The sequence below is a fragment of the Xenopus laevis genome, chromosome 1L, assembly GCF_017654675.1.
Source record: "Xenopus laevis strain J_2021 chromosome 1L, Xenopus_laevis_v10.1, whole genome shotgun sequence".
NCBI classification, from domain to species: Eukaryota; Metazoa; Chordata; class Amphibia; order Anura; family Pipidae; genus Xenopus; species Xenopus laevis.
In genome coordinates this window covers 168,491,610-168,563,698 of record NC_054371.1, presented here as the reverse complement: position 1 = coordinate 168,563,698, position 72,089 = coordinate 168,491,610, and the positions used below count along the sequence as shown (strand labels likewise).

The 72,089-nt window shown below is 38.5% G+C and overlaps 1 long non-coding RNA gene across 1 annotated transcript; it reads left to right on the top strand.

Moving 5' to 3' along the window:
- Positions 1-15,599: 15,599 nt before the first annotated feature.
- LOC121394977 lies at positions 15,600-62,816 on the top strand. The gene is made up of 4 exons (XR_005962138.1): positions 15,600-15,744; positions 52,739-52,782; positions 59,904-59,978; positions 61,650-62,816. It is a non-coding gene; the product is annotated as an uncharacterized LOC121394977 (long non-coding RNA).
- The last annotated feature ends 9,273 nt before the right edge of the window (positions 62,817-72,089 follow it).

The following is a 72,089-nucleotide window of genomic DNA, read 5'->3' as shown; positions in this document are numbered from 1 at the left end:
AAAATTTGCAACAGGGGGTACTATATTTATTATAATACACACGTTTTAGTGAGTCATGTGACAGAAATAACCATTAAGCTCTGATTATAACCAATAACATGACTAAGCACCGCTTATATAGTGAATAAAGTACCCCTCTTGTAAAATATAAGGATATTATAAGTTACCGAGGCGTTTCATGACCATATAAAAATATTTTATACAGGTAATGGAACTCCGAGGTAACTTATAATACTTTATTTATTATAATACACAAATTTCAGTGAGTCATGTGACAGAAATGACATCAGAACTCACCGTTTAAAACTAATGACATCAGAACTCACCGTTTATAAGAATATCATTTACAAGATATTCATAGCTTTTGTGTATTATATAGTGAATAAAGTACCCCTTTTGTAAAATATAAGGATATTATAAGTTACCGAGGAGTTTCATGACCATATAAAAACACGAGGCCGAAGGCCGAGTGTTTTTATACAGGTCATGGAACTCCGAGGTAACTTCTAATATCCTCATATTTTACAACTGGGGTACTTTTTATTATAATACACAAATTTCAGTGAGTCATGTAACAGAAATGACATCAGAACTCACCGTTTATAACTGATGACATCAGAACTCACCGTTTATAAGGATATAATTTACAGGATATTCATGGCTTTTGTGTATTATAAGGATATGATTTACAGGATATTTATGGCTCTTGTGTATTATATACATATACTAGTGTCTCGAATCTGCGTAGGATTAATGTTTTGTTCAACATTGGTTTTCCAGTTATAACCATTTTATAATTAATTATGAAGAACCTTTGTTATTAAGACTTGTTAGGACTTCAACCATTAGCAATTAATTATTCGGTAATATAAAAGATATATGTGCCAGAAATGGAGTTATGTATTGAATGCCATTATTTTCATGACTCCTATGACAGAAATACAATATCTGTTTTTAAAGAATATTGGTTCTTTATAGTATCACCTTGATTCATTTTTATTTTTAGCTACCTCTATTTCCTCATTACATTAACTTAGAACAGCTCTACTGAACATAAAAGAATATTGTCTGCATTTTAAATGATATTAACACCAGGAATATATAATGAACTGTTCCTGTTGGCACAGGAGTTATGAATCGGAAGGCATTATAACATTTAAAAAGCTTCTGGTCTTCAAAAAAAAGTTCAATCCAATGTAGGAGCACTCCCTAAACGTATATAGCAACTTGCCCAGGTGCTGGTAAATATGGTAATAGAATTACATGCTACCACACTCAGCAGTATTATATACCATGTCACGATACATATATATGTGTGTGTGTGTAGAGAGAGAGAGATATTTGGAGAGATAATTATTGACATAGATGATATACTAAAGAGCAATTAACATATTATTATACCAGTTTATATCTTGAGGCACGTCAGAAAACACATGCACAAATTTACTAATGTAAAATAATTCACAAGCTAAATAAAGAGCAAGAAAAAAAATGATTACCTTGTGACAGACTGATACCATGTACTGCATGTTCCCCAGCTATGTGTCAAAAGATGCTGCAAAGTAAAACATTTAAACATTTTCTGTGTCCCACTTGGGTTATCTCTGTTATGAAATGAGGCTGGAGTTCATGAAAAAACATTTACAAAACGCCTGTATCTGAAATTAGTTACAAAGGGCACTTGGAAATATTTGTCCTATTTAAAAGAGCAACATTGACAATTTCATTAAAAAATACTAGCATTTGCAAAACTTTTTGGTAACTACTAAACCAGAAAAAAATTCAGCTGTGTTTTTAAAATTAATATGTTGTCCACTATGTTCCTAGCTCCTTTTTTGCCCCATTCCTTTGAAGGTGTGTCTCCAAGTTCAAATACTACTTGGAGATCCAACTTTGGGTTAGCACACTTCTTAGCTTATAACAAGGTAACAGATGTAGCAGTAGTGGTATATGTTGTTCTGTGTGAGGAACTCCCTGGTTTTGAACCGAGGACCTGTTGTGTTCCAGGCACTGCTCCTCCTGCTTAAACCACAGGAGGCAGTGTGGTGGTGGCCTGGCTCTAAGATACCTGTTGCTTTGTTGACTCCAGGCCAGCCTTACTGCATACACACCACCGATCCATGAATTGAATACACACCGGCAATTATGAATTTGAGGGCTATTTAAGCCTGTTCCCCCTACACCCTGGGCGGGATTATTAGCTCAACTGCTACTCCAAGCCTCGTGATCCTGATTTCCTGTCATGTTCCTTAATCCTGTTTTCCTGAATATATCCTGGTAATCTTGTCTTGTCCCTACTCTACCCGTCCTGAACTTTTTGCCTGTACCTCATTCTGTTATTGTCTGGCACCTGCCCCTGAATTTCAACCTGATTCTGGACTTTTTCTGCTGCCTTATATCACTCTGCAAAGGTCTGTGATTATTTTTTTTTTAATAAATACCTTTAAGTTACCCAGCACCTTGGCTCCTCTCTGTGAATCCTAACAGACATCCTAACATTCTGCTACAGTTCCAAGAGTATCTGGGATACTGAATAAATTTTCACTCCAAACCTCATGCTAATAACATACTGTATAAGCTAGGGGCTTTCAAGACTATCTACAGGGGCGCTGCGCCAATGAGGCAAGATGAGAAACTCGTCTCAGGTAGCAGCAGCATGCAAGTTACCAGGGGTGGCAAAAAAAAGCTCCCGGTAACTTAAAGAGCCATAATTACAACAACTCTTCTAGTGCAGAGAATGCGGTTGTGCTCTCTGAACTAGCAATCTGCCCCCGTTTACGCAAGGGGGGGGGCGGCATAGGGGATTGGAATGCCTCTGGCATTCAGGCTAGCCCCCTTGTCGTAGTTAGGGACCACTGCTATACATGATCATGGCAGGCAATCCAGGCATTCTGTGGTGTTTGTGCAAATGGCCTGTAGATGTCACTGTGCTCTACTGTGCATACTTCCTGGTAGCTTGAAAGTGAAAGTTACTGTTGTGTAATGCCTGCATGAGTCTCTGCTAATAAAGCACTTTTATACTCTCCTTATCCTAGGCTACCCAAAACATAACAAATGGCGACAAGGATGGCTCTGCTACCTCTGCAGCAGCCTGCACCTTTTCTTCCAAACCCTGGTGAGCCTACTATACATTTTACTTCTTGGATCCGTATGTTTGAAAATTACATTATTGCTGCTGATCAAGGGGAGATATCTGCTGCTAGAAAGCGTGCTTTACTTATTCACTGCCTTGGAGCAGAGGGACAGTGTATATTCTATACATTACCATTACCTGATGATACTTATGAAACTTCTCTTACTGCTATAAATAGTGATGGGCGAATTTATTCGCCAGGTGCGAATTCGCAGCGAATTTGCGCGATTTGCCCCCAGCGAATAAATTCGCGAAACGCCGGCGAAAATTCACGGTGAAAATTCGCCGGCTTCAATATAATTTTTTCGAAAAAACTGCGCCGTTTCGCGAATTTTTCGCCGTTTCGCGAATTTTGCATGAAATTCGCAAATTTTTCGGCGAACCGGCGCAAATTCGCCCATCACTAGCTATAAAGAACTTTTTCGTGCCAAGAGTAAATGTGGTTGCTGAAAGATATAAATTATGCCAACGTGGACAACGTAATGGCGAATCCACTGAACAATTTGTAGCAGCTTTGAGAGAGCTGGTTGTTACCTGTGAGTTTGGGAATCTAACAGATGAAATGCTAAGAGACCAAATAGTGGAAAACTCACCTCGCATTAGAGAGAGACTGCTCCTAGAGCAGGATTTAACCCTTGCAAAGGCTATTACAGTTGTTAGCCAAATTGAAACAGCAGTGGCAGAGGCTAAAACTCTCAGTCAGTACAGATTGTGAATTCAACACTGAGGCCTAATAATGCACAGTCACAGGCAAAATACAGTGCTAAGGAAAGGGATTCACCTACACTGCAAAACCGTGCAGCAAATACAAATAAAAAATACTGCTTTCTCTGTGGTTCAACACAACACACTGCAAATTATGTTACATGTCCTGCAAAGGCTATACAATGCCGCAGATGCACAAAGGTAGGACATTTTGCTAAGATCTGCCGTAGTTCTGCTAAAGATGTTCATGAAGTCACAACTACAAATGTTACAGTATTAAGTGTGGATAAAGCTGGTACATTTATTCCAGACAAATTTATATACATTGTCAATGTCAGTACTGCTTCTGCTGACAAGGGACACTCCATTAACCTGATGCTTGATACAGGTTCAGCTGTTTCTATACTACCAAAGGATATTTTCTTGAAATACTTTGCAAAAGATCCACTTGTTGCACCTGCCCTGAAACTGGTCAGTTATTTAAAGGATCCAATCCATGTGCTTGGTTGCTTGCCAGTGACTACAATTTGAATCAAATTGTGGCTTTTACATTGTGAATAAGGGTACTGCTATACTTGGAAGGGATCTCTTTGCTGCATTAAACCTACAATTAGTTGATGGTCTCATTATTACAGCATCAGTGCCTGCCACACAGCTAGTGAATAAAATTTCACTACAAAGCAACACTTCACTGGGCTGTGCAAAGAACTTTGTACACAGAGTTAAGTTGAGACCAGATGTAAAACCAGTACCATTTCCTGATTCAGCATGGGAAAAACTTGCTATTGATATAGATGCTCCTATAGATTGTAGATTTGCTATAACCTTGATGAACTATTACAGTAAATGGAATAAAATTGCATTTGTTTCTCATATAACATCAGCTACAGTAATAACACTTCTGTCTACAGTCTTCAGCAGAGAAGGTAATCCAAAGGAGTTAATATCAGACAACGGACCACAGTTTGTCTCATATGAGTTTGAATCCTTTCTGAGAGAGAGGAATATTGTGCATAGGAAATCTTCAGTGTATTACCCACAAGCAAATGGAGAAATCAAGCGATTCAACAGAAGTCTGAACGAAGCACTACAAACAGCAAATCAGATGCGCAATAAGTTACATGTTGCAGACATTAAACTTCCACAAAATACTGTGCCTACAAAATCATCTACTGCTGATATTGTGAAACGTCAACAAGCGAAATGCAAGGCTTATACTGACAGAAAACATGGTGCAACAGAAGTACACTTTCAGCCTGGATCTTTAGTCAGAATTAAGAAACCAGGACTACTGAAACAAGGACAATCTAAACTTACTACACCACTTTAAGTGAAACACTAGCGAGGACCATACACATATGAACTGTCTGATGGACGCATATGGAATGCAAGTCATCTTGCTCCTGTTAGATATGACTTTGGAGAAGCTCCATTTGATGAAGGACATTTTCCTACTCCTAATGTCAACTGCAATAGTCCTGAAGAAAGTGAACCTATAAGGCGTACTGAGAGAATCAGAAAACTACCTGCATGGTCCAAGGAATTTGTGGTGTGAAGAATGTATAATATTGTTTTAAAATGCATACTGTTTAATTGCTGCTGTTATTATAGTTGTCCAAATGCTTTCCTACTAAAGGGGGAATATGTGGTGTTTGTGCAAATGGCCTGTAGATGTCACAGTGCTCATATTTATACTGTGCATACTTCCTGGTAGCTTGAAAGTGAAAGCTTACTGTTGTGTAATGCCTGCATGAGTCTCTGCTAATAAAGCTGTTATACTCTCCTTATCCTCGGCTTCCCAAAACATAACACATTCGTACAGAGCTTGCCCTACCCACAACCCGCTAAAAGAGCGCAGAAAGAGCATTAGGATGTATTTTCAAGAGAGGATGAAAACAAAATAAATACAAAAAAAAGTTTCAAGACACCATTTGCAGTGTACTATTTAAAAACAACAGGACTTATTTATGAACACTTGGCAGATCAGTTGTAACCCATAGCAACCAATCAGGGATTATCTTTTTCAGATAGCTGCGTGTAGAACAATCAAAGCAAAATTTGATTAGTTGCCATGAGTTAATGCCCAGCTGCAAATTTGTCAAGTGTTTTTAAATGAATTGGGCTTTATTTACAGGCTCGAAAGTGCAAAAACACAGGCACACAGGTTCTGCCCTTAGGCATAATTGGAGTACAAAGACCAGTGCCTTTCACATGAATATAGCATTAGATTTAAAGTACTAAAGTATAAGGGGCAGGCTGGGATTCGGACATGTCCTTCCTCTTGCATGTTATTCAGACTCCATTTGTTGTAGACCTGCAAAATCCACTGCCTTTCTGCTTGGATGTTAGGAGTTCTATAACTAGAGTACCACATTTTGCCTAATGATGGCCACATGGATCGGCCAGGTACCAGGAACTATACACAAACTAATATTTTGTATGTGTACGGCCATCTTACTTAAAAAGCCTCACTAATATTTTTTTTAGAAAGCACATGTTAGTAAACTGGTTTAATTGGAAAAATTTGAAGGCAGTCTGGATATGAAAGCATTTTTAAGTGCTATCATTGAAGGCCTGCAGCTAAAGGAGTACAATGAGACACAGACATGGATAATAAGGGTATTCTTGTGAAAAAAGAAGGATATGTCCTGCCCAGAAAAATAAACCCATTTAATATGCTTAGGGGACTATTTATTGAGCAGAAAAATGGTTTACCATTGTTACTATTCCAACCCACTTTTTAAAGTGTTTTTGTGCCCAGGATACCTGGCTGTACACAACACTTTAATTTCTCCTAGGTATTGTAATTCATTTCAGCAGATGGATAATGTTACGTGAAGCCACGATTATATAAGAGTTCTAAAAAACTGCTACCATACAGTTCAAATATTTGCTGATTTGCATGCAGTTTTTGTACTTTACACACTGCACTTGCATTCCTGTGCTCCTTTGCGATTTGGGAGGTAAACCTTTAGATTCTTTCGACAATTACAACTGTTGCTATATTGTATAATAGCGCATTGAATTTGTCAGCGGTATTTATACATTAGCCCCTTACTGAAGACATAAATTTGGTGCTAAGTCATAGCAGTGGGGAAGATCAAGGACAGAAATTAGGGATGCACTGAATCCAGTATTTGGTTCAGGATTTGGCCAAGATTTACCTTTTTCAGCAGGATTCAGATTTGGCCAAATCCAAGTGCCTGACTGAACCAAATCCAAAATATCAAGTGACTTTTCATCACCACATGCAAAACACTTCTTCCACCATATTTTCCTAATTTACATATGCAAATCAGGGGTTGGATTCGCATAGGATTCAGCCAAATCCTAAAATAGTGAATTTGATGCATGCCTAACAGAAATACAGAGAGGAAAACAATCACAATATTTACATGAACTAACTTTCATGGCTGGGCTATCATTTAAATACCATCTAAATATCATTATATTTTATGATTATATTGAGAAGTGGGACTTATGCAGATCCTTTGAGAAAGGGCTGCATCAACATGCTAATGCAGTCCATGTCTAATTGGGTTTTCAAACCTGCCTGATAGATATAGATTTTTTGCCAGATATCTGGCAGTCAGGTAGGGCCCTTTGTCAGGCTTGGCCACAGGTGAGTGGCTGGTAGTTAGGAGCCTTGGTGCTGTATAACACGAGTACAGCGGGTATTTGAGGTTTTGATAGGCCGGAAACATGTTATGCAGAATAGTATTTTAATAATGAAAAGTATGGCAAAATAACAGATGAACAAAAGATAAATAATATAAGTTCTTACACCAGGTTGGTGGTCAAGGGCAGGCAACAATAAAGCAAGTCCGAGAAACAGGCTGAGGTCAGGGGCAGGCTGATGGCAAAACAATCCGTATGGCAGGCCGAGGTCGGAGGCAGGCTGATGGCAGAGGGTAGTCCAGTAAACAAGCCGAGGTCAATTACCAGGAGGTCCAACAGAGAGAAGGTAAGGGGAACTGTAGCAGAGAACAAAGGCACAGGGAACAAGGCAGGAATCTCAGGACAAGCAGGAATCTCAGGAACAAAAGCAGGAATCTCAGGAACAAGGAGTACGCAGGATCTAGCTTGGGAGCTTCAATGATCAAGCACCGGAGTAACATTACTAACAGGCTTATAAAGGCCCTTAATTAACATATTACCAACACCTGGTAGAGCAAGAAGGAGGAGGTGAGCAAACGTAAAAGGTAGAACATTTTTAATCATACCAATAGAAGCAGGTTCCAAAGGTCTCCAGTGGCTCAATGGAATAATGCAGGAGCTTGTGAGAGTATAGTTCAGAGTTCGATCCCAGGTAGCTCCTGACATTACCCCCCCTCAAGGATCGACCACCGGGCGATCCCAGGATCTGGTGGAACCTCCCTTATAGCAGAGTTTTTGATTATAGTCCACATATTGTCCAACAGAAAATTATAGTTAAGATTAGCAGAGTACATAGTGAATAAGGCAAGGAAACATGAACATTGTGGCATGTGGATAAATTGAAATAAATTAAAAGCACATATGAAAAAACTCAATCTTAGAACAAAACAAATAAAAAGAAAGAGTTGCTCCAAAAATAACCCAAGTGGAGGAAATAGCAAAACTTGTGGAACATCAAAATCAGGGGCCAGGACCGGTAGAATGGCAGAAACATGAGCCACTGCAGGACAGTTGCCAGGAACTTGAACCGCTACCAAGAAAAGGAACCAAAACAGATGGGCTGACAGGAACATGAGCCAGAGTGGCAGAGTTGCCAGGAACTGGTACCACAGCAACGGATGGACAGAGCCAGGAGACAGGATAAATAAATTATCAGAAATGGGAGCCAGAGCAGGAACATCAGCCAGGTTGGAAGCTGTAACAGAAGAGTCGCCAGGGTCGGAAGCCAGATCAGGAGAGTCGCCAGGGTCGGAAGCCAGATCAGGAGAGTCGCCAGGGTCGGAAGCCAAATCAGAAGAGTCGCCAGGGTCGGAAGCCAAATCAGAAGAGTCGCCAGGGTCGGAAGCCAAATCAGAAGAGTCGCCAGGGGTCGGAAGCCAAATCAGAAGAGTCGCCAGGGTCGGAAGCCAGATCAGGAGAGTCGCCAAAGTCAGCCAGCAGAGCAGAAGAATCAGCCAAGGCACCCATTACAGGTGGCGGACAGCAGAGGCACCCATTACAGGTGGCGGAACCAGCAGAGACACCCATTACAGGTGGCGGACCAGCAGAGGCACCCATTACAGGTGGCGGACCAGCAGAGGCACCCATTACAGGTGGCGGACCAGCAGAGGCACCCATTACAGGTGGCGGACCAGCAGAGGCACCCATTACAGGTGGCGGACCAGCAGAGGCACCCATTACAGGTGGCGGACCAGCAGAGGCACCCATTACAGGTGGCGGACCAGCAGAGGCACCATTACAGGTGGCGACCCGCAGAGGCACCCATTACAGGTGGGGGGACCCGCAGAGACACCCATTACAGGTGGGGGACCAGCAGAGACACCCATTACAGGTGGCGGACCAGCAGAGACACCCATTACAGGTGGCGGACCAGCAGAGGCACCCATTACAGGTGGCGGACCAGCAGAGGCACCCATTACAGGTGGCCAGACCAGCAGAGGCACCCATTACAGGTGGCAGACCAGCAGAGGCACCCATTACAGGTGGTGGCTTGCCCAGGACAACAGGAAGACCATCATGAACAGCAACAAGACTGGTAGACTCTGGAAGCACCAGAACTATCAGATCCCGTAGCAGGTACGGCAGGTCTAGAAGTGGATTTGTCCTTGGGCCAGAGGCCATAGTACACAGGTCCTCACAGACTGAAGCCGGCAAGGCTGCTGGCTCGGAAGGCTGGAAGCGGCAAGGCTGCTGGCTCGGAGGCTGGAAGCGGCAAGGCTGCTGGCTCGGAGGCTGGAAGCGGGCAAGGCTGCTGGCTCGGAGGCTGGAAGCGGCAAGGCTGCTGGCTCGGAGGCTGGAAGCGGCAAGGCTGCTGGCTCGGAGGCTGGAAGCTGAAGTACTGGCACAGGAGCTGCAGACGGGACCACTGGCACAGGAGCTGCAGACGGGACCACTGGCACAGGAGCTGCAGACGGGACCACTGGCACTGGGGCTGCAGACTGGAGGGCCGGCACCGGGGCTGCAGACTGGAGGGCCGGCACCGGGGCTGCAGACTGGAGGGCCCGGCACCGGGGCTGCAGACTGGAGGGCCGGCACCGGGGCTGCAGACTGGAGGGCCGGCACCGGGGCTGCAGACTGGAGGGCCGGCACCGGGGGCTGCAGACTGGAGGGCCGGCACCGGGGCTGCAGACTGGAGGGCCGGCACCGGGGCTGCAGACTGGAGGGCCGGCACCGGGGCTGCAGACTGGAGGGCCGGCACCGGGGCTGCAGACTGGAGGGCTGGCACCGGGGCTGCAGACTGGAGGGCTGGCACCGGGGCTGCAGACTGGAGGGCTGGCACCGGGGCTGCAGACTGGAGGGCTGGCACGAGAATGGACAGAGGCAGCTTTCGGGGAGCCGGCACGGGAACAGGCAGCTTTCGGGGAGCCGGCACAGGAACAGGCAGTGGCACAGGTTGAGGCAGCCGTTGGGATGCAGGCACAAAGGCTGGAAAAGACTGGGGAGCTGGCACAATTATATTAGAAAAAGAAACAAATTGAGGTTCAGGCCTGAGACTCAGAGAGGCTGATACAGGATCAGTAACAGACATGGTAGCAGACTGAGGAGTAGGTAGAGAGTGGAAGACAGGCTGACACTGGGAGACTAATCGGCCCTTGAACCTAGTGGTAAATGCGGTAGGTATTTCATCCTCATCCGATTCCACATCTTCCCAATCTTCCTCATCAGAAAAATCTGTACAGTCCTCTTCAATAGAGAAATTCTCCAAATCTTCCTCATCCGATATATTCCCCCAATCAACTTGGAAAGAATCATCTACCTCTGAATCTTCATAGGAAAAGGTAGTAACAGGTTGACAGGTACTTGGTCTTTGTAACTTGGAGCAAAAATTAGAAAAACCTTGGAACAGGAGGGGTGAGCTGGAAAGGCTTGGTTTGTTTAACAGAAGAAGAATCCTTGGAAGAAAATAAATTGGAAGCAACTGGCCACAAATCTCCGGTAAATGTTGCCTTTAGAAAAGATAGAAAGGAACAGGGGTCCTCTAAAAAATGAGCTTCTTCATCAATACATGCCTCAGCCCACTCCAAGGCCTTACCTCCCAAAAGAAACAGAATAATTAACTTGCTTATCATATTATCAGGGGCTTCTTTGACAAATGGAACCATAGAAAACTTCTTGCACAAATCAAGTAGATCATGAAAGGAATCATCTTCACCCTCATACCTTTTAATGGAGGAAAGCCATTTTGCAGATTGTTGTAGTTCAGACTGCACAGCAGAGGTGTCACCAGCAGGCTCCTGATTAAATGGCTTGATCATTCTGTCAGGCTTGGCCACAGGTGAGTGGCTGGTAGTTAGGAGCCTTGATGCTGTATAACACGAGTACAGCGGGTATTTGAGGTTTTGATAGGCCGGAAACATGTTATGCAGAATAGTATTTTAATAATGAAAAGTATGGCAAAATAACAGATGAACAAAAGATAAATAATATAAGTTCTTACACCAGGTTGGTGGTCAAGGGCAGGCAACAATAAAGCAAGTCCGAGAAACAGGCTGAGGTCAGGGGCAGGCTGATGGCAAAACAAGTCCGTATGGCAGGCCGAGGTCAGAGGCAGGCTGATGGCAGAGGGTAGTCCAGTAAACAAGCCGAGGTCAATTACCAGGAGGTCCAACAGAGAGAAGGTAAGGGGAACTGTAGCAGAGAACAAAGGCACAGGGAACAAGGCAGGAATCTCAGGACAAGCAGGAATCTCAGGAACAAAAGCAGGAATCAGGAGTCACAGGAACAAGGAGTACGCAGGATCTAGCTTGGGAGCTTCAATGATCAAGCACCGGAGTAACATTACTAACAGGCTTATAAAGGCCCTTAATTAACATATTACCAACACCTGGTAGAGCAAGAAGGAGGAGGTGAGCAAACGTAAAAGGTAGAACGTCTTTAATCATACCAATAGAAGCAGGTTCCAAAGGTCTCCAGTGGCTCAATGGAATAATGCAGGAGCTTGTGAGAGTATAGTTCAGAGTTCGATCCCAGGTAGCTCCTGACACCCTTACACGGGCTTATATGCTTCTGACTGCTGACGGGGCCAAATCAGCAGCTCAAATCTGTATATTATATAGTGTTTTGGTTGTTCTTTTGCTGCAAAAATTGCTAATTACTGCTTGTCTGATAATACCACTCTCTCTACCCACCAAAGACAACAGGAACAGTCACTTAATCCTGCACATGGAAACTGATACATCAGAATCAAGACAGAATCCCTTTAAAGGAGAACTATGCATTCTGAATAGTGTGACATATCATATAATCTTGTCAACTCGACATATACATATAAGTAAATATTGCCCTTATACCTTCGGCCAACATTTTGTGATGTTCTGAGTGTTACTCACTATTCACCTGACAGGACATAAAACAGATTCTAATTGTAATAGGAACAAGTATGGGAGTCAAAAACAAGCTTCTGTCCATGACAACAAGCTGATCAATTTATATGAAACAGTTTTATCTGATAGCAACGAAATTCAGCGGTATCATTTGCTTTTAATTCATGAATCACACATGGTACATATATCCATAGGTGATTAAAATATATGGAAGTTGTGTAATTTTATTCTGGAATGCTTTATTCTGGAATGCTTTATTCTGGAATGTTTTCCATAATTTGGATCACTATACCTTGAAGAACATGTAAACATTAAATAAACCAGCATAGATTAATAAGGATCAAGAATTTCTCCTAAATTAGTAATTTTTTGGTCACTGAGTTTTGTAAAATATGACCATAGTTTTCACATAAAACATTAGCATGGAACTCAATATTCCTGAAAATCAATTTCACCCACTGTTTTTGCCCTTGTTTTGTACCTAAATCTGCACAAACACACTGGGACCCTCTTATGCCAGAAAAAAAAACACTAAAGCTTACTTAATTTTACTCTGCCCTTGGTTGCATAAAACTTCTTTTCTTATTGGTCAAATTTGAAGCTATGATAAAGGCATATAATGTTTACAACCAAGAAAAATGTATCTTTTTTTGAGAGTCAGAGCTTTAAACACAGAATAGTATGTATACCAATATTGTTCTCAACACTATCCTTAGGTAATGATGTACCACTGTAGTTGTGATGTCACAGTCTCATCTCACAAGATTTTGACAAAAACCCTGGCAAAGCTGGCATGTGGGAGCCGAGGAGCATGACAGCTAAACCATCAGGACTGTTGGGGATGTGTATCTAGGTACGGGATCTAATATCTGTAAATCCATATTCAGAAAGCTAAGATATGACTTACTAATACAAGTGAGATGCTGGTAAAGCAAAAATATAATTAAAATAAGTCAGTTCATGACCCAAAACACCATGTCTGTACTTTATTTTAAATACTATATTCTATTCTAGGAAGAAATTAGATCATGGGAGTCCATCCTAATCATTAAAATGACAGATAGCAAATGGACACATTAAAATCCAATAGAAGGAGTTACATTGATGTCATGTGACCTTTTGCACATTTGGAAACATTTTAAAATGTATTGAAGATTGCATAAAATTGGAAATTCAGTAAATGCTTATGCTTTCTAAACTCCTGGGTCCTTATATTGGATGTTGTCTTCGAATTTTGCTATATTAAGCTTTTGTTTGTTAATTTTTTATATAAACTAGAGAAAGAAAGAACAAACGTACATTTTTTTCTATTATCTCATTTACATTTTTGAACATGTATCAATCATTGTGTATACTCTTTGTGCATTGGTTGTGTCATCACTTTTTGGAAAAATTCAATAAAATTGCTATTTGAAAAAAATATTGGGAATATTGGTTGCAGATCAAGAATATGTTGATGATGAATATGTTGCCATATACAGGTATGGAATCCGTTACCCAGGAAACCTTTTATCCAGAAAGCTCCAAATTACAGAAAGACTTTCTCCCATAGACTCAATTTTATCCAAATAATCCACATTTTTAAAAATGATTCCATTTTCTCTGTGATAATAAAACAGTGCCTTGTACTTGATCCAAATCAATCATTTTGTAGAAGTCTTAAGGTATTAAGATCTAAATTATGGAAATATCCGTTATCTGGAAAACCTTAGGTCCAAGCATTGTGAATAACAGGTCCCATACCCGTACATTCTGGAACCTATTATCTGGAAACCTGTTATGCAGTCTGAAATACCCATTCCATTTTGCTTTGTGTGCTATTAAAACTTACAATTTGCAATTTTTTCTTTAATAATAAGATAATAAGCATCTTTTGTAATTTACGTTAACAAAGATAAAAGATTTTTATGCTAATGACAAAATATCTTGTTGAGTTCAAATGTTTATAGTAGTCTCAATGGACAAGGAAAATGTAATTCATTGGGGGTGCCCACTAGTGCGCCTCTTCACTAAAAAAAACATACCAGCCGTTTGCCCTTTTGATTGCTGCACTGCCATCTTCATTTACTTCCCAGCAGTATTTTGTTGCTTACCTGGACTGTTCACATGTGCCATAATGTAACATTGGGAATCGCCATAGAAAAGTAACCCTGACTGATGCATATTTCAGGAAAGAAGAGCACCAGCCTCAGGGCCCAAGGTTAGTGATGGTAATTAGTGTGTGTGTGTGGGGGGGTCCTAAAAAATTGCACTTGCACTTACTGACCCAATAGACTCAGTGATGCACTTTTTTGGGCACCAGAAAGTAAGCTGTGTGTTGCTAAAGCAAACAGGTCTTTTGTTCAGCAAGTTTCTTCAATAATTAATACGGGCAATAGCCAAAAAACCTTATTGGGATGTTGGATGGGTGCAAGAATGCATTTTTGATTGATGTTGGGGGGATTACTCAGTCAGAACTGAAAAAAAATGTTGTGTTAATTTTGCCGAAATTATAAAGTTTTGCCATTAGTAAATTATGGCTGGCTTTAACTGTGTTTGTAGAAGATTTAAGAGAATAGCACAACACCATGTATGTTGCAGGTGGGAGGCTTACCCCTTTTATTTAAAGTAACCACCTGTGCATACATGGTGCATATTGATGCACAGGTGGTCACTTTAAATAAAAGGGGTAAGCTCCCCACCTGCAACATACATGGTGTTGTGCTATTCTCTTAAATCTTCTACATTGTACTGACGAGTGCCGACCGTCTAGAGAGATCTGCACCACCAGGGCAGGAAGCATCGTGGAAAGGGTGAGAGGTGCGGTTCATCTACACATTTAACTGTGTTTGGCCTGTGGACCAAATGATCGTAGAACATAGGAGTTTGTCCCATGGATGGCCACCTTTAGCCTTTTTAGAGATGTAAGAAATAATCTAAAAGCTTAAAAGGGATCATTTCTTACATTTGTATTGAGTTAAATATATCTTAGACTGTGAGGGGGCCCTGTTTACAATTTTTGCAGTAATGGCATATAGGGCATTCCTAAGAAATTAAGGTATACTATTTGTAGAGCCCTCTCCTGGTTCAAGCTTGCTGTGTTGTTGGGGGCAGGGAAGCTTCCATGGAAGCAAAAAAAAAAAAATTCTTCCATAAGAATTACACAGCTATGATATAGAGCTATAGATTGTATTTGCATGCATTTGACTATTCTCATAGTAATAATGAAGGGTAACATATAGCAAATATAGATATATGCCAGGCTCTTTACTTAGTAGGAGCTTCAGTGTAGTGAACCTCTTTGTAGTTGGTGCTTGGAGGAGGGAGGCAGCTCCGACAGATATTTTGCTGTCAGATACTAAAACCCGCCTTCTTGCCATGCTACAGAAGCAGGGGAGAGGTGCTAGGAAGCGGCTGAAGAGGAAGCTGAGCAGCTGTGGATGTGAGGTTAGTAGAGCTCAGAGCAATATTGCAGGGATTTGGAGGGAGGAAGGATGAGAGATCTTATTCAGCATTACACAATCAGCACAAGAACATCATGAATTGACGAATGGTGCAAAGAACCTTTAGTCTCTTTTTCCTGTGAAATAATGTGCTGGATACAGTCTTTTTGTTACAGACCTTGATGAGAAGAATATGATTATTGTTGGCTTTGTCTTGAATTTTAGAGCATTTATTTCTGTTTTTTTGCATTCTGTATAATGAGGCTGTGCTAGAATGTGTTACATATCAAATAAAGCCATTGTTCTACGTTACATGCACAGCTGGCTCGGGCCATTGACCTGTAGTATTGAGATTTGCATTCCATTGGAGTAATGAAATATTTCCAATCTGTCCTTTTGAGGAAACCTACCTCTGCTTTTGAATTAACCGTTACATAAATAAATTCTTGGGCTTCTTTAAAGTATTATGTGAAATGAGGTGCAACTGTTCCATTGAGAGACCAAGTTATTTATTGTGTTTAATGTTTTGTTTTTGTGCCATTATGTTATAGGCCTAGAAACATATCATGTATAAGCTTCAATGCTATGTATATAATAACGCCTTATAGGAAAGGATAAATGGCAGCTTATGGAGCCTGCTTCAAAGCAATTTCTTCTTTCTGGACATTCATGCTATGTTATGATTTCATCCCTTTGAAACGTGTTTATTTCTGGAGGTGTGAAGATAAAAATGCATAATGTGAATTTGTATTTAGTGAATTTTCTGCTTCTTTTTGCAATACAGTTTTCTTGAAGCAGCACGATGCATGTCGAACTAGATGAATAAATAGATGCATGTCTGCAATAAAATGTCACATGCATTCTGTTAATCAGACCCCTTCTGTTCTCACATTTTGATTACATTTCTATTCTAAGTTTGTGTTGCATGTGAATATTTTAAGCACCCTAGTGCTGCCTGTAATTGTTACAATGTTACCATCGTTTATATAATGACTGTTTGGGGGACAGTGAAAACTTCAGTCCAATTTCTACACATTAATGAAATACTGTAACTGCCCTGGCTAATTGCATACATTTCTCTTACTATGTAAAATTTATATCAGCTCCCTCCTCTTTAGTAAGCAGAAATATATGCCCTGCCTCTATAGAGCTACAATTTAAATTCAATTAATTCTTTAAATGTTTGGTAAACTATATTAACATAGGTTATTCTGCACAGGGGAGCCATATTTATTAACATATTTATGTATTTTCCTTTGAATGGGAACAGTAATATTTTCTCTGGTGAGAAACTTCAAAGACTCTTTTACAGTATTGCCTTCCATTGTTACATTATGGTGGAAAAATTTACAGAATATTTGAATTTACCAGGCAATAATTTTGGGGATTAGCTTTGTTTTGCTGGGCCGTGCTGAATGCAAACTGTTAACATGTACATTTAATTAAATGTATTGTATTTGCAGTGACTGAAAGTTTTAGTGGCCATTTAGAAAGATTTCTAATTTGAAGTACAAGCATGATAAGCTACAGAAGTGTGCCCCTTAGTGCTCATGCAGATAGCACAAGGTCTGACTGTATTTTGTGCTAGATTAAAAAAAAAATTAATAATCCAGATTGAGGTCAAAATGCAGTGTTGGTGGTTTCAGGGCAGCTCTGTCCTCTTTGCCTACCTTTGTGCAAACAGTAAGTACTGGGCCCTATTGCAGCCTATACCCATCAGCACTCCGTAACTTGAGAATCATTCTGGCATGAGCAGGGGGTGGGAAGAGGTGTCTCCCCCTAATAAATACAGTGCTACTGAACACATGGCCATCCTGCAGTCTTATAGACCACATATGATCTGTCCTGTTAATAGTTCATCTGCCAATGCATTTTCTCAGTGGTTTGGATTGGTGACCTGAAAGAACAGGACAGTGCTAGGTGGACATACATCTGTATCACTGCTCCTAATGTGTCTGAACTGCTGGTTGGATACCATGCAAGATCTCCTAGTATATAGCCTTAGGTCAATATCTGAGTGATCTGTACAATTTTTTGTGTATTTTTTGTTTGAAGATCAACAGTGTGCCTTTTTAAAGGCACCTGTGTCCAAATCTGCTCCTTGCACTTCTACATAGTTTTGCTAGGCCCCAGCGTGTCCATCCCTCCCTTTGTTTCAAATTGTGTTTAAGATCACCTGTTGACATTTCCCACTGTGGCCTGTATCAATGCACATATCTGATGTGTACCAAAAGAATCAGGTGCAAATGCCAGAAATGATGGTATTCCATTGCATTTCATTAGCATTGCAATGCTAGTGCACTTGCACAAATTTGCTGTATATGTTTAAAATAAATTTATTGGATGCAGCTAGCAAAGTATGTTGCAATTGTGGGGAGAAATGCTGCATTATGGGTAAAAACCATGGCAAATTGCAATTTCCAAAATTGCTCATGGCACTTGTCTTACTGCTGGCTAGAACACATAATGTGCTGGTATAGTACAAAGCAAAAAAAAACCCCATATGGTAATTCATACAGTAATTTTGGTATGTGGCCATATTTACTTATTAAATAAGGTGGAACAGGTAGCTGATTTGCAGCCTTTTCTTTATCCTGGTCCACTTGGTTATGAAAAGCTGTTGAGTCTAAATGATAGTCAGAATTAGCAGGTTACAATTTTTATTGTAAAGTCTGGGCATGTATGTTAGACTGGGGGATGATTTTAGCTTTTTTGTTGGATTCCCACTTAGAATATTATTTGGGGTGCACGTTTCATTTGCATATGATGAAGTGAAGAGGAGCTTCACTTTCTGTAGATCCAGTCATTCGGAATGTTGGCGCATGGCCATGAATATGTATGGCTACCTGTAAAATATTATTCCATTCGCAGTGTAGGCCTAGTTGTTAGACACCATGGAGGATTGACAATCGTATTTCCATCTTTAATTTCCACAGAGAGAAAGAAGTCATGGCTGGAAGGAAGCAGATAAAGATCTGCGTATGAGTAAATATGCTGAAGAAGAAGAAATTAAGTAATTGTTTTCCATTTACTTACATGTTCATATTGTTTTCTAGCATAAACAAAACTGTTATTTTTCTGTTAAATGTTTATAACAGCTAAGCTGTGTTTCATGGTGCTTACAATGAGCTGCCATTTATTTTACCTAAGGTGTTTTTCATGGTCTTTCCACCATCTCCCCTGTCATGTACATTACTTGAGTTGGCGTTGGCAGCTATTCAAATTGATTTAGAAATACCTATGGAAGAGCTTTTATTTTTGCCTGCCATGATTGTTACACATGTTTTGTGTTAGTGTTTTGGGTCATATAAACATAGGTTGAAATTCTCTATAGTGCAGTCTGTGTTATACTGTAACAATATTATTGTAAATGATTTATTGGTATGCTCTGACACACTTCTGACCTCAACAACATAAATTATTGAAACAGTTTTTAGGCAAACTGCAGGAAATGTTCAGACAGCATTTTTATAACTTATTTATAAAGCGTTGACATATTTTGCAACACTGTACAACATAAAGATATATAGATCAAACATAAAGATTACATACATATACTCACCTATACAAGAGGTAAAGAGGGCCTTGCTCCTTAGAGCTTACAGAGATTGCTTCCTAGAATAACAAAGAAAGAAAAGTGGTGGAAACTTCTCACTGTAGTGACACTAGAAACCACCAGTAAAGCTGGCCATAGATGTTGAGATTTTTAAAAGATCCGCTCCTCATCGTGAGACCACGGTTTTCTCGGAACGATCATACGATCGTACGAATTGACCATCAACTAAAAAGACCAATTTGCGAGGAAAACAAAGGGGAGCTGCCTGCTTGGCCCTGCAAACATAGAGAGATTGCACTGGGACCAACAAAGATTTTTTAACCTGGCTGATCAATTTCCTGACAGATGTCGGCTGAAAAATTGTAAGATGTACAATCGTTCGAATCCCACTAACCGCACGATAATTTCGAAGGATTGGTCGGACTTCCCTAAAAGCGGTTGTTCGGCAAGAAGAATCGGCGCGTCTATGGGGAGCTTACGACTTTTTTTAAAAAGTTGTAAATGTCGTAAGGTGGACTTTTCAGGCACAAATCAACATGTGTTTTACCCATAATGCATCATTTCACCCAGAATTCCAACATATCTGATCACTTAATTAATCCATAACAATTGTATGATTTGTGAGTCCACCACAAGTTGTGGCAAACATTTTTAACTTGGGGATGGAATGACTGCATGCTTCATTAAAAACTGCAGTAGCATGTGATTTGCTTGGCGCAAGTCATTAGTGCTTATAGCTGCAACCTGCTAATGAAACCCTCACTACTGCCAGGCTAGTATTAATTTCAGGGTTCTCTTGCACCAATCAACACACTTGCTCATGATTTGTAAATAAGGTTGAATTTATCTTATAAAGCTCATCTGCTGCGCAAAGTGTGCTCAATAGCCAACAGCTTAGTACATGCCTTATTACTTCTAAAAGCTTCAGTGCGACTTTAAAGTGAAAATTCTAGAGAACCGTCAAAAAAGCTGAAAACTATATTGAAATTCATAGAATGTGAGGCTCATCCAAAAATGTGACATTTTTATCATTTCACAAAAATCCAAAAACATCAACAGAAACCTCAGACAACAACTGTCTGTATTGTACTGAAACTTGTCAGCTTCCATTGATTTTCATCTATAACCTTTTAAAAAGGATTCACGTTCTACCTTTGGGATACACTTCATCTACTGGATTTTTTCTTTTTGTTACTCTCTGCCAGTGTGGGACTGACCTTTCTACTTTTTAGCTGCATACTTTATTCAGCTATGTGTAATTTAGGTAGGAAATAGATTTTTCTTAGCTGTGTGACATTTGCCCTAATGTTACTTTGGACTAATGTCACACCTGAATGTTTCCCTCTCGGGAGAAATGCTGAAACGCATTTGGTTTTATTGCAACCAACTGTCTTCACAGGTACAGGTGGTGGTGTTTTGCCAAAAAATCTCAGAAACTTCCTTTACCGGCTGAAAGCACCAGATGGAACATTAGTCAATGCTTTATGGTTGATTGACAGAATGATTTCATTTCATTGCAAGTTGTGGAGAGGCAGAATAGAAAGGAATATCTAAAGACGTGCTATTTTATTTAAAGGTATGTTTTTTTGTACACTATGGGCAGAGGTGCTTCACCAATGAGGTGAGTTGAGGCTGTCGCCTCAGGCGGCAGTGCCCCACCAGGTACCAGAGGCAGCAAAAATGCTGCACCTGGTACTTTAAGAGCGAATTTCCGAGGGAGGGGGGCAGCAGCAACTGCTGCTGCCTCAGGCAGCGGAGGGGCCAGGATCGCCCCTGACTATGGGACATATTTATTAACATTGCAAACATCACAGTGATGTTGCCCATATCAAGTAGTCAGATCTTTGCTTTTGTTTTTGAATCTGTATGTGACAGTTAAAATCTAATTGCTGACTGGTTGATATGGGCAACATCACCAGTGCCCCTATGTGTAAGCCTTCATAACAGCATTGTATAAATTTGATTTACATTCATTTTGAAAAGGTAATGAGATATTATGTCTGCACTTGGCCTATGTTCTGTTTTTATATAATGTGATTCTTGCTCCCTTGAAAAAAAATCCAAGAGTTAGTAATTGTTTATAGTAAACATAGCAATCTATGTTTACTATATTTATTTATACTAATTAAGAAAAGTGGGGTATATGAGAAAATGACCAACTACTGTATACTACTACTGTATGACTGACTTTATTTTTGTACATATAACCTCCTTTGTGTGAATGTATTGCTTCCCATGCCATAAACATTGAGGTCTAGTGATGACATAATTCTGTACATGGTAGTCCAAGCTGTCCAGTATATGTTCAAATCAAAGTGTTTTCCCCAGAAGCGTGTTTCACAGTCTTCACAAGCTGCTGGAATTGGTCAATTCTAACTGAACTAGTAGCAGTAGGGAAGGTTTTAGTCTGTTTGGCATGATAGACTTTATCATCAGATGAGCTGAAGCAGTGCTTTTTATACATTTCTCTTGAGTAGTCATAAAAGGCAAACCATAAGAATCTCAAGAACCATGGGGAATAATAATCCTTCGTAAAGCTGTTTAAATGCTGTTGGCTCCATAGCAATGGCTTTAAAGACTTGAAACACCCATATCACATTAGTAACTATAATAAATGCTCATTTAATGGGAATGGTTTAGTGAAAGTGAAATATATTTCTACTTTATGAATAAACAGAAAATAGTATACAGTATATAGTGAACGTTTTAGTGTTTAAAAGCCTGTTAGTGTTGTTTGATAAAATTAGATTATAATTAAAATACTAATGCCTTACTCATTTCATGCTTATCTAGAGCTTAATCATAGCTGTGAGCCTGGGTATTAAGCATATTGGGAATCAAACTATTATCCTGTCATTTATTTTTATGCAGTGTTTTGTTTGAATTTAAGGACAAGATGGAGATAAGATGCCCAAGTCAAGTTTTGAGGCAAAAACAAGTTAAAAAACTGCCAAGTTAAAATTTGGTAGTTTAGTGTAGGAAGACATATGCATCTATTTTGAATTTATCAGAATGTAGACCAAAATATATGTTTTTGTGGGGCCCACCTACTTTTTAGGGCACATAAAATGCGTTAGGCACATTATTTGGTTTGTAATTCTAAGCATGCAAGAACTGCTGTTGAACTATACAAATTTGTTAATAGTGCACAATATCAAAAAGCACCTTCCACTCAATTAAGTGAAGCAGTCTATGAATGGTGTGCAGGGTTAGTTATAAACACCAAAGAGGCGAAAAAGGAATTTCTCAAAATTAGTGCTGCAGACCTCAATAGTTACACACCTGACTGGACAAAGCAGGAAGTAGTGTTCTGTTCTATGTTAGACATCTGCTCACTCCAGCCTTTAGGGTAAGGCCAGATGAGGAGATTCAGGGAGGTTTTGTCGCCTGGCGACTTATCGACACGTCTATTGCTCGACTATCTCCCTGAACTGCCTCAGCGTTTTTTCCCCATAGGCTACAGCGCAAAATCGCCTGCGCTAATGCACATGCGGCGATGCGTTTTCAATAGTTGCCCAAAGTTGCCTTTTGGGCGACTATTGAAAACACATCGCCGTGTGTGCATTAGCGCAGGCGATTTTGAGCTGTAGCCTATGGGTAAAAACGCTGAGGCAGTTCGGGGAGATAGTCGCGCAAAAGACGTGGCGATAAGTCGCCAGGCGACAAAACCTCCCCGAATCTCCTCGTCTGGCCTTACCCTTATACATCATATTTTTGGCTGACTAACTATATTAGAAACATTTTTTTTCATAATATTGCTGTGCTGTTCTTCCTGTAGCTTTCAACAGGTAACTGTAACAATTGACTGTGTGTAACAACACTTCTCTCTTATACAACTGCTTTAATATTTCAGTTGACGTGTTATCAATTAAAATTTGTAAGTATCAAATTATTCTATTGTATTATGGCCAACCCCTGCTTTCTACAACTGTTCAGATTCTAAGGGTAAGTTCAATTATGAACACCTGCCTATCTCCAAATTATCTAAAATTGCATCTGAAGTGCATTTCACTCAAATATTTGTCAAAGTCCTAAATAAAAGTTATAACAGGTGACACGGTTGTAATAATTTGAGGGGGGAAATCTGGAATGCTTTTGAGATATTCTCCTTTCTCTTGTTTCTATACAAATATGTTGTTAGCACACTAATGTGTAAAAATTGACTTGTAGGTAACGTAAATTCAGCTGGCTGTAGATTCTAAACTGCAATTACCAGTAAAAGCTACTCTTAAATTGCCTTTGATCAGTCTCCTACAAATTTGAAAGTGCTATTGATAACTGCACTGGTGCATTTTGGCATCTAAGTTGATAAATCTTTTTCTGCATGTATGTCTCTATATCTTTGTATTACATAGAAATATTGAAGCTTTCCAAGCGTCCAGATAATTTAGAACTAAGCTGATAAGCACAAGCCTATATATTCTTTGTGAAAGAACACAACTTTCACTGGCATATTTCTTTGAGCAGCAAGAGCCTTCATTTAGTGACTGATTAGGTAATTTTGGCAATGTGACATTAACCCAATAATCTCAGTAAGATACATTTTTCCTCCCTGATGTATCTTGATGAGAGTATTGAACTAATGTTGGAGAGCAATTTGTGCTTCTTTAATGTACAATGAACACTGCTTGAACTGCCAGAGGGAAAGAAACTTAGTTACTTTTTTTTTCAAAAATGGCTAAAAATAGCAGGAGAGTGCTGATACTACAGTGATTTTTGTAAGATTTTTTAATATCCTGCTTTAAATTATTCCAGTTTCCATTATATTAGTTAACCCCATTGGTCTGGAGGGAAACAGGTGGTAAGTTTCCGTTCAATATAATGCCAACCCACAGTAACTTTGGAACTGAGGATAAAAAAATTTGAGGGTGACCAAAGCCCTGTTTGCCCCCCTCCCATGGTTCAAACACACATAAGTTAACACAACACAGAGAGATTTACTTCTGTTGCCTTTGCATAAAGCAAACATTTACTCCCCTGCACATTCTGGAACATAGGTATTGCCAGCAAATGCTAATTTAGAGGCATTGCATTCTATTACCAGATAAGCGAAATGCGTTGACATTGAATTTGTACTGGCACCATGGCATTGACTTTCAGTATATATTGGGCTGGGGCGGAACAGATATATGAAAACTTAAGGTGCCAACATACTGTTGCCTAGCACAAGCACACAATGACCTGGTCGACCTGACCCTCACTCCCACTAAGAGGACACTCATTTTTTCTAATGTCCACTGTCAGTATCCTTACAAAGTCATTAGCTTTCTACATTTTCACTCTTGTGCAGTATAGTTTGCAGCATGTCAATAAATTAGGCAATACCTGTGAATAAAGTGTTGGCATAATAAATGCTTTTTATCTTGAATAGATTGTATTTTTGTGCACAGCACAGTAAATTTCTAACATTGGGATATAAAAGGATGTCCGAAAATCATTTATTTTTGTTGTTTCATTGATTTGGAAAGATGACAGAACAAGTTTAACTTCCCAAACAAATTAATCCTTGAAACCTGCCCAACAGAAATATGATGGGGGGCATCTGGTGTGCCATGGACCTTCATATAGTGTAGTTTCACTTAAGTTACACTCTGCTGCAGTGGGGTAACCAATAGATGGCACTCAGGCCTGGACTGGGAGTCAAAATAGGCCCTGCCATTCCAAGTACACAGAGGCCCAAACATCCCCCTACCAGCCCACTATATGGTAACTTTCTATTGAACCATACAGCAGCCCCTCTGGCATTTGCCAGAACCCACAGATTGCCAGTCCTAGCCTGATGGCACTGTAATATGTAAACTATGTATGTGTGTATATAAAATATATACAGTTTCATATATACATTCAAATGGCAGAAATGGTAGGGAAGAGACAGTAACACCCAGAGTAACATTAAGCAGGCAATAGCCTGTGTTTTATTTACTGCAGGCTATTTCTACAAAAATGGCACTTTTGTGATTTATACAGCATATGCAACAAATACATTTTTTTTTATACTAGAGCAGACTGGTCCAATGACACTGACATATCATATATTCCTGAATATCTAAAAAAAACCTGCTCTTTTTATCATGCCTTACAATTAGTGCAAAATAATCCAAATAAAGAAAAGTATTTCACTTACTGCCATTTTTTTCTCCTCATATCTCTCAGCTGCACCTGCTCACTTCCTGGTTCCCATTTCCTGGAGAGAGAGCTCAATCACCACCCCATTCCTTTTCCACAGTGGATGACCCAACCCCAACCCAACACCTGTGCTACCTTTTACAGTCTCAGACCTGGTTATTCCCCACACTTGCCCTCTATCATAGAGCATGAGAGATATTCCTTTCATATATGATTTTCCATCTATGTGGCAAATTTACTAAGCGACGAAAATTTGCAAGCGACGGCTTCGAAGGCAGCGCAACACTTCACCAGGCGAAAATTCGCTCGGGCAACTCTAATTCACTAACATGTGTTAGTTAGTCCAGGGCACCGAATGCTGGCGAAGTTGCGCTAGTGGTACTTCGCCAAGCAAAGCGAAGTTGTGCTAGAGTTGCCTAATTTGCATACTGCGGGAAGTTAAAGTTCAATGGACATATATGTTGCAGCAAATTTATTACACTACACAAGCCTCAGAAACCTTAATAAAAGAAAATATAGTTGTTATATTGCCCTACACATGAGCCCAGTGTATAGTTTATGTGTCATATGTTAGGAAATGTAGGGGGGAAGCCTGTTACCCCCAAAAAAATGTATGCTCTTTTTCAGCCTATCACCCTGAATAAAGGAAAAGACGCTAGCGTTTTTTGGGACTTAGAAAAATGTTCAACTATTTTTTGAGGAAGTCCTATCTACTCTATTGCACTTCGCCTGGTCTGAGGTAACGTTCAGTAAAATCTGCATCTTAGTGAATTTGCGTAGTTACGTTCATTCGCCAGAGCGCAAATTCGCCTGGCGTTAGGGAGTGAAGTGCCGCTAGCGTCTATCTCCTTCGCTAGTGAAGTTACGCCAGTGACAGAATTTTCACTTCGCCCTTTAGTAAATGTGCCCCTATATATTTATATAGGTTTACAAAGTTTACTGCAATCAAAAGTCTTAACGTGAAAAAAAATGGCACTGATATTTAGACAATTATGCACAGTCACTCTTTTGTATGCACTTGCAGTTCCACTATTATTATGCCAATGGGCTTTAAAGGGTTTTAACTATTATGCCAACAACAATGAGACAACTTTGTGCAATTTTGCCCAGTGTTAATTTGTATTTCTGTCTATGACCTCAATGTGGACATGTTTGTCCCATCCTACATTACATGCTAGTGGCATGATAGAGTCATGAGCTTACCCTGTGTCCCAGCAGTGATCATAACAACAAAGCAGAATTCACTGAAAAAAAAATGTGTAAAAAGCTGTGTAAAATAAATGGGGAATTTATCAAGGTGTGTTTTATTCTATGCCATGATTTGCCATCGTTATTTTACATTGCTTCAGACCTTTGTGGAAGTCACTCTAAGAAAAGACACATAAAACATTTATGCTGTTTTTACATGGAGAAGCCTGGTGATGTGTGGTGAATTATCCTGCGTTTTTTTTTACACTGCATAAAAAATCTGACCCTTAGTAATCCTAATGACTCCTCTTGAGCATGGCTGCACACATTTCAATTTGCTAAGACTATGCACCTGTACCTCACTGCTATCTATACAGAGCACTACTATTTGTTAAGAGGGGTGGAACAATGGAGTGGATTGGCTTCATTGGTTGTCTGTGCAGCATCCCGTTATGTCAATTTAGTGTACTCTTCTGTGTTGGGAACATAATGAGTCCTCGCTATGTACCTGCACTTTAGCCTTTATGTAAGGCTGATCAGTTTCTTTAATTTTTTTTTTAATGAATTTTATTCATTTTCATTGCATTGTATTTTCTATAATTGTTGTTAGCATAGAAAATTTTATTAGATTTTATTCTAATATCCTAATAAACAAAATATAAAACAAGCTGGTGAGGATAAGGTATACAAAAAAGGGGGGTTGTGGGAGCACTCAAAGGCTAAATTAAAACATGTTTAAGTACAATGGAAGTGCTACTGATTTGGCCAAGTAATCAATGCACATTCCCTGGTCCCCTGTCTCATATGTAATCCAGTATATTTGCAAGTGCAGGGGGTTTTAGTTATGGGGATAAGGTAGCAATGATAATACATAATAATTTACTGCATTTCAGTTGTAGATTTGCCACTGTATTCTTGAAAACATGGTGTCCATAAATTTGACCAGATAATGCCCTTTAAAGGAGAAGGAAATGTTAAAACTAAGTAAGCCTTATCAGAAAGGAAAATATACCAGTAAACCCTCAAAGTAGTGCTGCTCTGAGTCCTCAGTCAAATGAAACACTGTTTCTTGTTTTGTGTAGACATGGGCTTCTGTATCAGACTTCCTGCCTTCAGATTAAACTACCTTGCCCTGGGCAAGAGCATGCTCAGTTTGTTCCTCTCCCCCCCCCTCCCTTCTCTACTGTAATCTGAGCCCAGAACTATAAGTGAGCAGGGAGAGACTCAGGCAGGAAGTGATGTCACACCAAGCTAATACTGCAGATGCTATCCTAAACAAACAGAGAGCTTCCAGAGCTTTTTACTCAGGTATAGTAAAACATTCTACAGAATAAATATGGCATTCTAGCTTGCACTATTGCAGCTAATCTATTGGCAGCAAAATGCATCTGTAGCTTTCCTTCTCCTTTAAATGGGGATACATACAGTGCTTAACATGGATTCAAGAAAAGCAGTTCTGCCCTACAACATGAATTGTGTACTTTTGAAAATGGTTTCTCTTTGAGGGCTCTTTTATAAAATATCATAAATGCAATTTTAGTCCATATTTTAAGACTTTTTTTAAATTATGTTCTTAGAAATGTGTCCACTACTCCAGAGATGACATGACCTGTTCTATTCTATGTGAGGTTTGTTAAAAGTATTGAAGACTCTGTTGAAATCTGTTGAAATAACCTTTTTACTCCCTTAGTTCTAAGACATAACAGATGCCTTTGAAATTTTGCCTGCTGAAACAGAAACGTTACTGGTCAGTGACGTAACTATAGAGGAAGCAGACTGTGCTGCTGCAGGGGGGGCCCAGGAGTTATAGGGGCCCCATGAGGCATTAATTCATAAACAGTTTCAATAAATATTGATAAAACAAGTCAACTTCTAAGCATTTTTGGGGGCTGAAAAATATTTTGCTGTTGGGCAAAGTAATATCTAGTTAACCCACTGGTACTGGTAAAAGTAGACGGGGATATTAAAATAACTAAATTTCATATATTTCCAGCCTCTAGGACTGTCTGTAGGAATGAGCAAATACAGACGTGGCTCGGCATACTGCCCTAGGCCCAGGCCTTTGTGGCCTTGCCACAAGATTGCAGCAATCAAAACTGTTTAGATATTTACATAGATACATAGTTTGGGTTGATAAAAGAGAATAGCCATTTCAACCCCTCCAAATGATCCCAGGCATAAATTTATGTATATAGAGAGAGACCTATCAATACACTTAGGGGGATAATTTGCTAAAACTCAAAATAATCACATTTTTTAATGAAAACAAATCCGACCAAACTCCCTTCCACGATTTGAGTTCACACTTGATAAAGGGACTGTGATGCCCAAAACATGTAATGTGGATTGCAATAAACTTGCACATTAGCAGTAATCCTGCATTTTGCCCTTCTGTCCCCCAAGTTGATGGTATTTATTGGATAGATAGTGTGACGACAGAGCACCAGTGGGACATACATGGGACACAATATACTGACTTCGAATGTATAACCACAGTGTGAATAAAACTGTAATTTTTTAATGAAAACAAATCCGACAAAACTTCCTTGCACGATTTAAACTCATTTATCAATAATTTTTCTCAAAAAACGTCACAACAACATCGGGTGCGAATTCGTATCAAATGATTTTTCTGAGTTGCCACCCGAAACCCTGATGTATTGGATTATCCAGCGCAGATCACAATGTCAAGAAACAACTTCAGAGATATCTACCATTGACTTCTACATGACTTCAACAGGTTTGAGATGGCGTATTTTCAGATTTTTATTTTTAGCAGCTTTGTTGTATTATAAATATAAAAAATATATAAAAAAGTTTTTTACACAAAAAATTGATTTTCCCCCCTAAAAACCTCAACCAGAAAAAAAAATCGAAGTTTAATAAATGGGCCCCAATATATATATATATATATATATATATATATATATATATATATATATATATATATATATATATATATATATATATATATATATATATATATATATATATATATATATATATATTATATATATATATATATATATATATATATATATATATATATATATATATATATATATATATATATAGCGTCCATGTTGGGCCGGCACTACTCGTAAGAAAAGTGTTTGGTGCCTGAGTGCTATCAGCAAAGTAAGATATCCTGGAAAAAGGCGAGCACTCACAGGTCTTAAAGGGCATGTAAAGGCAAAAATATAAAATCCCATTTTTACTTTCTTTAATGAAAAAGAAATCTATCTCCAATATACTTTAATTAAAAGATGTCTACAGTTTTTATGATAAACCTGACTGTATGCAGTGCAATTCCCCCTTCTTTTACTGCTGTTGATAGGAATTGTCAGATGGTCCCCAACTACTGTGCAGGTAAACGATCATACTTTCAAATGGCAGGGGGAGCCCCCCCACCTTACTTCCCAGAACTCGAGCAGCATTGTTGGATTCCCTGTAGAGATTTGTATCCAGAGACGCAGTGCAGTCTCTATATTATGATTATTAATCAGTCTTGCTGTATTGGCTTCTATGGCAGATATTATTTGACTTGTGCTGTTTTGATAATTTATGACGATCCCTAAGCTTAACCTCCCAACTGAAGCCCAGACCACACTGAGCATGTGCGAGTCTTGATGTTGCAAAGTTACAAGATGACAGCCCCCTGCGCCAACTTTGAAAGCATAAATAATTTGTCTTATTAGGCTGCTGGTGCTGTAAGTTCATGTTTATATTTAGTATACATAATACAGCATTTCTAACATTATTCTATTTTAGACTTTAGTTGCCCTTTAAGATGCAAAAATATGTGAAATTTATTGAAAATAAATAACTGACGTTTTGGCTAATCCTATAGCCTTTCTCAAAGTGTATATATATGTATATATATATATATATATATATATATATATATATATATATATATACACACACACACACACAGTATACACATACATATAATTAAATAACTGTAAATCCTGAGATCACCATAGCCTTGGATATTATACATTATCCAAGCCTCTCCTGCTCAAATATACAGTACTTTAATCATGTCTTGTTGCAAGCACCATTTCTCCAGAAAAAAACAATCCCAACCATGACAGTTTCCTCATAGTTTAATTTTACCCATTCCTTATACCAGTGGTAGTTGCACATCTAATATACTTCTTTAGGACTGGAGCCCAAAACTGCACTGCATACTCAAAGTAAAGCCTTAAGAGGTATCTATCAAGAGGCAAAATTATTTTCATGCCTTATGTCAATACCCTTTTAAATACAAGACAGTATCTGCTTGCTTTACCGGCCACTGGTGCTATAGCCATAATAATGTACATTGTTACTGTGGGGCCCAGTAATCTGGGGCCGGATTTACATAGCAGGTGCCCCCCAGGCCCGCTGCCTCTCATCGCCCCTGTCCCCTTCCCTTCCTTTGTGTATATGTGCAAATTTTCAGCATCGGATCTGGAGTATTGGGGATTGGTGCACAGGAAATGTTAAAAACTATTGTATCTCCTGCGAATTCCCAGTGCTTCCGAACCAATGCAGGTGTGGTTGGTCGGCATGCCGTCCCCCTAAAATTCTGCCACCCTAGGCCTGGGCCTTTGAGGCCTTTCCACAAATCCGGGCCAGCCAGTAATATCTAGTTACGCCACTGATCCAAACTAAGATTTCATTAATCCTTATTGGACGCAAAAGACGATGTATATCCAAGTTACAAAAAGATCCATTATCTGGAAAATCACAGGTCCCAAGCATTCTGGATAACAGGTCCCATACCTGTAATGGCATAGACTGAAAAATGTATTATGTGATATAAAAATCTTTTTTTTGAGCAACTTACTTACTTATAAAGGTCTGAAGCAGTGTAAAATAATGACGGTAAATCTGGCATTCGCATGAAATAAAACACACCTTGATAAATTCGCTATATATTTTAACAAGTTTTTCAAATTTGGTTTTACACAGCATTATAAATAGGCCTCTAAATGTTTAAGGCTAAAATGGCTGGATCCAGGGATATATTGATATATTGGGCATTTGGCATTGTGCCTTTGCCTTGGAACTGGAGGGAGTAATGTGCTGTTGGCATAGTAATAAATACATTTGTCCATGATAAAATTAAAAAGTCATATGGGCTGCAAGGTGATGCAGTGGTTAGGACTGCTTCATGGGATCCTGGGTTTGATTACAGCCAGCACACTGTCTGCAAAGGGTTTGTGTTTTGTCCCTGTGCTTGAGTGGTTTTCCTCCTGGTATTCTGGTTTCCTGCAATATTCCAAAAACATACAGACAGGTTTATTGGCTCTTGATAACATTCATCATAGTGTCAGAATGTGATGGGAAACTTAGATTGTAAAGTAAGTTGCACTGGCGCAAGAATGAAATAATATATAATAAGATATTTCTGTAAAGCACTGTAAAATATGTTGATGCTATATATATATATATATATATATATATATATATATATATATATATATATATATATATATATAGTTATATTATTGGGGCTAAATTATAAATAAACTTTTTCAATTTGATACATGGCTCAACAGCCATGATCTTGCCCTCCAATGCTTTACTAAAATCTGTAACAGGACTGTTACAATTTCATACTGTTTTTTAGTTTTAAGTTTTCGTTTTTATCATTTAAAACTGATACAGTACATGAAACAACTCATAAAGTATGCAAACATAGATTATTTATTCAGATACAGCATGCTAGAAAGACAAGATCAACGGCTTAATACAATCAGCTTATGTAGGGATTCAATTTATCATTCTGTCCTACTCTTTAAAGGGGTTGTTCACCTTCCAATTGCTTTTTTTCAGTTCAGTTAATTTCACATAGTACACCAGAAATACAGATTTTTTTTCAATTTCTGTTTATTATTTTTGACTGTTTTAGTACAAATTAAGTTGAAACAGTAATATTTCTCTGGTATTTCGGACAGGCAACTCAGTGATCCTGGTTGAACTGTTATAATTTTCAATATTAGTTTATACATTGCATCTGCTTTTATAGGACACCTAACACAACCAAATTCAACCACATATTAACAACCTGACCAGTACTACACAAATATGGTCAATCATACTATACAGATAGTTTAAAAAATAAAAATGTATGAAAAAAATTCACCTCTTTGTTGAGCGAGTTGATACTGTAGGGGGGCATACTGTGACACAGTATACAGGCATATGCACATTGTAACAGTTCCACACATATTCTACCCAAAATAGCTAGTTTTATTAATTTGATTGAATAACATGAGATTACTTTATCTTGCCCCCATTTGATGATGTCATTATGCAAATTAAGGCCATCTGATAACAGATTTTCATTACGTGCAGAACAGCAGTCTTCTGACTGAAGCCACCTGGGCTGGGGGGCTTTGGTCATCCATTGCCCTTAGTTGCGATAAGCCGCAATGCCATTCCTTCGAATGGTGCATGCACAATAAGTCACTGCGTGTCCACCCAAAATGGAGCCTGCCTGTGACACGTGCTTAGTTCCGGGTGTTGGTTGGCACCAACATTTTTCTGTTATGCTTGATACCTACTGCCATGTTGGTGTCCATGGCTTCTAGTTGTGCAATACAGAAACATATATGCTGGTCCCAGGTGTAAGTTATAACTATAGGGAAGGCTTTACACATGTACGTCAGGGTTTTATTATTGTAACCTGTTGTGTCTGTTTTACATGCTGTCTGTGATGAGTCTTAGGCGGTAAAACTCTGGCTCCAGGGGGGTTAGTCAGTTCTGACTTTGAGAGTACAATGGAACATTTCTGTTTTTCCGACCAGGTAAGTAACATGTTTTTGTTTATTCCTAGAAGCTCTCCAAATAGAGAGAGGTCTCTAATGCATAAATGCCCTAGGAAAGAATGCATCACCTGTAGTGAGCCTGCCCTGCAAGACAAAAAACCTTTGTAAGAAGTGTTTTCAGGACATAATTAGTGGCTCTTCAGATCAGCTTACCAATGATAAAGTGGATGCAGACGACTTTTAAGCAGTCCATGTCCAATATGGTAGAAGAAGTGACTGATAAAATTTTGTGGAACATTGAAAAACACAATCCTACACCTTCTACCAGCTCTGCAGACCTGACAAGGGATTTCAGTGACATCAGATATTCTAGCGTTTCAGAAGGTGAAATTTCCCTTTTCATGTTTTGAAGACAAAAAGGATAGGAAGGCTTTTAAAAGCTAAGCAGTGCAAAAGCCTATTCACGGACATAAAGGGGCTAGAGCCCCACTGAATGAAGTAGATGGTAGGTTGTAAGAGTTTGTAGCAGTGTAGGCTCGATTCACTTTAGTCGCTAGGATTATCAACACAATCAGGAAGGGGTATGTGTTAAGGTCGAAAGAGGCTGCAATGGTTTTGGAAAACAATCTATCTGCCCTAGTGACTGGCTGCAAAGATATATCTTGCAGATGTATACCCTTCAGGAATTTCCTTTGGTTATTTGTTTTTGGCAAGTATTTCCAGTACCAGGTTCTTACTTTTGGTCATACTGCAGCACCAAGGGTTTTCACTAAGATCCTGGTCCCTCAATTTGTACACCTAAGTGTCCAGGGCATTCAAGTGCTTGCCTTGAGGACCTACTCATCAAGGCTCAGTTGAGAGTAATGCTGCAAACCATCTTCATTTGGTGATATCAACAACTCCCTCCCAAGAGATGCTTTTTTTGGGGAGTTATCAATACAAGAGACTTTAACCTACACCATTCACTTGAGAAAATTCCAGAAATTCAGAAGCCGGTACATCTTCTTTGTCATCATCCTGTGCCCAAATGTTATGTCAACAGGATTTGGGGAACTCCATTCCATCATCTATTCAGTAAAATGGGACAGAATCCATAACAGGTGGGACAGAGATCTCTCAAGAGATTTCCAAATTATTATCATCTCGAAGGACACAGTGAACTCTCTGAGCTGGTGGTTAGATAACAACAAATTGAAGGTTCAGTGGCCCTAGCTCTACCTTCTTAGGAAATCATTACCATGGATGCCAGCCAGAAGGGCTGGGGACCTCATTACAAGGAACAGGTGTGTCGGGGAACTTCCTGTCATTCTAAACCTTTTTTATCAGGGAGATTTGTTTCATCCAAATCAGGTAGTTGGGCTTTGACGGCCTGGAAGTTGACAGGCACAGGTTAAAAAATCTGGGTTGTCAGACAATGCTGTGAAAACATTGCTAACTCAGCTAAAGTTGCCACTTTCTGCAAGTACTCCAATATATGGGAGAAGTTTGTAAAGATTTGGATCATTTCAATGTGTCTGAAGTCTCAGAATTTTAGTACTTCTACTATCAGAGGCCAAGTGTAAGTGTTTTCAGCCTAGATCTATATTAATTGGGCCTTGGTCAGGGGATTTTCCAGGCTCTTTTAAAACTTTGTTCTATTTGCTGTTCCGTAGTTCACCATTGAGATTTATCTTTAGTGCTGGAGGCTTTGAACTTCTGCAAGATGCTCCTCTCAAGATGCTTGGTTAGTAATTGCTTTCCTCCTAGCCATTACATCTGCTAGAAGAGTGGAAGAACTACATGCTCTTTCTATCAAAAAAATCCAAAATTGCTTAATCCTGAGATTCCCTAATCTCAGGAATGATCAGGAACAAAAACTCCACACCCTGGATGTGGTAAAATGTCTCAGGATCTACCTTGACAAAGTGGCAGGCTTCAGGAAAACATATTCCCTTTTGCAGCACTTCTGGATCCTCGGCTTCAAAAAGTTCCATTGGCAGGTGGATCAGAGACTGTATTCTCTGTATGTTCCAGAGGTTCTCAAGGCCCATTCCACTCTAAGGATGCTGGCTTCCTGGGCCTTCCACGCTCAGGTCGCTTGAGAACAAATTTGCAGAATGGCTACCTGGTACTCTGTGGGTATTTTTGTGAAACACTATAATCAGTAATGTAACTAGAGGGGGGCGGGCCCTGGTGCGGGACGTGCAGCCGGGCCCCCCGTCCCCCTCTGTACATCCGGACCTCCGTAGAAGACAGTGACGTGCGAGCTGCCGGGGGCCCTGGCCCAATCGCACCCCCTGCTCCCCCGGTAGTTATGCCACTGACTATAATTTTAATATTTTTTCTAGCAGTTTGACTTGTTTCAGTCATTCTGTGCTTTCTGCTGCTACTTCTAATAGATAATTGAATGGTATCCCTCGCTGTGGGATAAGCTTTTTAATACCTATTCATGCCCATTGCCATGTGTAGGGAAGAGGAAAGTGGAAAATCCTACCACACTTACCATGAATTACGTTTCCTGTACTGGAAGATGGCAGTCGGCAGGAGCTTCCCATCTCTATGATATTGTCTGCAGCAAGTCGACATGGGCGCAAGTAGGAGGGTAAGTTCTTTTAATGTTTATTATTTCCTGTCCCTCCCTCATCGCAGGGGGATTAACGCTTTCATGCCCACTGCCATGTTCCAGTCCAGGAAATAAAAATCATTGTAAATATGAATTTTACGCTGTTTTTGCTTGGCCTGTCAGCCTCAGTTTTGTAAAGTCCCCTCAGTCATTTAAGCTGAGTCTGTGCTGCTAAGCTGTCTGCTGTGCTGCTATTCTCCTAACAAGCAGCCCTCAGCTGCAGCAGCAGACACATGATCTTGGAAAGGAGTGGGGGGGGGGGGGGTCAAGCAATGCAAAAAGCAGGTTTACTGCAATGATTTATTTAATTAAAAAAAGGGCTAATACATTATATCACAGGTCATTTATTTTTAGATGATAACTAAAAATCACTGCTTTCTGGAAGTCTTTGCCAAATTAATCTGACACCCAGTGTAAACTATTTCAATTCAGGTATCCCATATATAATAATGCTACTTCAGGGTGTTTTGTCAACTTCACATAAGCTGCACTATAGAGGGGGCATTACAACAGTCCCTTTCAAAGTGACAGAAGGCAACTCTACTGACAGCGGCTAACAGAAAAGATTGGCTGATTTGAAAATTGCTTAGAACTATTGCTAGGCAACAAGGTAACTTCAATTGAGCATGTGCGAGATTAGAGAGCCGGCTGTAAATATATACGTAGAAGGAAGCAGTGTATTCCAAGATGTCTGCCACAGCTAGGGCTGCAGTAAAGATGGGGTTGGATTATGTAGAAGGTATAGTGAGCTGCTGCTTTACATTATACAAACAATTCTAGCTGCTTTGAAAATTGGATTTCTTGAGCTTTAACATGGTGTCTTTGCTTAGTAGATGACTTTAGTGATGATTGGTGCCCTTTAATGAAACTTGGGGATTATGTTTAATACGGCTGAAGATAAGAAGTACCATCAAATGAGAAGAGTTTATAGGGTGGCTGACAACCCCTTCTTCACCACAGAACTGCTCCAGGGAGTCATGAGAAGGTGAAAAATAAAACTTTCATTTAAATATTAGAAAAAGGTCCAAAATACAAGAAGTTGAGACAAACTAACATTGGAATTAAAAGGCAGCTTTCAAATGGGGGTCAAATACCCTATCTAAAAACAAATGCTGTAAAGCTACAAACATATTGTTATTGCTACTTTTTATTACTTATACTTTCTATTCAGGTTCTCTACTATTCATATTCCAGTCTCTTCTTTAAATCACTGCATGGTTGCTAGTGTTAATTGTACCCTAGCAACCAGATTGCTGAAAAACTGGAGAGCAGCTGAAAAAAAAGCTTAATCTTCAAAACCACAAATAATAAGATATGAAAACCAAATTGTCTCAGAATATCAGTATCTACATCATACTAAAAGTTAACTCAAAGGTAAACAACCACTTTAAGGGGGAGATTTATTAAGGGTTGGATAGGTAATTCAAATTTGAATTGTTAATTATCCAAACTCAATACAAATTTTAATTTGAATCAAATTTCAAGATTTATAAAGCCTATACCCTGGGAATAATTCATATTAGACTATTTGCCACTAGTTCATGCATAATTCAGTGGGAGAGGTCCAGTGACCAATTTGAAGATTAGCCTTCTTGATATTCAACCCCAACCCTGCGTAGACCATCCTACCTCCTCCCCCCCAGCCTAACTGCTACCCCGGGGAATCTACCCCTCGTACAGATTCAGGGATCGCAATTCACTGGCAGCCATTTACCGGGTCTTCGGTTATCTGAGACTGACGAAGTGGTGCATGCGCAGTTGGAGCAATTTCCCAGTTCGTGTCAACAATGCGCCGAAATTGATGGAAAATGCTGAAGCACCTGAAGAAGACACGACGACCCGGAAGATGGCTGCCGTGAACCGCGATCCCTGAATCTGCACCGAGGGGTAAGTAAAAAGTTAGGGGCATTTCCCTTGGTTTTTTTAGTTAAAGGTTGAATTCTCTTTTAAGGGGGTTATTAATAAAAGTCAGAATGCCAAAAACTCGAAAAATTTTAGTTTTTTGTTTTACTATAAAATACATATTTTCTGTGATCTCCGCTGACTATTTCTGACTTTTCAGGCAAAAATCTGAGAAATTCCGGCTTTTTGGGGAAAAGCCTGAAAAAAGTGAGTGATGTATGAAATGAAAAAATGTATGATTTGTGTTTTCACTCAAGTTTGTCCCCCAGCCAATTAAATTGTGCTTTTTTAATAATAAATAAGGTCCAATCCTGGAATCTATTTTTGTCTGACTTTTTTTATATAAATTTGGATTTTGATAAATAAGGCCTTTAAAGTCTAGCTGTTTTAGAATGACCACTACTAGTAAGTCAAACTATTTCCAAGTGTTAATATAGTTTGTTTGTGGTAATTGTTAAATTTTTGCAGAATCACTGTTGTCACCTTGTTTCTGTTTTGCTCAGTGCCTTAAATCTACAATTTTCAATACCCGCTTATGAAAAAGGAACAGGGAAGAACAATACTCTGTGAGTTCACATTGATAAACAATGTGTCCTGTTTACTGATTGCACAAATTAAAGAGTGAATCAGACAATTTCCTGAGGTTATTTTGGTCTCGTGCACAATAGCATGACGTTACTTCTGTATGGAAAGAGAGATTCTTAAGATTCATTTTAGGTGAACTGATGGGATTTTTAAAATGACTGGAAATTACGTAATAAATGATGCTAAGGTTTCAAAGAATGCAAAAAATATGAATAGCACTCTTAGTGACAATAAAATAATTAAAAATGTTTCTTTTTAATGAAATTCATTTGTTTTGTGCAGTTGTTAATACGTTTGCAAAACAACAGCAGGCATAATTTTTATACAATATCTGTTATGGATGGTCTCATACTGTTTGCTGCTGTAACAATGATTTTCTTTCCAACTTAGTCTTGCTTCATTTATTGTTTGTTGTACTTTACTTTGGCTCATCCAATTATTTAAAAGGTTAAGCAAGGCATTTTATTCAGAATGCTAAGTTTTTCCTTTCTTATTTTTTTTTTGAATGACAATAGTACACTCTTGTGGCCTAGGGAAATATAATATAAAAGGCAGCTGAAGCTACAATACATCTACATGTAAGCTATCATACTTAATAACTATGCATGTGAGTCAATATTTACTAATAGGCTTAGTAAAATGATAGTTAATGTCAATGCAGTGGGCTGTATGCTAGCAACTGAATATAACCCCCTGTTAGGCTTTCTTTAGTGATCCTTTGTATGCCCAAAGGAGGTTAGACTATCATCTCACAATATATTTTGTTAGTGTGGCCCATATTTGGTTCACAATAAATTAAGCCCATTATTTGCATAATCACTTCATATTAAAGAGCATCGACAGCACTATACTTGATGGTCAAGTATAGTGGTCGCAGGTTTAAAAATGATCCACATCTGTTTAAATAATATAAAATAAGTAATGTTGTACTACTGACCATACTATTACACTATTTAACATTTTATTTTGGTCATTAGAATTCCCTTTTTTTCAGATTTTCTGCATCTTTAGCAATGTTATTCCATTGTAGTTGTCCTCTTTATATAAGCAATTCATTATTTTTTATGTCTTCTCTTCATAATAATTAGACTACTATGTGCTTCATAACCAAACTAATATAAAGCAATATTTAAGACAAATCCTATTGGATTTCATTTTATATTTATATGTTTTTAGTAGCTGTAAGACACAATCTCTTATACAACATACTCCTGATCCCTAATTTAAGTTAATACATTCCAGACCTGTACCTAAGAAATGTATGGGTTATCAGATATTGCAATCTGTGAAGGTGACTGTGTCATGTGGGGTAATATTCAGCTCTCTATCTCAGTGTTCACCCCCACCACAGGTGTGGAAAATCGATTAGCCCTTTAAAGAGCCAGTAGAGCTCGAAACATGTATAATTAAAGCATTTTAAGCAGCAAGCACTGCATCCTGGTTTTCTTTCAATGACTGTATTAAGCAACTTATTGGGTTATAGTATATTGTAAAGTGCAAGCTTTGAATCAAATTTCAGAATTTCTTACATTTATAGAAACCTAGATATACAATTTGGAGTAGAAATACTTCACAATGTGTACTTTTTGTGGTCTCTTACAACAAATAAAACAGGGTGATGTGTTACTATGTATTTTGGGGCCTTTGCATAACTCATACTTGGTAATCCAATATATATCAGTCATCAAACTATTTAGAAGACTCCTGGCATTTATTTTTATGATGCTTTTTTCTTTGTACCTAATGGCAATTGGGAGATAAAATGTTGTTTAGTGCTTTGTGGAGATTTTCAGAAATTGTATAAAATTTTAGCAAATATTGCATTTTGGTAGTTTTAAATAGATAAAATATATTATACATCAGAATATATGTTTTCCAAATGATATATGGTTTTCTGGAGTCAAATTAGTTTTTGCAAATTTTACCAGACATAAAATGCATGTGCAGTGTAGTGATTTTGCAGTAGCAAAAATCACTATACTGTACACACATTAATATTGCAATATGAGCAGTTTCAACCTGTTGCAACTAAAGGGAAAAAATGTTCTATCAATTTTAAATTAAGAGCAATTTTAAATTGAGTTGTTTGGCTGTGTTTAGTTTCCCTTTAAATCAGGCCTCCTCTGGTCCTGGCTCCAGTCTATAATAGCTGAAAAACAATTTAAAAAAAGGCTCCAATTACCTGCAATCTCAGCTCCTTGACAAGCCATTGCCATAACAACAGCAGTGCAGCCCAGGAAACGCTCTACTGATCGCAAAAAGGACCAAAATACAGTTTGAACAGTGTTTTTTTGTAAGCCTGAAATCAGGGGCGATCCTGGCCCCTCCACCGTCTGAGGCAGCAGTAGTTGCTGCTGCCCCCCCTCCCCTGGAAATCTGCTCTTAAAGTACCAGGAGCCGCATTTTTGCTGCCCCTGGTACCTAGTGGGGCGCTGCTGCCTGAGGCGACAGCCTCAACTCGCCTCATTGGCGAAACACCCCTGCCTGAAATGCACCCACGCATCAGCCTGCCCCCACCCGGTCCAAGGAAAAATTGTCTTGCTTTAAACTGGTCTGTGGCACAAAAAAGGTTGGGGCCTGCTGCTTTAAATATTTACATATTGTAGTACAGGTAATACCTCATAGCAAAACACTATTCTTTTCTCAGGAAATATAGAACATCCCCATGTCATCTTCAACCGTTATACTCCTATGTTTTCTTCAATAAATAGTCTTTTTAATCTTCATCTCAATACACTTAATTATTACCTGCAAAATATTTTAAAGAAATTGAGAAACTGATACAATGTTGTATATATATTCAGCTGGGTTTATGTTAATTTGGGCATAGTAAGGAATTCTTGTCTTCTATTAACCAAAGAGTATCTGCTCTTTGCATTTCTGCTTTTTTCCTCCACCAGTAGAGCTCCTAATCTGCACTGTATACTTAAATAAACAGTAACATCAAAAAATTAAAGTGTTTTAAAGTATTAATAATACAATGCAGTGTTGCCCTGCACTGGTAAAACTGCTGTGTTTGCTTCAGAAACACTACTATTGTTTATATAAATAAGCTGCCTTGTAGCAATGGGGGCAGCCAAAAAAAGGAGAAAAGGCTCTGGCTACACAGCAGATAAGCTCGGTAGAACATAATAATATTATCTGTTATCCACTATTTAACCTGTGCCATATAGCCTGGTGTTACTGTTCCTTTAATGCTGGGACAACATGAATATAGATCACAATACAGTTCAAAACTAAACAGACATATACATGCAACACAATGAAGCTGGGCACAACATCTGGTGTATATGTCAAGTTGAATCAAAGTTTACTTCCCTATAATTTTATTTTTAAAAATCATTCTGTCCATCAGTTTCTCCAGTATTTAAATATCTAGTTTTGTTTATAGACCATCTGTGCCTAACGTGCAGTTGATGGACAGCCTTTCAGCATTACATTTGTAATATTCTCATTTACCTAGTCATTTGTTTTTCCCATTATTAACTCTTTTGATTGAATTTGTAACACTGCACACACATACTTATTGGTTACATTTTACAGGCAGCTAAAAAGTGTATGGAGGAGTTAAAGAGGTGAATTAGGCAAATGGTAGACATCAAGGGGCCCATTTATTTAGTTCGAAAAAATAGTTCGAATTTCGAATGTTCGAATATGGCTACTTCGACCATTGAATGGGCTATTATTCCTTCAATCGTTCGATCGTAGGAATAGCGGTAAATCCTTCGACTTCGATATTCGAAGTCGAAGCTCTTGGTGAACCATTGCTGAAACAGAGCTATAGGACAGGCAGCCAAGTGGACACACATAGCTGCACTACTCTTCATTAAATTACCAGGTACAGGTGGTGCTGTTTATGAGGAGTGGCCTCAGTAGGGTCCCTTTTAAATAGATAGTTACATAGAGACACCGAATATAGTCGAAATGCAGGTGTGTGCCTGTGTTTTATTCACTGGACAACATAAGCAAGAAAACTAATACAAGATTATTCTTCTGACACCAGAACAGACTGATCCACTGGCAAACTATACAACCTAATTTTTCACAGTGCCTCAGCCACAATTAATGCTGTTTAATCTAAAACAGTATGACCATTTCTGCTCACAAGTCTTTTCCCTCAGCTCTCTCTCAGGAACACATTCCCACTTCCTGGACAGAGAGCTTGCTCACCTCCTCTCCCTTTCCCACAGATGGAGTATCATTGATTCTAGAAGAAGATGTATTGTGTTTTTAAACTCACTGAGCACAACCCCTGTTATTCTCCACTTCTGCTCTGTCTTATAGAGCATTCTAGGAGAGACAAACCTATTCTCTGGGGTTTTTCAGTCACTGTGGCACTGAAACCCCCAAATACATAATATATATTGAGAAGAAATGTGTACTTGCACCCCAAAGCACATTATTTACAGTCAGAGGTATTGGCACTCTTTGGCATACAGGAAAGGAGGTGAGAGAACTGCACTGTTACTGTATTGATAAGGATGCAAATTTAAATAGCTGTTGCTGTGTGGCTGTCCCTCCTATTAGATAATATAAAAAGAAATGTACGTTTCCATCAAAACACTACTGCTGCATACATACATTCCATATCAAAGCGCATCCTTCATTAATATACTGCATTCCTTGCCTTTTCAGTACCTGTCTAGGCTTGCTTTTAGTTTGGTTTTACTCTCACGTTCTACAGTATCTGTTCTCTTCCTGTTCCCATGTTTTTACCCAAAATTCACCTAATTGTGCCTAACCAGCTCTTGAAAAAGTTCTTGGTTGTGCCTACAGGCAGATTGCACTCTTCATTAAACACTGCACTACAGAGCAAAGCTAAGTGAAAGGGGCCCCTCCGAGGAATCTGCATTGAAACATGCACAATGAAGTGCTCTGTGATAAAAATAAAATAATTATATAGCAAATTGTTATAGAATGAACAATTTAATAAGGAACCTCAAAAATTATAGCTTTTCTGTAATGTAAGTGCCATCACAAATCAAAGATGACCTAAACAGCACATAACTAAAGTGGTTGCATTTATTAATACTGTTAAGCTATGGCTTATTTACACTGTAGTTTAATGCCCTGCTCCAAGGGGAAAACTAAATATGTAGTGTTCATTACGCCGCTGTGAAAATTACTGTTGTTGCTCAAGAAAGTTGGCAGACACTGGTAAGGTTATTCTGTAGTTATAATATCAATCAATGGTATGCTTTTCCCACAGTAAAAAACAACACTGTATAACAGCAGCTCAAGTTATTTGGCACTCGATAGTCAGATGATGAATTAACATAATGTTTGAGAATTAAGTTTCAGTTAAGTACTAAAGCAGACTGTGCTTACAATTTTCTCTTTCTATTTGAGCCATATTTACATTCTTTGTTATGCTTTTAAAAATGTCATCAACCCAGCAGTCCTAAAGTCCTTGGTCTGTTGGTTAACACTTTTCTTTTCTTTACAGCGCTGACAAGGATTTTCTGTCTCACTTTCCATTTATTGGGCAATGTGCAAAATGTTCTTTTGCCCTGCGGGTTGTGGCTTGAGGCACAATACTTTGTGGTCATATAATGGAGCACAAAGAGCTGTGCTTCACTCTGAATGCATTGCTGCTTTCAGTAACCCTGTAATAAGAGAAGGCAGGTGGTGAAAGAACGGTGGGTACATTAGTCCCCAGGAACACCCAGACATACAGACTAGGGAGAGACAAAGGCTGCAAGTGCAATATACAGGAGAGCCATATTCTGTCCTGCAGCGGATGCTTCTATGCTTCAAAGGGGAAAGAAGAAAAGAGGCATACAGCACCTTCCACATGCTTAGGTTCAAGTGACAACAGTATATTGGGGAGCTAAAATCCCACAATTAACAAAGAAATTGAATGGAGGCTCTAAGCCAAAAGAATTGGATCAAAATGAGAAAACAGCACCCAGATCTTCAATTTGGACCAAAGGGGATTTGAAATACTTAAAGTCAGGATTATAAGACCTTAATAGGGTAATTAAAACGTAACATTTATTCAGGTAGCACTAAAATCAGTATAAAAATGCTAGGTGCAGAGTGCAGCCTGCATAGACTATTGCCTCGGGCCCAACTGTTAAATTCAGATAGCCCTCTATGTGTGGCGTTTTTTAATGTTCTGAAAACATTTCTGTAACCCTATCTTGGCTAAAAAGGTCTTGTCCAGCTATTTAAGACAGAGCAGGCCTTTTCCAGCTATGTAAGATAGAAGGATGGGTCTTCGCAAAGTAGAAGAGGAGAGTGTTGTACAACTAGACCTCTCAAACTGTTGTGAAATAATAAAAAATAGAGGATGCCAGGATGTTCCTTAGTTGAAAATGTAATTGTGTTACTGCCTTACATTGTTGGTAGCAGTCATTAAAGGAGAAGGAAAAGTTAAAACTAAGTAAGCCTTATCAGAAAGGTCCATCTAAATATACCAGTAAACCCCCAAAGTAGTGCTGCTCTGAGTCCCCTGTCAAAAGAAACACTGCATTTCTTTCCTTCTATTGTGTACACATGGGCTTCTGTATCAGACTTCCTGCCTTCAGCTTAAACCTCATTGCCCTGGGCAAGAGCATGCTCAGTTTGCTCCTCTTCCCCCCCCTCCCTTCTCTACTGTAATCTGAGCCCAGAGCAGGGAGAGACTCAGGCAGGAAGTGATGTCACACCATGTTAATCCTGCAGCTCCTATCCTAAACAAACAGAGAGTTTCTAGAGCTTTTTACTCAGGTATGGTAAAACATTCTACAGAATAAAAATAGCATTCTAGCTTGCACTATTGCAGCTAATCTATTGGCAATAAAATGCTTCCGTAGCTTTCCTTCTCCTTTAAAACAATCTTTCTTTCCTAACCAACACCTACAGAAAAGATTTAAATTTAAAAGCAGACTTTCCCATTGGGAAGTCATTTTGAGGTTAGCACATTAACCTCAAGCAGTAAATGAAACAGCCAAAGCTAATGAACAGTTTGCAAAATAATTTTCAAGGACATTTATGAATGCAAGGAATGTGACACGTTGATTCTAGCGAATGCTGATAAGTGACAACTTGATTACACAGCTGTACGAGATGTCTGGAAATCTGCATATAACCTAGCTAGCACCTCAAAGCAATGATGTGATCAATGATTCAAGTTCTGATAAAATATCAAAGTTAACATGTAGTTGTAGAATAAAATATGAACTGTGATGTTGTAACTGCAGCTGAGCATGTGACAGTATCTTTGTCATATCTATATTTAATGCTCAAATATATTTCAGACTGTTACCAATATGAATCTGAGAAAGACTTTTAGTTACATAGTTACATCATTTAGGTTAATGTTCTGACCTCATAAAGTCCATCAAGTTCAAATGACCCCCAGTGCATGTATATACATGTTCATATTATTTCTCATGCGAATAATCTTTTGTCCCCAATATAAGAAATAGTTATAAAAATGTAATATAACCACTATGACCATATTAATTTTTGGAATAGTTCTTTGAACCCCACCTAAAATGTAGAAAAATATAAGTTAGGAATAAGTACGGTTTTCCAGCTGTAACTTCAACTCTTGATATACTCTTAAAGCTCAAGGTTGTTATAGGACTCTGCATTTAGTCATTGGTTGTCTACTGACAAACCAGAATTTCATAGTCCAAGCCTCCTTTGTAGGTCTAACATTAGATGATGTTTCCCCATTATGTCATATCAAGGTTAGAGATACATGAAAACTTAGCATTAGCCATTTAGAAACAATTATATGAAAGTATATGACAGCAAATACATGTTCAACCCATGTGCATATGACCTTCAGACATCTATTTTTGAGAGCAAATAGGTGTTCTCCCCTAAATAGCCTAATTTTCTTTCAATCTGAGCCCCCACTGCTTTGGGAGCTCTTTTAAGGCCAGCCTTACAATTTGGGAATCACTGAGTACAATGTTGCACAACTAACATTCTTTATATGTCACTATGCAATTATGGAGCCTGTACGAAAACATGAAGAAACAGACCAAATGATTTAATCCAATTTATAACAATCTGCATAATCAATTCCTGCTAATAAAACAGTCGCAACAAATGATGGGTTTGTATATCAAATTATCTGTCTTGGAAGAGCCAAAAATAGAGTAGTCCAAATCTTCCTGTATTACCTGTTTATAAAACCATAGCTTTTGTGTGTGAATAAAACAAGAGGTAAAATGTATGTTCAGCACAAGCCCTAGTAATTAAGCTTTACTGACCTCTAAATAGGTTATCCTTCTCGATGCTTTACGTGATTATGTGGGGGTTTGGAACCCATAGCAAAGTAAAGGGGCAGATTTAGCAAGGGTTGAATTTCGAATTTGAAAATCTTCGAAATTTGAATTCAAAAAGACCAACCATTTTGATTTGATTTGATTTTTCAAAGTCCACCAATTGACTCCAAATAGGCTCTAGGAGGTCCCCCATAGGCTAAAACAGCAATTCGGCACATTTTAGATGGCAAATGGTCGATTTTTTTAAAGCGACAGTACATGATAAATGTCAAAATCCTAATTTTCGATTTTTTTAAAAATCCTAATCAAATTTGGAATATTCCCTAGTCGAAGTACACAAAAATTAGCTCGAAATACTAATTTTTTTTAATTTGAATTTTCACTTTGGCCCTTGGTAAATCTGCCCCTAAGTATTTAATCTGACATAGGATATGATGGGATAAATACTTCTCTGTCTTTCAAAGATGTCACTTTCATGGTCCACCTATTTTTGTATAATGTACCTCCAAGCATTCTCATTTAGCTGGTAGTTGCAGATCAGGAGCTGGAGTTTGACATTCATGATCTAAAGTAAAATCAACATTTTTGCCTTCTTTAGTACTTGGAATGGTGCATTTCTCAATTCTAGTTATCTGCAACCATGAAAAGAATGTCTATGTTTGCTGTTCTCAAACCCCAGAGACAAACTGAATTGATAGTTTGCAGACACACTGCAAATGAAATTACTCTAGCATGCATATATATCTGTGGCCAAGGTTATTTCTGTATCCTGCATGTTGCAAAGAAGGCTTAAGGAATACATTATTAGCTGTGAAATAAAATGTATCATAAATACACTGGAAAATGATTCCCTTTCAATACAGCAGCAAATGGACATAAACAACCTATAAACACATGGCATTTCTCATTTAAAGGAGAACTAAAGCTTAACTCAAGAAGTAGGCTAGAAATGTTGTACATTATGTTTTGGGCTTCTGTACCAGCCCAAGACAACCACCACCTTTTAGCAGGGAAGATCTGTGTCTCCAAAGAAGCCCCAGTAGCTCCCCATCTTCTTTTCTGCTGATTCACTGCACATGCTCTGTGCTGCTGTCATTTACTGAGCTTAGGGACCCATTCACAATATACAGTACACATAGAATAGAAATGTCACAATATAAGGCTGATTAGTAATTAATACAGATAATTACTACATGGCAACACAGAAACCAATGCAACTAGCATCATAATTTAACAATCAGCCCTGTAGTTTATATTACAGGCCAACCTAATTTTCTACTTGATAATTTACGACAACCCCGAAGCTGAGCTTCTCAACAGCTGCTCAAAACCCACTGCGCATGTGAGTTTCATAGACACTTTCCAATATGGTGACCCCCTGTGACAAGTTTGAAGTCCTGGATCATTGCTGCTATTGAAAAGCTGAAACTTAAGGCTGGTGCAATAAGTTCAATATGTAAAATAGGGCAATTGTAGTCATATTCACTTTTAGGGGTTAGTTTTCCTTTAAGTGTGTAGATGTAGTAAACACTGTAGTCTGCTCTTTACATGAATTGTTTACTTCTGTGTGTTTCACCTTCTTTTATTTGCAACTAGTGCACCACAAATAATGGCTTTTTTGAGTTTTTATTACTGACACTCCTACACCCACGAAACACAATATGAATATGGTACAATCTGAAGAGGAAATAGACAAGATACAGAATTGCCAAGTGCAGAACTTTGTAATACTAAACAAGAACAAATGACATGGCACCCTTTCTTACCAGAGCACTGAAAAAAATTCTACTTCTCTCCACAAAAAATATGTACACCCAGCCAGATATCATTAAGCTTTTAATCACCACAAGAGAATATTCAACAAAACTACAGCATACGTAAGAGGTATATGTAAAGGATTTTCCTACTTCAAAGCACCAAAAGATTCTCTCAAGAGCAACAGTCAAAAATTCTGGGGAAATGTGCTGCCATTAGATAAACTGATAATAGCACTAAGTTTGTAAACATAATACTTAAAATGTTCTTATTGTTTTTTTCCGGTATGTGGATGCCCTGAATCGTAATCGTAAAGTAAAAAGAAAGTGTAAAATTGTTAAAGGGCGTGTTCACCTTCCAAACACTTTTTCAGTTCAAATGTTTTCAGATTGTTCACCAGAAATAAAGACTTTTTCCGTTTTTTTCAAATTAATTTTTCCAAAATTTAATTTTAAAGTTTAAATATTCCAGTCTCTGGTGGTTCATTCTGGAAGCTCAATAGTCCAGGTGCAGATTCTAAACTGTAACCATTTGCTACATTAAGTTGTTACATCTGTAGGATGTTAGCAACTATTGTATCAATTCTGACAGCTGCCTTTAATGAAACTCAGGGATTCTACTGAGCAAGGCTAAAAATAAGAAATGTTTCAACTAATGTATCATTTAGAAAAAATTTCCCGAGTCGGTGACCCCCTCCCAGAGCTGCTTCAGGAAAATATAAGGTGAAAAATAAAACTTTAAACCTCCATATTAGAAAAACAGCCACAAATAAAAAAATATGAAGTAATTAAAAATCGTATTTATTTCTGGTGAACGCAAATTAACTGAAAAAACAGTTTTAACTTTTTGGTTTCCTGTAGTCTTAGGTAAACATATGGGACAGTTATAAACTGTCCCATATGTTTACCTAACACTACAGGAAAATTTGAATGTCAGGAAATTGCATTGCTGCTTCAACTTAAAACAGTAAAATGGTTCTTATTAGTTACCTGATCAAACCTTTTCCTTTTTTGGCCCTGTGCGTAAAAAAATTATTTTATGCGCACATTTTAAATTTGAGCGCATATTTTTAAAAAAATAAATTTTGTTTGTTCGCACAAAATTCTTTGTGAAAACCACACTTTGTTGTGTGCACAGGTCTCACACAGCTTAGTGGGAACATTGGCTGGAATCGTTGAAGGATATTTTTTAAAAGCACTTCACATTTTTGAAAAGTTTGAATGGAAACTATTGGTGTTTACTGGTGTAACCATTACAGTTTTTTGGCCATTACCATGTTTGTTTATTGAATATTGAAAATTTGAAAAGCAATTAATTAATGGAAGTTTTTACATTTTATCATTCGGGTCTTCTGGTTAATATAATGCAAGGTCACTGTTCTCAAAAGTTGTAAAACAGTTGCAGACTGTATAAATAAATAATACGGGCAGATATTAAGCTGCAATTAAAAGTGTCACTGACCTTTTGAGGATGACAGCAAAACATGTATTATTGGCTTGAGGCTTGCAACTAGCTTTCACTGTGTTCAGAAACAAAAGCCAACAGCATGTTTATTGTTGCAGTGCATGTGACATCTCTTTGATTAGCAAGAAAATATGCCAACACACCTCTGGTTACCTCAATTTATTAAAATATAACTCTTTCGTTAACATAAGAAACGTATTCATAGTTAGAATATATGCAAAGGCTGGAAGTGTTTCTAGTTTTAATTTAGATTGTCTTTTTTGTGTTCTTTTTTGTGTACATGGGATATGCTGCTATAGACAAAGCTGTATATCAAAACAGCATGATCACTGCAACTCATATTGATAAATGAAAAATTATGTTTGTAAAACTGTTTTATAAGCAACTTTTGAGGTCTACTGTAAAAGGAATTTCCCTATTCAAACATGATTTTTGTGTGCTATTATTCTACTTCTTTATACTTTTACAATACACTCTGTTTTAGGTCAAATTATTTTGCCAACACATTATCTATACTGCTAAATAATTTAGTTACAAAACAAATGAAATAGTAAAAAGCTTTATAAATCTAAAGCTGTAACTGCAGTTCTGTCCAAGATCCAAATGGTGCATGCATATGCCTGTAGCATTAATCAGGGATCATGAAGTATTTATTGACAAATATGTTGGTTACACAGCACGGGCTATTAATATTTGCCTCCTATGTGGATTGGCAACCTACAGGAGGCCCGATTTGGCAGTACAAAATGTTTTTTGTATCTAAAGCTTGCCTTCAAGCCAGGAATTAAAAAACAAGCACCTGCTTGTAGGCCACCGTGAGCAACATACAAGGGGTTGGAGAGCAACATGTTGCTCATGAGCCACTAATTGGGGACCACTACTCTAAGTTAACCTCACAATATAGGATTATAGTATCCACTGAACACTGCAAAACTATAAAATGAATGCAGTGAATTTGGAATGTCCCTCACATACTTTTTAGCTAATGTAATCAGATAGTAAATGGGTCATTTATGACGAATTGGGGGAAGAAGTGCAAGTTCACCCCCGTAGTACTCATTAAGCATGTACTTCAGAGCCCCTGAATTGCATTTCTGAATTGAGCCCACTTTTTACCCTTTGCTCAATACCTTAGAGGTAATAAGACATTTGCATGCACAAACACAATTAGGCTCTTGCACAAACTCTTGTGGCAAAATATTTTTAAAAGTACGTTTAAAAGATCATTTTTGTGCATGCAGCATACTATAAAATATAGGAAATGTCCTTTGGAAAAAATATCCAACGTTTGGCATTTGTGAAGCAAACAGATATAATTCTAGTTCTGTCAGAAGAATGCACTGATGTCCAGACATAGGTAAAAGCTTTAGAAGTTGCTAACCTCTTATCTGAGAGGTCTGTGCTCATTTGTTCCATGCTCAGTGAAGCATCTAAAATCAACTCCAGCTTTGCTGTATTTTGCCTTTTCCACTCTATTACCCTTGGCTGAAAAAGAGAATGAGTTCAGAATGTATGTATATTAAGAGGATGAATAGACTGCAGTTTAGGCCTGAAGGAAATCCTAATCTGCAGGTAATCAATGCTCAGCATTCCCTATGAGGTATTTTAATACTGAATTATAGAGAATGTGAGATGCATATAATACTAGTTAACCAATAGATTATCACAGCATTGGACTAAAGTCTAGTGCCTAATGGCTAGTTTACATACAATTTGTTCTGGTGGACTATTTTTTTTAAAGGTTTTTATTTATTTGTTTGAACTTCAACAAACAGGGGACAGTCAGATCAGGTATGCATTGGTCTCTGGTACATAAACAAATTCCATATTCTGTACAGAATTGCTGGAAGGAGCCAATGCTGCCAGTAGAGGATAGAAAAAAGGGGGGTTGGCAAAATTATCATATTGATATGGAGTACAGGCATTTAATATCTAGTTAGCTATTGTCCTGAAGTGTAGTGTATCTGACCATGGACTTTTTCAAATTTTGTGCAAAGGGGTTGTCACTCTGTGTGTTAAGGATGGAATAGATACAAGACACCAGCCATATTTGGAATGGTGTCCTTGGTGCTTCCTCAAGAACAGGGAGGGAGACCTTGGGGGGAGTAGGAAGCTGGCTATCAGCTGGAGGTACCTGTACCACATACTCCTGGGGAGGTTATGTTCTGCCTACAGTGTTGCATATGACTTTAGACCTCTGTTGTCATACAACTGGCCCTGGTGGACTGTTTAGTTTATACAAAGAGATAACCAGACAGAAATCACATTCACCTTTCATGGAGCAGTATACCAGCAAGTTCAATGAGAAAGGCTTTTGAAGTTGGACTGATCATAATTATTGCCTTTTGTTTTTTTTTTTTTAAAGTTTTATTCCTTTAGCTAAACAAAGCAAACAGGGGGATTGCAACCACTCCATGTTTGGTCCTTGCAAGGTAGATAATGGCATTAGAGCATCTATAACTCTCTCTGATTACTATGTTTAACTTGAGAAATAACAAAAATAATTTAAATTGTCTCATATAAAACCAACAGCGGAATGGACTAAGGTTGTGGTGCTCATTTTCTAATTTAAGTGTAGTTTCTCATAGTAATCATTCAGTAATTGGTTTTAATCTCTAGTCTATTACAAGTTAGAAAATTAAAACTAAAATCTGATTTCTTTCTATAGGTAACTACACCATTTGGCACTTTTCTTTATAAACGAGCTCCAGTGCATTTTAATAACCCAGACTCTTTTTTCTGTGTGAACCCACTGAGAACTTTATTTAACTTGCTCTCTATTCTAACAGGTTATATCTGTCTGTGACTTATATTTATATATCTTTTCTCTATAGCATTATCCATGACAGCATTTCCAGTAGAGTGAGTGAGTGACAAGGTAAGGTTACTGTTGTTTACCAGTAATTCACATGCATATAAGCATTCATTGGAGATATTATTTTATCACTGGAATTGTTGCTTTGTATTTTTCACTTTCATCAGCCTATAATCTAAGTCTTTAATTTTTCTACAGCATATATGTATATTCTCAAAATACAAATGACATAACAATGTCCTGTTAACAGTAACTCGAGTGAGGCTAGGTATTGTTAAAAATCAACTAAAACTCAACATACATCCCTCCGACCTATAGCAGTATTGTCCGATTTAGATGAAGGCAGACAAAAATCATTATCTCTATTTGGCTCCAAGTGGCGTAATTTCCATCTGCTTCTTGCTGTAAGGGCTCTGTGAGACATGGCATCGACCTGTTTGCACTTATAGTGGATTTTGCAGTGGAAATGTGTAAGTATTAATTTTTGAGCAGAAATCCTCGGTGGCTCTTTTTTTTTTTGGACCTGCACTCTTCTCACTATATACTGTACCCACCAACATATCCCCCAATGTCCCAATGCCATGCTCTTGTAAAGAACAAAATTATGTCTTTAGGTTCAGAGCTGTATTTGCACTCTTTTCAATTGCCACAATCATACTCTTACAAAATTTTGATTGCTTCTTCTTGTAAATGTTACCATCCAGGAGACAACCAAAGCTAATTACTAGAACATAACACTGCTGGCTTCATCTTATTATGCAAGAAATATGTGGCTTCTGCTGTCCCTCCTAGCTGTCCGCCCTTTTCCCTCTTGTCTCATCCATCTTCCCGTTCAGCCTATTTTAATTTTTAGATTATTTGCTTATTCTCTGTAATAATAAAAGAGTACTTGTACTTGACCCTAACTAAGCTGCATGAATCCATATTAGTGGCAAAGCTATTCTATTGGGTTTATAGGGGGCCTATGAAGGGCAAACTCAGGCATTTTGAAAGAGCATGCTTGGGTGAATAAAAATTATAGGTGGCAGAAAGCAAACATCTCTTCATGTGCCATTATCTTTCTAGGTTAAATTCTATATATAAAACAATGAAACCTACTTCTAAATAGTTTCAGTTATCATCTATTTTTCTGCCTCTGCGACACAAAACTCAACATGACTTAAGACGTTGTTAGAGAAAAACTAGTGGGACAGATTTGCTAACTTACATGCTAATTGGACAAGTACAAGTTGCAATAACAATTATATTATAAGTGTATTTCAATTTGGAACATTAAACTAAAGGTTGAAACGGTTACTGCACTAATGCAATTTAGCACTTTAGCCCTTGACGTCTAGCATGGTAAGAGAGATTGCAGAATTGTTAAAGGGGTAGTTCACCTTTAAGTTAACTTATAGGGGGTTATTTAACAAAATCCGTTTGTTTCAAATAATAAGTCAGACCAAACTAGAATCCACAATGTGACCTTATTTATAAATAAAAAAGAATGATTTAATTGGATTGGGGACAAGCTCGAAAAAACAAAGTTTTTCCCTGAATCGTATGATTTTTTCTGGCTTTTTCCCGAAAACCTGAATTTTTCCGATTTTTGCCTGACCACATAAACTTCTCAAATTTTTTCGAGGTTTTTGAGGTTGTTCAGAGAACAGAGATGAAAAAATGTAATCTGCCATGGGACGTCACATGACCAGGGGCAGCTGGGAAATTGACAAAATGTCTAGCCCCATGTCAGATTTCAAAATTGAATATAAAAAAATCTGTTTGCTCTTTTGAGAAATGGATTTCAGTGCAGAAGTCTGCTGGAGTAGCACTATTAACTGATGCATTTTGAAAAAAACATGTTTTCTGATGACAGGATCCCTTTAATTAGTTTGCTTTATATGATGAACTCTCTATTTGTATGTTGCTCAACCTAACATTTTTTTCTGGCTGCAACCAACTGACTCATGCTGTGAGTCAGATTTAATGTTAGGTTAAGGAAGCATGCATTAAACACTAATATGTCAAACACTATTAGAAAAAAATAATGAGGTATTGGATACATTATCTGGAAACCCATTATTCAGAAAGCTTCAAATTACAGATGGGCCATCTCCCATAGACTCCACATTTTCTTTCAGATTTTCTTTTTTCTCTATAGTATTAAAACAGTACCTTGTGCTTAATTCCTAATAAGATATAATTAATCTTTATTGGGACCAAAACAATATTTTAATTATTAAGGTTTGGAGATCCAAATTATGGAAAGAACCCTCATCCTGAAACCCCCAGGTCCCAAGCATTCTGCATAACAGATCCGATACCTGTAATAAATCTGTTTATGAAAAAGTTAAAAGTTTTGGTTTGAGTTTATCATTCCCTTTTTCCCAACAGTTCCCATTGAAGGTATAGAGAAAAGCCTCATTATGTGCCCAAAAAAGCATGCCCTACTGTCAGTTTAATAAAAACTAATTAGATTATAACTTTATGTAGAAATCGTAAATATAATTTTCCTTTAAATTTAAAATATATAAATACATTAAAAGAAACCTTCCGTTGAAAAATCTGGTTTCATGTATATTTTTGTGAGCTACTCAATTAAAAGTGCTTCTAATAGAGGATTGCTTTATGTGCTGTTAATTTTTACAAGCTATCATGTTTCATCCATTACCTTGTTTTGCTATATCTACATACTCCATTGCATTAGCATGGAAATCCGATGAAATCAACCCTTAATACTCCCAAGTGTGTACTAAACAGCTCCATGGATGTACAAATGAGTAGGGCTTGATTTTCTATGAAGAAATATTGCTGGTGATTTATTGACTGGAAGATATTTGAACCACAGGAAACTCATAAAAAGAGGGCACCCCCACCCAAAAGCACTTGTGTACTGTATTTGCATATAAAAGCCACAGTTACGGACACTGTTTCATATTTATTGCCGTTTTTAGGATTGTGTTGCCATAGCAACAATTTAGTAGTCAGAAGTACTTTTTTCACTGCTTTCAAAGTTATCCTAAACCACAGTTTCTGAGGGTTTATAATGTGAGAATTTCAGGCAGTAAATAGGTATTCTGTTTACTCAGTCCTGGCTGAAAGCTTGGGGTTTCTATTTAATTTCCTTTACTGAAGAGCATTTAAGCAATGTAACAGGTTCTAAACCCCCCCCATCCGCCCAAATTCATTTCTGTGTGATCAACCTATATTTACATTCCTATTCTGCAATTTAAAGCCCATAGGAAAGCAGGATATAAGGCTGGCAGGACATACGAAAGGAGTAGCCAAATAATTATTTCCTTATTTAGTTTCTCTATTTGAGGTTTATATTCTGAAGGAAATGCCACAGTATTGTTGTGTAGCAGAGATGACAATGAAGCATGTGCCCCACCTAGCCATTTCCGAATACCTTAATAATACCTTAGTGAAAGAAATTTATTTGTAAAGCAGATTGCAGGTACATACTTACATTTAAAGCTGAATAGTACTCAGAGGAGGCTATTCTTATCAGTTCATGCAACAGCCATAATAACATTTATAAAAATAAGGCTAATGGAGCCTGCACTGGAGGGAAACACTGGGGGAAAAAGTACTATTTTGGCCAGAAATGCTCCTAATAGCCCCCACCTGAACTGAGGTGAGTTAAAAAAAATTCTAAGATTCTAAAATTTTGCTAAGATAAGTTGCCTTATAATTGGCCCCTGGTAAACTTTAAGAGATGTATTTATTAAAGGTTAATATTTGGTTTTAGAGTTTTTTAAAAACTCTATTTCTCTGTAGAGACCCTGAGATTTGGGTGTATTTATCTCAGGCATTCCTCTGTAGTATTCTGACACCTAAGGGTCCTTTAGTAACTCAGGCAGCTATGTCCCTTGCTGGGTCCACACTAGTACCTGGGGATTGTCCACTAGATGGCACTGTTTGACAATATAAAAGGGTTTAGCACCATGCGGTCTGGGTCTGTCCTGGGACTTTGCCTCAGTGTGAGGTACTACAGGTCCAGGTCTGCCGGAAAAGTTAGTTAAGTGTAAGATAGTGATAGTAATACAGTAATAGTCGCTCTAGGAGTGAAAGTCAGCACAGGGTAGCTAGTGAGCAGATGTGGCTCCAACGAGGAGAAATAGTGGGGTTAGGACCCCGTGGTATTTGAACCACTAGTGTAGGGACTACAGTGGGTGAGTTGAGGACCAGATAGGATACCAAGATCCAAGACCCCAGGCTGAATACAGTGGGTGAGGTGAGGATCAAGTCCGGTGCCAAGATACAAGACCCCAGGCTGAGAAACCCATGCTTTAGTGTTCAACCATAAAGGATAGTGCCAGTGAGAGTGGTAACTATTTCCCAAGTCTATTGTTACTGATCTATATTGATTTCTACTCCGTCTGTTGCATCTTCTACCCCCCTGGAGGGAATATTGTTGTTGAAGGCTACTCTATAACTGCCAGTGAACATCAAAGTACTGTAACCTATGATCTTGTCGGTGCTCTGTTAATAAACCAGTTATAATTTACTGCAAAGGACTTGTCTGGCTGAATCTACTGCTGCATTTATCCACACCAGGTACCGGGAGTTTTGCAGGGAGTTGCACGGGTACACTGGGTGTCCAGGGCACACTACAAGCAGTTTTAGCCTGTCACACACAGCCTTAATACACAGCAAAAGTACACTCAAGGGTGTGCTACATCTCTAAAATACAAATGCTGTGAAAGTTACTAAAAGATCAAAATATAAAAAAAAAACAATGCTGAAGAAAACTAATAAATAATGAAACCTCAAAAAATTTAAATTTTTCGAACAATTACTAGGGGAAATAAAGAGGAAAAATATTTTAGTAAATCGGCCCCAAAGTGTACATGGCAGGGCCGAAACTAGGGTTAGGCAGAGTAGGCACGTGCCTAGGGTGCAAACCTGGGGGGTTGCCAGGCATATACTGTCTCTGCGCCTACTCCATGTCCGGTCCCCTCTCTCCCCGACTCTGTTTTAACTTCCCGATCTATCTGTGCTTCTGCCCATGCAAATGTCCATTCGAGCATGCGTGCAGCAATTCGCGCATGCACATGCTGAGCTGCATTTTGCACCTGGCCCGGCTTTGGTTCATGAAGATTGTAAACTGCAGGGCTTCGTGTGAATGATGAACAGTTTCTGTAAATCACTTTTTAAATGTGGCAGTGCAATATATATATATATATATATATATATATATATATATATATATTCACAAAGTACCTGCACTCCTTCCTTATTAGCCAAAGTTGGGTGCTTGGTCAGTCAGAGTATACAATGTTCAAAGTGGACCAGCACACCAAATCTTCAATCAGAAAAAGGTTTATTTCAACATCACTCACGTGTCCAACGTTTCGGCCCACATCCTTGATAAAGGCCCTAATGTGGGCCGAAACGTTGGAGACGTGAGTGATGTTGAAATAAACCTTTTTCTGATTGAAGATTTGGTGTGCTGGTCCACTTTGAACATTATATATATATCTGTGTTACTATGCCACCTCACCATTCCATTTAATTATGAGATGAAAGTAAAATGGATATAAATGCATGTGTGTTAATTTTTATTATCCTTTCTAGTGATGGGCGTATTCGTGTAACGGCGTCTCATTTTTGACACCGGCGTCTGTTTTTTTTACGCCAACATTCGTTTTTTTACGCCGGCGCAAATTCGCTGGCAAAAATGCACCGGCGTCCAGAAAAACGGACGCCGGCGTTCCTTTTTTGGACTCCGGAGAATCTTTGCGGCTGTTTCGCGAATTTATTCGCTGGTGGCGAATCACGGGAATTTGCCGCAAATTTGTGCCTTGTGAATAAATTTGCCCATCACTAATCCTTTCCTCATACAAAAAAGTCCTTGCCCCTAAAGAACTAATAATCTTATTTTTAACACAATAGGGTCAGATTCGTCAAATGCCATTGAACATGCCATTATATTTTTAGAGTGCAAAACCTATATATTTTTAATTAAGTTGTAAATCTCTGTCTGCTAACTAGAATATGTTACATACATTACATTTATGGAGATTAACTAGTGAATACAGAACAAGGTGCAATAATAGCTGTATCTTTGTAAATGCTTCACATAAACATAACAAAACATTCTAAACTGTTATGCATTATAAAGTTTTAAGTGTTTTAGCCTTTAACAAAAACATGCAGGAAGGCAGGTACAATGGCTGAACTATAGAGGAAGTAGACCACACAGTCATCATACCATAAGGGTAGAACTACATGGGCGACTTTGGTGCGTTTCCGGAGGATCCGTCGAGCTGTGTCAAAACGCAGGCATCAAATCAGATAAGAAAATAAGATAAGAAATACAAATGTCGGATCTTGTAGCAGCGTTCATCCGACACGACACGACTGTCGGATGCAGACGCAGCATGCTTATTCTGCATCGCATCCCAATTTGACGCCTGTGTTTTGGTGAAGTGTGTCGGATTCCCCAGAAACGCACCGAAGTCGCCCATATAGTTATACCCTAAGTCTACTAAAAATAATTAATTAAACCCAGTAGAATTTTTTGCCTCTAATTAGGATTAATTATATCTTAGTTAGCACAAAGCACAAGGTACTGTTTTATTATAAAAATTTGAGTTTATAGGATATCAACTTTTCATAATTCATAGTTTTCTGGATAGCAGGTTTCTTGATAATGGATCCAATACCTGTATTACTTGTAATTAAAGGCTGCAATGCTTTATTTACCAAAATGCCCCTAAACTGCCTAGAGTTCCTTAATTCTCAAACGTGTGCAATCGCTTACACTAGCCTGGTGGCAGCACGATCCTTCAGTATGCTGATGTACTGTTTATAATTCTATTCCAGCCTGTTAAAGCACCCCAGCCCAGTGTGCCTGAAGAAAGCTGCTGATTTTCCTAAGCCAGTCAAGAGGGGTCCAATGGGCTAGGGGCATTTTTGTAAGGAAAGGAAATTGCCAATTAGAGGAACATGTTTCACTTTAAGTTCTTCACTGCATAACCCCCTTTAATTTTACATATGTTCTCTTTAGTAAACAATACTTTTGCTGTGCAGTTATGCACTCTTTTTTCTTATCTACAGCACTTTTTCATTTGAAGCATTTTATTTTTCAGCCCAGTTAATCTTTTGCTCCCAGTTCAGACCATTCATAGGGAAGCATTACCTGACAGGTGCAGAACAGCAACTGGATAAGCTGTTTTAATCTCCTTTGCTTTATCCAGCCTTAACGCGACTGAAAAAAACGATTGCAAGCTGTCAATGGCAGAGGGATGTGGACTGCAGAACTTGCACCAGTGGTAAGTTGTGGGCCACTAGTTTCACAGACAAGTCTGAACATTAGAATATAATTTCTCTAGTGTCCATTGTATGCGACACTTGGTGGAAATATGCAAAATGTGTTCATAAATAATAATATTTGTAAGGTATGATGAGCTAAAAATTATATAAACAAAGATTTTTTTTTTACATTGTCTCAAAGTTATTTGGAAAAAAAGATAAGGATCCATTTAGTATTTAGCAGAAGGCAATTTAGGAAGTGTCAGAAGGCAACAGTGGTGCCCTGTCCTTACCTCAAGAACAGTGACAGGTCTGGCCTTTGCCCCCTGATGCTGCACTGTGCATCTCATGCCGGACTTTGCACATGGCACAAGGTGCCAGCCTTCCGAACAGAAGTACTCCATGAATGAGCACTAAGAGGAACACTGCTCTTACATGTCTGCCTGGGGAAAACTAAATGACAATATACATTTTCAAAAGGCTCTTTTCTGCTGCCATTTATTCCAAGCCCTCTACCATAAAGCCCCAAAACCTTTATCGCTTCTTTCAGTGCTCTTAAGGGATTTCCCCCCCTATTAAAAGTAATCAAATTGAATAGCAACAAAATGCCATCAGCAATAATCTTCATGGGAAATTATTAGAAAGGATGGAGGTAATAGGAGCACAAACAAAGGCTCATTCACCAGTGACCAAATGCAAGAGCTAAAGCTTATAGAGTCCGTGCATGCACCTTCCAGGGTAATAGTCTATGCAGGATGAGTTGTGCATCTCAAGGTTCAGAGAGCAGGGCTGTCTGATGCAAGCTATGGTGAGTTAGGGGGAAATACTGTGACACCCCTGTAACTTGCACCTGCTGGTGCTCCCTAGCTTGCTAGATGATGGGTTCATTTCATGGGATAACTATATTGTTCTTCGGCACACCACTTATTTTTCACGGTGCATCCAATCCCAGGTCACTTCCAAGCCAAATGAATCAACTTATTTGGAAAGGGAAATGAAAAGAAGCACACCAATTTTTAGAAGAAATGTGGCACAAGCTTTCAGGGACAACCCCTTCCTCAGTGCCACTTTTCTGCTGCAAAAAATTATTTGAAGGCAAAGAGCTGAAAATTGGCGTGCTTTATTTAATTTCCCTTTCCTAAGAAGTTTATTTCATGGGATACTATGGGATATTCCATGTGCTGCCTATCAAATGCCCCCGTGAATGCAGTACCAAAACACATCAGAATACAGGCAGTGTTGAATTCAGAGTGAGGTGAAATTCTTTAACAACACAAAGATGTATGACCTATGGAGAAGCCTGAATTAAAATATGCAAAGAGCAGGTCACCTCATATTTTACAATATTGTACAGCTGGCTATTAACCTGCAAATAAATGTGCACATGGATACTCATAAGTAATTAAATATTTAGATAATACTGGTATTTGCTATGTTGCTATGATGTTGTTGCAGAATGGATAACAATATAATACTCCTTCTTTTTCTAAATGATAAAAATACTCAGAATGAAATATTTAGAACGATGCATTTCATGGTGCATTTCATGGTGCAATGTAAAAACCAGATCTCTGCCAGCTGCCTTTTACAAACAGGATGCTAGTTAATGAGATATCTTAACTAGGAATGGCTATCTGTTATGAACTTTGACAGCCCACATAATTATCTTCTTTTTCCCCTTTATGTTTTAGACACAATCTTTTCCAAATGTATCTGTGGGGTTCTGTTGTAAACAAGAAATTAGATGAACAAATCAGGATGCTGACGAAGGCTCACCAAGCTAAATGCATATTGCAAAGTTATAATTAGTATCTGATAATAAAGTGCAGAGAGTATTTTGTTGTTATATAACATTCAAAAAGATTTGTTTTTCAGGGAATTGTGCTCTGCTATTACATGCTGTGGAAGATTGCTGGTGTCCACAGTATGGATCTTATTATTAACATTATTTAACACCATTCACTGCAATGTGAGAATCCAGACAGGCCCAACCCACTGCAGAATGATGATGCTAATGGTTTTACTAGACCCACCCCACTGCAGTATGATAATGCAAATGACTTCTCAGAGATCCTCCCCTTATTTCATTGAAAACATTCTTCTAAATAATTCCAAATGTAAAGACTTGTGTGTTTGTGCAGTGTGTGAAAGTTCCTGTTTTGGGTAGTATAATGCTGATTTCTTTACATTGATTGTTGTGCTGGTTGCAAAGCCCCAGTAATTCATGGCACAGATGAAGAATAGATAGATTAAGGGAGTACTTTGATGAGAGCAAGTTCACTTTTTAACATTCACCTGCAGAAACTAACAGCCTGGTTTTATGTCAGTTGCTTAAGGGCTTATCTGGCCCAAATGCTTGCTGGTGCTTGTATTTTGATTTTAGCAAAAAACGTGTTCTTCATTTAATCGCTCATTAAATGGCCGATGCATTAACCATACTTAATCTAGTTCTCTGTGAAATGGTTCCTTTTTTTCCTAGATTTTTGATTGTATTATTCTCTGCTTTAAAGCCAGAGTATAAGTAGAAAATGTACAGAAAGCTCTCTGAGAGCTAAATCATTTAGGATCTGCAGCTTAGAAATTATCTCTCCGTCATTGACCTTGAAAGGATGATAACCATTTAAGCCATCATCTTATCCTACTAATTTAGTAAGTAATATTTTGGCTAGATATCTCATTGAGGGGCGAAACTAATATGATAAGAGTCTCTCCATTAAATGAAAGAACCAATAAGTGTAAATCCTCAAATTGACTTAATAAATAAATGCTGCATATGTGGCGACTTAAAGCATCATACTAATTGCACATAAAATTTTCATTGTACACACTAATTGTTTGAAATAAAATATTCCACTTAACTGTTTTTTTTTATTGTTGTAAGACAAGAATGAACTGACCAATGAATCTTTCATTATTTCCTTTCTAAAAGATTTGAAAGTTTTTGATGCATGGTAAGAAAATGTTATTGAATAAGAAACAGAAAATCTTTCTTAACAGAATGCTATGTTTTTATCAAAGTAAGAGCTACATAGCTCATCCCATTTATGGGCCACTAGGGAATTTCTTTCGCTGCTGTATTTAGTTGAGATTCATTCTGCAGAAGTTTTAGACGCATAAGTCACAGCAAAAGGAAATGAAAATAATATTTGAGTTAGCAGAGTTGATTAAGCTTGCCCGTCTCCTGTAACATTCATTTTGGAATTCATTTTCCTTATATGCTGAAGTACAGCTTCTCTAAAAGTAATGTGAAATGGCTGACATATTGAAAACCGTCTGCCAGGTCATTCTACATGAAGTAATGACGCAACAAATGAGTACTAGAAAATTAAATGAAAATAATGGCATAATATGAAAAATCCTCTTTACCTTGTAAAGTAAAAGGGCTTCGATTTTAATATTTATATTGTCTTATTGACCTCGGTTAACAGTGAAATGGTTTTCAAGTCAGTCTCAATAACCGACCTGTACCAAGGTTTCACCCATTCACTGCACACACACATACAGCATTTTCCACTTATTAGGTCTGCTAACAAAAAAACAGATATTATATTTTGTACTCTATTACTCTTAGTCAGCCTGCAGAACAGCCCCAACTACTGACAGAAATTTCCAATGTAAATTTTATACATAATCCAGGATAATTGTAGTTTATTTAAGGAAGCAGGGGCGTAACTACAGAGGAAGCAGACCCTGCGGCTGCAGGGGGGCCCAGGAGGTATAGGGGGCCCCATGAGGCTCTCATTGATGAGCAATTTCAACATATATTGTTAAAACAGGACAAACACTGGATATGTTGGGGGCCCTAAAATTAATTTGCTGTGGGGACCAGCAACATCTAGTTACGCCACTGTAAGGAAGGTTGATGACACTACATGGCTCCCAAAGGATAAAGAGCTCCTGTCCAGATACAGCTTTAGGAACCTCAAGTTCTGTGAAGGTCTGATGACATAAACAATTCTAAAAATTATTTCTAGACCGTTATTTTTATATAGGACAGGAAAATACACAGAGATAGATGTCAGGAACTGGGTACAGGTTATCTCTTTAATTGGAGAAAGTCAAAAACCCAAGTTATAATTGAATACGTGGAAGCTAGGGAACCCTGGAACTACTGCCACCCTGCACCTTAGAGACGCCTCAATCATTGTTGTGCTTGAAGTGGTGACATCCAAATTCTGACACTGGGCACCACAAATGACATGTTTTTCATAAAAAATGGGTGCTAAGTTGCAGTTCCGTATGAGCAATGCAAAACAGTTGCAGTGAACGCTGTTTAACAAGGGTCCATAATTACCCTTGCATTCTGGGAAAAATTGTGTATTGTGAGTAAAAAACCATGCAAACCATTTTTTGGAATTTTTGGAGGTCATTTACAGTTAAAATCCAGTATGAAGTGCTAAATGCAGCAGCCATCAGCAGGTCAAGACAGTCCAGTCCACGAAGACTGCCACAGTTACATTCAATATCAATTACATTTACAAATAACTTTAAAATAACTGGACATTTGTAATTAATGTATATATAGTTTGAGATGATATTTTCTTTATTAAGTAAATTTTTATTTTGCTGTTTATACTGCCATTTTATGATTCAGCATCTTGAGCAAAGCCGTTTCCTACATTTGCATTGTTTTGGTTTAAATACTGATTGTTGCTAAAGATATTATTAAGATTATCAAAGGATCGAGGGCTGTTTCCATATTATGGTAACAATAATACATTCTGCATAGAGACTGTCACTCTTTTAAAAGGGGTTAATAACAGAACACATGAAGGATTTTCCACTATAACTCATCCTGTTCTCAAAAGAGCTATCAAAAGCTGTTTGGTCCTGTAAAAATAATGTTTTTTTTTCTGGCTTGGTCAGTGATATTATAAGTATATGGATTTAGATTATTGCATACACTTAGGGGGTTATTTATCAAGATTTATTATTACATTTGCACAAAAAATTGCTTTGCGGCAAAAGCTCAGATTTTCACGATTTTTTTTGTGGATTTTCCCGAAATCTCCGAATTTTTCTTAGTTTTCACCCGAAAGCTCCGAAAACATCAAAAACAACCAAAAATTAATGGGACTTTTTTGGGGGCTTAGTAAATAACCTCCTAAAAGCTGGTTTTACATTTATATATTTTATGAACTTATCTTTTATGTCATATTAGCCCCAAATGTATTTTCCTTACCTCAAGTGTTATATGTTCTTGAACCTTACCTTAGTTCACAAAAATATGGTAAATCTGTCGAACTTGGGGGCAGATTTACTAAAGGGCAAATTGTAGCCAGCGACCACTTCGCACACATCGCACCACTTCACCAGGTGCAAATTCGGTACCACCACGCTAATTCACTAGTATGCAAAGTTTCATCCCAGGCGTAGAACGCTGGTGACTTAGCGTTACTTTGGCAGTGCGAGCATTTCATAGCAAAGATGCGCTAGCGTTCGTTTGTGCCAAGCGAAAATTCACTAGTTATCTTGCGCTTAGTTCAATTTGCATACAGCGGGTAATTTAAAGTTGTATGGAGGTCTTTATTATAAATGTTTGTGCAAATGCTTGAAGTTACCACTTTTTCTAATACATGTCCAGGGAACCTTAATGAAGACAAGAGAGATAGGGGCACATTTACTAAAGGGGTGAAGTGACTAACGCTGGCAATGATTCGCCAGTGTGACGTCATTTAGGTACTTTGCCGATTTACTAACGGGCGCAGGCGTCACTTCGGTAGCGAGATAGACGCTAGCGCTGCTTAGCACTCTTAAGACAGGCGTATTTTCAATCTGGCGAATGGACGTAACTCCGCAAATTCACTAAGATGCGGATTTTACTGAACTTTACCTCTTTCGCCAGACATGCCTTCGCCAGCTCAGACCAGACGAAGTGCAATGGAGTGCATAGGACTTCCTCAATTTTTAGTGGAAAAAAGTCTCAAAAAACGCTGGCATCTTTTCTTTTTTTCAGAGTGATAGCCTTCAAAAGTCCTTAATAATGTTTTCTGGGTAACCAGGTTCCCCCATACATTTTCTAACATATGGAACACAAACTATACATTGGGCTCATGTGTAGGGCATTATAACAACTATACTTTCTTTATTAAGGTTCCCTGGACTAGTATAATGTAATGTATTTGCTGCAACATTTACGTCCATGTAACTTTATTATTTCCCACTGTATGCAAATTAGCCTGAGCGAAGACCTCTAACGAAGTTGCGCTAGGCATAATTGAACGCTAGCGCATCTTCTCTTTGTTTGCCGATGTAAAACTAGCATAAATTCGCCAGCGTTCGGCTCCCTGGACGCAACTTTGCATTTTAGCAAATTAGCATTGTCTGAACGAATTTTCGCCTGGCGAACTGTAGTGATGGGTGCGAAGCCATCACTGAAGAATTTTCGCAGGTTAGTAAATTTCCCCCATAATATAATGCCCTACACATGAGCCCTCTGTAAAATGAATGTTCCATATGTTATGAAATGTCTGGGGAAAACAGCTTACCCAAAAAAAGTTTGTCAGCCAAAAAAAGTTTAAGCCAGGACTTTTGCAGGCAATTCCACTTCAGAACGAAGAAATACGATGTGATTAATGGCGGAGCTCTGCCCTTGCACGCCAGCTCCTGCTGAACTGCTGCTCTCGCGATGAATCGGCTCCTTCCAGCCGGCTTCTACTCACACACTCTCTGTCATCGCTGTATAGCGCTGTTCAAAGCATTATCGGAGTCTGGCTTGTTAGTATCAAATAAATGGCTTTATTGAGCGCTTTAGCATAGCTGAAGAGGGGGATTCACATCTAACGCGTTTCGTGTCAGTAAACCTGACACTTCATCAGAGTAATTAGTGCATACCTGTGCAGGTGCTTAAATAGTGACATGTATGCATATCATTAATAAATTAAAGGTGAAGAAACATTCTTGTGAAACAACAATCAAGTTCTTAAGATTATATATATAAAAATGAAACAAAGTAATATAATCCTTATACCAAAGTGACATTCGTTTTTTACTAAATATAATGACTTTCTCCTAATGTTGTATATATATTTTCAGATATATGATCTGTATTAATAATTTATTATACTCCATGTTGTCATACTATTGTAAATAGATAAATAAAATGTGATATATACACAAAAAGTACTGTGTTGTATTAATAAATATAAATAAATAAATTAAATTCTTGATTAAACATTTTGTGATCAATTCATTAGCAAATATTAGTGTAATAAATTAGTTTTAGTTTAAATGTCTTAATAATTGGATAGTGCACTTATGTTAATAAAAACTTTTTTGTTCACTCATATATATCTTTGCATTATTGATAATAATTAAAAGTACATATCCATATAGATATAAGAAAACCTAGTTAATATACAATATTAATATGTTCATTATAAACATTCCGAACCATTTCCTTTGTATTCTACTTGATTTTTTGTTCGTATCCAACCCATTAATGGAACACTTTGACAGATAAGGGATTTCTCTGTAGAGAAGGTGCACAAGCCTATTCCAACAGATTATTAATTAGTAAAACATATATTGGAGAGATTAATACCATTCCATTCACTCTTTACTTATTTATTTGGTTCAATTAATTTTTTGTTATATTTAGGTAATTATTAAGTAAATTAATTGGTATTACTTGAGTTAGTGCTCAGTAAAATCCGCATTTTAGTGAATTTGCGCGTAATGTCCGTTCGCCAGAGCAAAAAGTCGCCTGCTGATAGAGTGTGAATGACCACTATCGACTGTCCCAAATTGGCACCTACGCCTGTTAGTAAATTGGCGATGTCCCGGCGGGTGGCAACACTGACGAAAAGTCCCTAGGGGGTTATTTATCAAAGTCCAAATTTATCTCAATATCAGCTGCTACAAACTCCGATATAACCCGCTCGGGTTTTTAACGTTTATTTATTATTACGTTTTCCCTAAAATTTGCTTTGTGGGAAAAGCTCCGATTGTCAAGATTTTTCGTGAATTTTCCCACAATATCTCCGAAAAAGCTCCAAAAACATTGTGAAATTGCCCAAAATCCCCGTCACAACCAAAAATCAATGGGACTGTTCCCATTGACTTTTATGCAACCTCGACAGGTTTGAGATGCCATGTTTTTATATTTGGGCTTTTTAGCCCTCTGGGTTTAATTCATTCCGAAAAATTCGTGATTTTATACAAAAAAAATCACAAATTTTTCGGATTTCAGGGAATTTCGGGTATTTAGAGCTTAGTAAATATCCCCCCTAGTGTTAGCCAGTTTGCTCTTTAGTAAATCTAATGTCAAAGAAACTGGTGTAATATCGCCCTTAGTCGAATGAATTTCAGTTATCTTACACCCTTGCTCCCATCCAGAGCTTAAATCAGGAAAAAAGGATTGTGTAGGAGTAATGATACCAAGAAGCACAGAAAAACTGCTGCTCAAGTGTCCTTTAATCACCACACGACATGTTTCGAGCTTAAAGGCTCTTTTTCAAGTGTAACAAGCAATCACAGTGATACAGAATTTAAATACAACACACTCCTCCCACCATCAACATGATTGGTTTGTGGCCATTGCTAGGAGGTTTTGTAGCCTGGCCACGCCCACCAGTATCAAACAATTGGCTATTCAATTAAAGAAAGCTGTGTGTGAAAACCAAGAAAGTTCAGGATCCAAAGTGTTATAATTTACAGAGAAATGTTCATTTGTGTCAAGGGAAGTCCAATGTAAAAGTCCAGAAACAGTCACTTGACCTTTAGTAAATCTACTCCTTGGTTTGCTGAATCTAGGGCTGATTTATATGAGTTCCACTAAGGCATACTGAGTTCCACTAAGGTGTCTTTGTAAAAGTATTTGCTAATAACACTATATTGTCTGAAAAATAGAGATCCATTGGTCTCATTATAGAGGTGTATATTTCATCTTAAACTTTCATTGATTTGTAATTACCTCTGTCTTGGCTCCCGTGTATACTAATCAGACATTGAATAACCACAGATTAAAAGCTTTTCTTTCCTATATTTCTCTGAAGCAAAGTAATTGCTACCTGTGGATGGGTGTTAAATAAAAATTCATGAGTCATGGTTACATTACCAGAAAATCATTGTCCATCTCTTTTAGCAAATTTTTTTTACAAAATGAGGAACTGGTTTTGAAGAAATTCTATTCTATTCTATTCTATAGTGTTTTCAAACACTGCCATGTACTCTTGTACTATTAAAGTGATTCTGGGAAAATGAATTCATCAAAAGGAATACAATGGGGGCACTGATTTATGATAATGTCATCAAATAAATACATTGTTCCTACAGTACCTTCAGATACATATGGTTGCTATAGTGGAGTTCATGATTTTGGCAAAGTGTGGTGACGGTCCCTGGTTGCCTAAAACAATAGCTGAAGTGGCATTGTTTTTATGGAAATTCTGAAATATTATTATAAGTAATATATAAGAGATATGACCTTAGGCTTGTTTTATGAGCTGGATTAAAAATGTGTTTGCAAATTTGCATGATTTGTTTAGGTTCAGGAAAAATATGTGTCTACGTTTAGTCTAGTACTATATTTTAAAGACTGAAGAGGAGAAATGTTTACAGAAAAATGTCTCAATATTTTGGTGGGCAGGGCCTGAGATTCTACATACAGTATCTTGGTTGTATTTGGTTTATTTTCTGCATTGGAAGTATTTGCATGAAAACACTGATTTTTTTTATACCTGTGGTTTATCAAAAGAACCAAATTCACAATACCACACAATCCCTAAAAATGTAGTTGTTTCATTTTAAAGGAGAAGGAAACCCCCAGGGCGCTAAACCCCTCCCCCCTCCCCTGTGCTGCCCCCCCTCCCCCCTGGCCTACCTGTCCCCCTGGGCAAATGCCCCTAACTTTTTACTCACCCCTCTGCGCAGGTCCTGTCCACGGAGTACGCAGTCGCCATCTTCTCCCACGCGCGTCTTCTTCCTGCTCTGATCGGCGTTTTCTGGCGCATGCGCAGTAGGAACAGGTACCGGTACGGCTCTACTGCGCATGCGCCGAATGTCACGAAGTTTTCCGATTTCACTTCGTGACATTCGGCGCATGCGCAGTAGAGCCGTACCGGTACCTGTTCCTACTGCGCATGCGCCAGAAAACGCCGATCAGAGCAGGAAGAAGACGCGCGTGGGAGAAGATGGCGACTGCGTACTCCGTGGACAGGACCTGCGCAGAGGGGTGAGTAAAAGTTAGGGGCATTTGCCCAGGGGGACAGGTAGGCCAGGGGGGAGGAGGGAGGGGGGGCAGCACAGGGGAGGGGGGGAGGGGTTTAGCGCCCTGGGGGTTTCCTTCTCCTTTAAGAGGCTTTTTCTCCTCTCTACTTTTATAGTCATTGGGCATAGGGATTGCTTCCCACAGATTAACTGTTTGTGTGCCAAGATGGGTGTTCATAGGAACAGTGTCGGACTTGCCCACCGGGATACCAGGAAAACTCCCGGTGGGCCCAGGTATCAGTGGGCCGTAAAAATTTGACCTATTTCATGGTCATTGCCTATATAAATAGGCTAAATAGATGGAATAATAAGTTATAGTATGTAAAGAAAAGAGAATAGGAGAATAGAGGTTGAGTGAGGAGAGGAAGAAAATAATACTCAGAGTGGGTCCCTGGTCTAAATGTTTTTGGGTGGGCCCCTGGTCTAAGGGTTTATGGTGGGCCCCTGGTGTCCCAGTCCGACACTGCATAGGAAGAACCTATCTTATGTCACGCAAGTGTTTTAAATTCCAAGAACCTGTCTAGGTTTGCAGTTCATTGAAGGCCATCTACTATTTTAAGCAAATAATTAATTTTTTTACAATGAATTCCCTTTACAGTAATAATAAAAATACCTTGCACCTGATCCCACCTAAGATATAATTAACCCTTATTGGAGGCAAAACACTCCTATTAGGTTTATTTAACTTTCTAAAGATTTATTTGTAGGCTTAAAGGAACAGTTCAGTGTGAAAATAAAAACTGGGTAAATATATAGGCTGTGCAAAATAAAAAATGTATCTAATATAGTTAGTTAGCCAAAAATTTAATGTATAAAGGCTGGAGTGAACAGAATAAAACAGCCAGAATCCAACTTCCTGCTTTTCAGCTCTCTAACTCTGAGTTGGTCAGCGACTTGAAGGGGGGCCACATGGTACATTTCTGTTCAGTGAGTTTGCAATTGATCCTCAGCATTCAGCTCAGATTCAAAAGCAACAGATATGACCCATGTGGCCCCCTCCTCAAGTCTCTGATTGCTTACTACCTGGTAGCCAGGGTAACCAGTCAGTGTAAACCAAGAGAGCTGAAAAGCAGAAAGCAGGGGTGCTTCGCCAATGAGGCGAGTTGAGGCTGTCGCCTCATGCGGCAGCGCCCCACTAGGTACCAGGGGCAGCAAAAATGCTGCTCCTGGTACTTTAAGAGCCAAATTTCCGGCTCTTCTAGCACAGAGAGCGCAGTTAGGCTCTCTGCGCTAGTGTACTGGCCCTCTCTGCCACCCTCGTGGACCCCCCTTGACCCCCTCAAGCGCAAAAAGGTAAGTGCACGGGGGAGGGGGTGGCGGCAACTGCTGCTGCCTCATGCGGCGGAGGGGCCAGGATCGCCCCTGGCAGGAAGTAGTGTTCTGACTGACATGTTATACATCAAATCACTCCAGCCTTTATACATTACATTTTTGGCTAACTAACTATTTTAGAAACATTTTTTATTTTGCACAGCCTATCTATTTACCCAGTTTTTATTTTTACACTGAACAATTCCTTTAAGATATGGAGATCCAAATTACAGAACAATCCTTATCTGGAATAACCCAGGTCCAAGCAGCTTAAATCTCTATTACTGTCTACAGCAGTGATCCCCAACCAGTAGCTCGTGAGCAACATGTTGCTCTCCAACCCCTTGGATGTTGCTCTCAGGGTCCTCAAAGCAGGTGCTTATTTTTGAATTCCAGGCTTGAAAGCAAGTTTTAATTGCATAACAACTAAGTGTAGTGCCAAGTAGAGCCTATTGTAGGCTGCCAGTCCACATAGAGGCTACCAAATAGCCAATCACAGCCCTTATTTTGCACCCCAAGGGACTTTTTCGTGCTTGTGCTGCTCCCCAACTCTTTTTTACATTTAAACGTGGCTAATGGGTAAAAAAGGTTGGGGACCCCTGGTCTACAGT